Source organism: Myotis daubentonii, chromosome 2 (genome assembly GCF_963259705.1).
Source record: "Myotis daubentonii chromosome 2, mMyoDau2.1, whole genome shotgun sequence".
Classification (NCBI taxonomy): Eukaryota; Metazoa; Chordata; class Mammalia; order Chiroptera; family Vespertilionidae; genus Myotis; species Myotis daubentonii.
In genome coordinates, this window is record NC_081841.1 from 50516484 (window position 1) to 50586895 (window position 70412).

Sequence of the window (70412 nt, forward strand, 5' to 3'; positions counted from 1 at the left end):
TGTTGCATATTGATCTTCTCAACTCTGAAGGCAGCATGAGCTTCCTCTGACAGAGCAGTCTCAGTTATGCTGGGTTGCTATGATGTGGAAAGGGCTGGGAAGCATGATGTATACTAGTAATGCTGTTGGATAAATAATTCTGAAGCTCAGGAGACAGATCTGGACTACAGGCAGATAAGAGATTTTTGAGTCATCAAAACATAGGTGGTAACTGAAACCATGGAATGGAGGAAATTATGCAAGGAGAGAAGAGGGACTGGAACAGAACCCCAAGGACCAGTAATATCGGAGAGGGGTCTCCAAAGGAGGAGGAAGAAAACTGGGCGAGTGCTGTCACTAGAGCCCAAGAGGTTTCCACAGAAAGACCAAATGGTTCCCTGATATTGCTGATGTCAGGCTGGATCAGGACTGAGACATTACACTGACTTTAGCCACATGTCACTAGTTACTAGCAAAACCAGATTTTGAAGGGGTGAGAAAGATATGTAATATAAGGAATAAATACAATTATTTAAAACTCTTTCAATAATTTTGGATATGCTGTGAAGTAAAAGTTAGACAGACAGGTAGGTAGGGTAATGGGGGATGAGAGTTATTTTAGAAAGACACTGCTTAATTTTATTTTTAAAAATTATTTTAAATGTTATTTTTAAAAAGCATTGTGTGCATATGGTTAAAAAAAAATCAAATAATGCCAGGCCAGTATGGCTCAGTGGTTGAGTGTTGACCTATGAAGCAAGAGGTCATAGTTCGATTCCTGGTCAGGGGCACATGCCCAGGTTTCAGGCTCGATCCCCAGTGTGGGGTGTGCAGGAGATAGCCGATCAATGATTCTCTCTCATCACTGATGTTTCTATCTCTCTCTCCCTTTCTGAAATCAATAAAAATATATCCAACATTTAAAAAAAATAAAATCAATAAAAATATATTTTAAAAAATCCAATAATATAGAAGCAGTTATTTGCTTCATTTCCCACTCCCAGCAATGCATTATTTTAACCTTTTGGCTGATGTTTCAATATGACTAAATATGCTTTTCTGCTATTCTTTTTCACTTTCGGATTTACTTTATTACCCAGGTGTATATTCTTTTTTTTTTTTTTTTTTAATGTTTTTGTTGATTTTAGAGAGAGGGAGAGGGAGAGAGACAGAAACAGAAACATTGATCAGCTGCCTCCTGCCTGCCCTCTGCTAGGGATGGAGCTCACAAGCTGGGTATGTGCCCTGACTGGGAATAGAACCGTGACCTCCTGGTTCATAGGTCAATGCTCAACCTCTGAACCACACTGGCTGGGCCTCATTCCCAGGTCTGAACACATAACTTGAAGAAGCACAGTAACTCCAAAGCCCTTGCTCTTTTACCCTGGCTCTTCAGAGTCTCTTCTCCATCTTGATTTCTGTGACATCTCAAGGCCTAACAGCCAAGGCCCAGATTCTGCAACAATATAACCAATGTTCAAAGCCCAACTCTTCCTGACACCTAGTGTGACCTTAGGAAAGTCACTTAACCTTTGTGTTTCAGGTTCCCTATCTAGAAAATGGGGATAACAGTACCTACCTCATAGGGTCATTTCAAGGATTACAATTTATGTTGTCAGGCATATGGTATTCTATTATTAGCTTTTTTTCTGATTTCTAACCAGGCCTCTTTTAGTTCTTCCTATTTCAGCCCTCAGCCCTAGGGCATAGTCCCCTCCTATCATATCCACTTATTTTAGTAATTTACTACTAATTAAATCTTAATCACTCTATATGAATGACTTCCAGATTTTTATATTTAGTCTTGATCTCCCAAAGCAATAACAAGCACTTACTGTATTAAACAGCGTAAGTTTAGGCACTGGATAAAGGACAAGACTGGGTCACTGAAGGTTTTTGAGAGAAAGAACACTGGCAGCAGGACAGGGGCTGGGGCTGGATTGGAGGGTACATGACAGAAACCCAGGCTGGTGTCAACCACATGGATGGAATAAATGGGACTTAGATGTTATTGGCAGAATTTGTTGCACTTTGTGACAATTTCAATGTAGGGAGTATTAAGTGAGGAGAGTCAACTGAACTTTGTAGCTTGAGCAATGGAGGATGTCACCATTGAAATAGGATTAGGTTTAGAATGAGTTTGTATTTGGGAAATGTTGAATTTGCAATGTCTTTGAAATATCTGGGGGGTATGACTACATAACAGGAAAAACCTTCATCTGGAACTGTGGAGGTGGGGCTACCAATATATTTGGAGGTTATTACCATATAGGTAGGTGTTAAAGGAATGGGAGTGGAGGAACTCACACAGGAAAAATATGAAGATGACAGGATAGAACCCTAACTGTGGTCTCTGCTTACATCAGAATCATCTGGGATGCTTGTTAAGAGATTCCTCATTGTGAATGTATTTAATGCCATGGAATTGTGCACTTAAAAATAGTTAAAATGGTAAATATGTATATTGTACCACAATTTAAAAAAATGCAAAAAGCAAAACAAACCAAAAAGATTCCTAAGTCCCATTCCAGACCTGAATCACTATGTTTTTGAAGATGAATCCTGGACTCACCAAGTAAAAGTGCAAATTAAAAGTTGAACCAAATGCCTAAGGGGTAGTGAAAAACTAAGAGAAAGAAGAGACTAAAGGGAGGAAAGTATGGTGGAGAAACCAAGGGAGAGCAAGAGGTTCAAGAAGAAGGGGTCAATATTGCTCACTGGTGTCACTGCCCAGGAGGAAGACTGAAAAGAGGCTACAGATTTGGTACTCAGGTGGCTATTGATGAGTGGGAAGTGAGGGAGCAGAGGCTGCGGGGTCTGTTGTTTCAAAAAACTTGCTCACATTTGGGTGGTGATGATATGGAAGAAAAGCTTGCATAAGTTTGGGGAGGATATAAGACACAGGAAAAATTGGTGGTTTTGAAGATGAGAGAGAACTGAATATGTTGGTAGGTGGACAGGAAGGAGTCAATAAGACCAAGGAAACACCAAAGGGATCCTCTACAAAGCATAATTCGGGAGAAGTAGTACAGGTTGGGATCAAGAATTTAGGCAGAGATTATTTGGTAATTACTGGGTAAGTTTAGAAGTGAAAAGGAGGCAAGATGAAGTTCAATACTAAGGTTAAGAAAAGACTTCCTGACACAACAAACAAGAATGACATTAGTTGGTGGTTAAACTATTTGCTTAGATTAATGGAGCAGGGATAGAGTCAGGAGCCTGTAGAAGGGTAAAAGTCTGAAGTCACTAGGATAAAAGTGACCAGGAGCAGCAATATAAAAAGATTGAAAAATAGTACTGGAATCTAATTGAGATTGGAAATGGCACAAACCAACACAATTAGCTGAAAATAGAAAATTGTTTTTTCTAAATGGTTTTAGTTCCACCCTCTTGTTGTGTAGGGACAGCAGTGGCCTCTGCTTCCTTAGCAGGAGCTTTTACCTAACTTCTCAGTCAATAGGTCCAACGTCAAACTGATGGTTCAGACTCTCGTTTCCTGCTCTTCTTTAACTTAAATTAAAAAAATAACAATATCTTAGAAATTTTGAAGCTCATTAATGCAATCTCCCTTCTTAGCTAGGTATGTTTTGTTTTTTATCTTCTCTTCACCAAACAAATCTTTTTCCATCTTCCACTTTCCCTTGGATTCAATTGATGGGTGTTTTAAAAATCAGAACCTAACAAACATCAGCAGCACTATCCCACAGCCCTTACGGTGTAGTCACCCAATTGTAGACTGCATTTTACACATGCTTCTCTGCATATATTCCCACCTCCATACTGGTGTGCTTTGGCAGTGGATGCTGACAAAAAAGTTCTGAATTAACTTATTCACTGGCTTGTTTTCTGTTCTGAGCTTAGATAAGGTTTCTTCTTGAGCTGGAATCTTCCTGGATAGAATGGGTAAAAGCAGTTTCTTATCTACCCCAGATTCACAGGGTATTCCCAACTGTATTCATCACTTTTGTTTTTTATATTATATACAACCTCACTTCATTCATTTCATTTATACCAGTTGGATTTTGGGTTCATAATTTAAATCTTTTATTTATATATTTATTTATTAATTTATTGGGTGACATTGATTAATAAAAATTATATAGGTTTCAGGTGTACAATTCTATAACACATCATCTATATATTGTACTACAGGCCTGGAGCCATGCACCGGTGGGGTCCCTCAGCCTGGCCTATGCCCTCTTGCAATCTGGGACCCCTTGGGGGATGTCGGAGAGCTGGTTTCGGCCTGATCCCCACAGGCCAGGCCGAGGGACCTTCGTGCACTGGGCCTCTAGTATGCATACAAGATCTTTGGTTAATCTCTTCCCGCCCTCCCTCCTCCTTGAGATTCATAAGTCTGTTCCATGTTTCCATGCCTGTGGTTTCCGCTCCTGTGTTGAGCGTCTGACCCCTGGTGGTCAGTGCATGTTATAGCTACTGGCTGGTTGGCCAGTCGCTTAGGCTTTTTATTTACACACACACACACACACACACACACACACACACACGCACACGCACACACACAGAGTGCACGAAATTTGTGCACTGATAGGGTCCCTAGCAGCTGCTGGCTGGGGCCTCCCTTCCCCCAGCTGCTTGCCACTGCCACCGGCCAGGGTCTCCCTTTGTACCCACCTTGGCCTGGCACCGCCCGCTCATCTGCTCCACTATCCCATTGCAGTCCTGCTCTCGTCAGGGCCCATTGGGGCCGGCAGTGACACCACTGCCACCTGCTGCCAGCGCCCCCTGGTGGTCAGCGCACATCTAACTCCTGGTTGGTCGAACTCCTGCCCTTGGGGACAATTTGCATATTAGCCTTTTTTTTATATAAGATTGTATGTTCACCACCCAAAGTCAAGTCTCCTTCTGTTTATTCACTTCTACCTCCCCCTCCATAATTTAAATCTTTTAAATATCTTTTAAATGTCAGCCAATGCATCTTGCCTAGTATCTGTAGCCTGGTCATGTTGAAGATTAAGACCTGCTCTGGAAGATAAGATGTTTTTCCTACTTATGCTCACTTTTAGCCAGGCCAGTGACTCTTTTTTCAAATTGTATAGTGAGGTTTTGCCTGAAGGATGAGTTAAGTCATTAAGAAGCCAGATCAGAATCAAGGGGCCCAGGGACCTGATAAATTCTAAGGCTAGCCTGGTTTTTATAAATAACCACCAAAAGCAGCTCCTTCCATATCCCAGAAACAGGATCGTTTTCTCTAGGCCAGTCAGCCCAGCTCACCGCTCCACAGATGCATTCTCCTTCAGAATCATCCTGAACAATGGGGAACAGACACTGATTTTTTCAATGGCATCTTGGACATTTTGCTAAAAGCTTCTGCCAGGTTTTGAAGCGGCCTGTTAAGGAGTTAAGGAGAGTGGACTTAATTCTCAGAATAAAAGCCTTTCAGTATCTCTTTCCTGGTCTTCTCACCCTCTCATCTTACTATCTCCAGGATCTTAACCTGTTCCCTTCTTTTCCTTCTATCAGTAATTCAGGAATTGGATGAGTCTCTGTGGTTTGTTTTGCCCTGAAGAGCAGAAGGCTTCGGTCCCAGCTGGTGTTGCCAAAGCAGCATACTAATTCCATGCCATGGTCCTGGGTCAAGATCTGTACAATCTGACTGGCCATATCACCTCGGATGGCAAGGGAATGGAAGTGGTCAAAATCATGGAGGCCCAACTTTCGAAGACGCCTTGCAGCTGCCCGATAACATTTCCAGGGCTGTGGCTCCACAAGGAGGTAGTGGCAGAGGGAGGAGAGGTGAGCCAGAAACTCCCATAGGCCACGGTCCCCATGGTTCAGATGAATCCACATGGTTATGGACATGCAGAAGCCAATGTCAAACACTGAGCGTCCAAACTGGCCTAAGAAAGAGCTCAAGAGAACTTTCCGGCTCCTTTGATTCATGAAGTCCAGGGTAATAAAAGCCAAGGCATCAGGAAAAGGGCATTCTTTTTTAGCTCGCTCCACCAGGACTGGATCTATGTCGCAGCAGAGGAGACGGAGTTCTCTTGAGGCATCTGAGTGCGTCTCCCCATCACGTAGGAAAAGGAAGTGTTTGTACAGAGCCACACTTAGATCCTAGAGGAATCCAAAAGAGCTTTGTCATTGCAGCTTTCAACCAGTGAACAGAAGAGAAACTTACCTTTTTTATTTATTGTTGACAGTATTATAGATATCGAAACTCTTATATTTTTAATATTTCCCCCATCACCATTTATCCCTCCATACCCTCTGCTACCCCTTCCTCCCCCCACAATCGCCACACTTGTCCATGAGTTCTTTCTCTTTTTAAAATTTTATCCTCTTATCTCTTGAGACTGCCACCTACTCCTGGTTTTAGAGCAGCGGTTCTCAACCTGTGCGTTGCGACCCCTTTGGGGGTTGAACGACCCTTTCACAGGGGCCTCCTAAGCCCATCGGAAAACACATATATAATTACATATTATTTTTGTGATTAATCACTATGCTTTAATTATGTTCAATTTGTAACAATGAAAATACATCCTGCATATCAGATATTTACATTACGATTCATAACAGTAGCAAAATTACAGTTATGAAGTAGCAACGAAAATAATTTTATGGTTGGGGGGTCACCACAACATGAGGAACTGTATTAAAGGGTCGCGGCATTAGGAAGGTTGAGAACCACTGCTTTAGAGCGTGTGAGTAGCCTAAGGAGGTTGTCTGTAGTTTTCCACAGGGCATACTCTGAGCGCCCTCCAGGGGTGAGAGGCTGTAATGAGTCATCTGTATACTTTCCTGACTGACGCAGACTGGATAGTATGATTGAAAGTTACAGCATAATAGATGCAGGAAAAAATAGAGCAGTATTTTCCAGCTTAATATACTGGTAAACTCCCGATCTTTTTGTTTTATTTTCTTTTGGGTATCTCAGACTTCAGGGAGGAGGAGAGGGTTCCAGGGGAATCACTGGTGTTCTTATCAGGAAGATGAGGAATAGAGCAAACACCATCTTATAAAAACCTGCTTCTCAAACCTGTGATTAGGAAAGTGGATCCCAAAAGTCCTCATCTAGCCTTCACTCTACAGTTTCAATTTCACTACCGGTCCTATGCTTCTCCACCTCTTCTGAGACTTACTCTGCTTCTGCCTCCATCACTCACAAAAGTCATTGCTGACCTCCTTCTTCAGTGATTGTTGATTTTCACCACCTTAGCACTTTTTTTTTTTTTTTACTCTTAAACAAGTCACTATCCCTTTCTCTAACTTTGATTTCTATAACCATTATTACTAACAAATGTGTTGTTCTATACATTTTTTTCAAGGCATTTGCCTATTCTTGACCTCACTTGCTCTATGCAACAATCCTGTGAGGAAATATTTATGCCTTTTGTGTGGGTGAAGAAAGCATGCTGGAAACAAACCAGATGTCTTATAATAGTACATGGATAAATAAATGTGATGTAGTCATTAAGATGGAATACTAAGTAGCAGTTGAAAATGAAGGAATTAATAAGAGATCAACCAAAGGACTTGTATGCATGCATATAAGCATAACCAATGGACATAAGACACTGGGGGATAGGGGAGGCTAGGGGGCTATCTAGGGCGGGGGGGGGGGGAAATGGACACATATGTAATACCCTTTGTATTACTTTAAGCAATAAAAAAAAACTTTAAAAAAATAAAAATAAAATGTCAATTATCTCAACATTGATCTATAGATCCAATACAATCCTGTTATGAGCTCAGCTGTGTCCCCTTAAATTCATATGTTGAAGCCCTAACCCCCAGTACACCTCAGGAAGTGACTACCTAGCAGGGCCTTTGAAGAGGTGATTAAGTTAAAATAAAGCTGTTGGGTGAACCCTAAAAAAAAAAAAAAAAAAGAAAATGAAGGAATTTAGCTAAGTGCAGCAATATGAATGACTCTCACAAATATATAATACTGAGTAAAAGAGCAAGGCATAAAATAAAATACATGATAAGCTCCCATTTATTTGAAGTTTAAAAATGGGTAAAATTAAACTTCACTGTTTAGGGACACAAAAATAGTAAGCTATAAAGAAACAATAAAAGCCAGACTAGTTTTTACCTCTGGGTAGAGAGAGGGGGTTATGAATAGGAAAAGACATATTGGGGGACTTGTGGGCTACTGAAAATATTTTATTCTTGTTCTGGAAAGTAGTCATAAAGGTGTTTGCTTTATAATAATTCATAAGTGTAGATTTATGTCTTATGCACTTTTCTCTATGTGTGGTATAGTTCACAAAAACACACACAAAACACCTGTATTTTAAAAATTATGGTTCAGAGGCTAGTGACTTTACATGTCCAATGTCACACAGCAAATTAGGCTACATTACATTCTTTCTTCTACCAGGCTTCTCACTCTTCATTGTGCATACACATCACTTAGGGATCTTGTTAAAATATAAACTGGGTTAGCAAACTGGGGTTGGGGCTGAGATTATTTCTAGTAAGCTTCTAAGTCACGCTGATGCTGTAGTTCAAGGAACACACTTTGAGTAGGAAGGTTCGATCTTATGCTACTTAATCTCCTTCCCATCTATTTGCTTCTTCCCTGTCTCCCTCCTCCTATCTGATCTTGGGTGTGCCCCATGTCTGACCAGTCATTTTGTCACGTCAGTCCCCCCTCCACCACATCTCTTCATTCTCTCCATCCTCGATTCCCCAGTCCCAGAGTCCCCTGGAAGTTTAAAAAAGAAAATACAGACTCAAGGGCTTAATATCCCGAGATCCTGACTCAGTAGATCTAGAGTGGGGGCTAGGAGTTTTAAAATTTAAACAAAGCACCCCATAAATTATGGCACATCTGCACAATAAAATATTATGAAGCTGCTGAAATGAATGAAGTGACATATGATTGACCTTCAAATTATTAAATGAAAAGCAAGGTGTAATACAACATACAGGTGATGTACTATAGAATTGTACATCTGAATCCTATATAATTTTATTAACCAGTTACCCCAATAAATTCAATAAAAAAGAAAAAAAAACAAGGTGCAAATTAGTGTCTATTATTTGTAACTCTAAAAGAGAGGCGATATTTATACTTGTATACACATAGGGTGTATTCCCAAGAAATTATAGGAGTTGCCACTGTTTAGGGGAAAAGGAGGATTTAAGGTCAGTAGAGACTTGCTCCCTAAATGTACAACCAGGTTTGGGAACTACTGCCCCCCTTAACTGCAACTATGTCCTTGCCTGTAATGTGTACATATACACCTGTCAACTTTAAAATCCCCCGTGGCTCACTAACGCCTTTCATGAACCCCCCAGCCTTAAACCTAGTCTCTTTTCCATTGCTTCCCCTTGTGACTTCCTATATCATCACAGCGGAGAAATATTTGCAGGGGACACACGGCCACCCATTTGCTCATTCCAGCTTTAAGTCTGTATCCAAATGGACCCCTCGCCTTTATCAGTTGTGTCTCTATAGCCTTCAACTTTCCACCAAAATCTGTTCTAACGAAGACCAGCAACACAATAAAATTCTCCCCACCCGCTCCCACTCCTGGAGGTGGAGTGAGGGCATTAACTTTTGAAGCATTTGGTGTCAGAGAGACATTTCACTATTTTGCATGTGGTTTAACTATAACCATTATACACCGAAGAGTACGTTTGGGTAAGAAAACGTGGCAATGCCTGCCTTCAGGAGGATGCTGTACTTTTGCTTCTCGATCCTCTACCAGTGGTTCTCAACCTTCTGGCCCTTTAAATACAGTTCCTCATGTTGTGACCCAACCATAAAATTATTTTTGTTGCTACTTCATAACTGTAATGTTGCTACTGTTATGAATCGTCATGTAAATATCTGATATGCAGGACGGTCTTAGGCGACCCCTGTGAAAGGGTCGTTCGACTGCCAAAGGGGTCTCGACCCACAGGCTGAGAAGCGCTGCAACCCAGTGCTTATAACATAAATATCAACTTGACTCCAGGTTCCGGTCTGCACCGCAAGGCACACGACTCTTCAGTCCAGGCACGATTCCGTCACCCCCGGCTCATCTCTCCCGGTAAACCAATCCCAACCCCACGCTTCCGAACTGAGGTCTCCGGAAGTCCCCCCCCCCGCCCGCCCGCCCTCCCTCCCTCCCTCCCTCCCTCCCTCCCAGCCAAGTCTCCGCCCACGCTGGACAGAAGGCAGGCGCCAGAAGCCCCGACACGTGGCCCCTCCCACCGGAGTCTGGCCTCGAGGTGACGCATGCGGAGGCTGGGACGCGAGAATTGGGAACACAGTTGAGAAAAATTCCCAAGACAGATGGAGGGGGGCCTGGGAGGGCAGCTAGGGGCACACGGAGTAGATCAACGAGGCGTCTGTGCCTTTAAGCGCGTTTTGGGAAAAGTGTGATGCCACGCCCAGGCCAGCCCCCCAGCCGACACGGAGGCAGCCAACCGCTGGACTGCCGACCCCTCCCCTTCCCTGTCACTCACCCCGGAGTTACACCCCACGTCCAGCCCCAGAATCGGCTTCTTCTCGGGACCCGGAGGGAAGAGCCGGCTAAGCAGCTCCGGAGGCAGGAGGCGGAGCCGTTGCTCTGGAGAGTGGAAGCGGGAATAATGAGGGAAATTTCCGAACGGGGCGGCCCCGGGTTCCAGAACTCGCGGCTCCTCTTCCACCTTGGCCTCCTCTACGCCTTCCAGGTTCTGTTCCGTGGACGCCGCCATTAGCCTCAGCCTGGCCGCCGGGTCCGCCGGAACCGGAAGTCGGGCACCTGCGGCCGCGGCGCCAGTGCGCCTGCGCTGAATGGCCCGGCCGCGGGTCCGAGGGCGGCGTCCGCTGAGCGGCGCGGACACCCGGCGGTGGCTCTGCGTTATGGCGCCCTCGCCCAGCCTGGGGGGCGGTTAGTATTGGTGTCCCTTGTACAGACGAGGAAACGAGCAGAGAGGTGGTGACCTCCCCAAGCCAACAGTTTCAACGTGGACTCTCAAACGAGATGTTTGTTGGGATCTTGGAAATCAATTTTGGTCCAACTTCCTTCCTTTACAAATGTATAAAGTGAGACCCAGGGAGTGAAATTACTTGTCCAGGGTCACGCAGCGAAACTGGGACACAGGCATCTGCACCCGATGTTGCTAGAAGAGGGTAGCCAGGAGCCGGGTGTCACTTGCGCCAAAAGACCCACGTGGCCCAGCCTGCAAGGTGGGACAGGTGGGCGGGGCAGTAAAATTTTGTAACTGAGCTTCTTGAGAGGCAAGGACTATGCCTTAAGGGCTATTTATGATTCCCTCTCATTGATGTTTCTCTGTCTCTCTTCCTCTCCCTGTCTCTCTGAAATCAATTAAACTATATTAAAAAAGTAACCTGTGAAAAAAATCTGTGTATATGAAAATATACTAAATATTATTAGTCATTAGTGATATTCAAATCACAACTACATTGTGATACTATTTCACACTGAGGATGGCTAAAATACAAAAGACAGACAGTAACAAGTACTGGTGACAATGTAGAGAAATTGGAAGCCTCATACATTGCTGGTGAAAATGTAAAATGGTGCAGCTCCTTCAGAAAACAGTTCCTCAAATGGTGGAGCCGGCATATACAGGAATGAAGTACTGATACGTGCTTCACCATGGTGGCCCTTGAAAGCATTATGCCAAGTGAACGAAGGTAGTCACAAAAAACCACACATTTGTTTTGTTCTATTTATATGAAACGTCCAGAATAGGCAAATTCCTAGAGATAGGAAGTAGATTAATGGTTGTCAAGGGGTATGGGGAAGGAAGGATTGGGAACTGACTGCCAATGGCGAGAAGGGGCAAAAGTTTTCTGCAAATTAACAATGGTGGTTGTACAGCCCCCTGAATATACTAAAGACAACAACATTGAATTGTGTGTTTGAAATGGGTGAATTATTAATTTCAATAAAACTGTTTAAAAGAACAGAAAAAAGTAATGTGTGTGGTGATAAGGTGGAACTAATAAACATTTTGTTCCTTATCAAACGTTCACCTATAAGTTTGGCATTCATTGATTCTTGCCTGAATCAATTTCTTTGATTATAGCAAAATTTTAAATTTCTAATTCTATCATTGTTTCTATATTTATTAGTTGGCATTTTACTTAAGGAAGAGCCATAAATACATTTAAAAAATTAAAAAATGTGATTATAATCTACATAATGCTTTGTAATTTGCATTTTAATTTAATATACAAGATTGTGACTCTGTAAATATTTATCCATATCATCATTTTTAATGGCCACTTAGTATTTCATAGAATAAACATACTAATACTCCTTAAACAGTCCCTTATTGTTTAATACTCATGTCTATGTCAAAGGACATTCTTATATTCTTTTGGTATTTGTCCAATTATTTACGTAGGATAAGTATCTATTATCTAGTACAGCAGTTCTCAACCTGTGAGTTGCGACCCCTTAGGGGGTAGAACGACCTTTTCACAGGGGTTGTCTAAGACCATCGGAAAACACATATATAATTACATATTGTTTTGGTGATTAATCACTATGCTTATGTTCAATTTGTAACAATGAAAATACATCCGCATATCAGATATTTACATTACGATTCATAACAGTAGCAAAATTACAGTTATGAAGTATCAATGAAAATAATTTTATGGTTGGGGGTCACCACAACACGAGGAACTGTATTAAAGGGTTGCGGCATTAGGAAGGTTGAGAACCACTGACCTAGTATCTATTCTGGGCCAAAGTTACTTGATACTGCCAGGCCTGGGTGACTCAGTGGTTGAGCATTGACCTATGAACCAGGTCACGGTTCAATCCCAGGGCAGGGCACATGCCTGGGTTGCAAGCTTGATCCCCAGTGTGAGTTGTGCAGGTGGCAGCTGATCAATGATTCTCTCTGATCATTGATGTTTCTTCTTCTTCTTCTTCTTCTTCTTCTTCTTCTTCTTCTTCTTCTTCTTCTTCTTCTTCTTCTTCTTTCTTCTCCTCCTTCTTTTTAAAAATAACTATATATATTGATTTCAGAGAAGGGACACGGAGAAATAGAAACATCAATGGTGATAGAGAATCATTGATTGGCTGCCTCCTGCATGCCCCATAATGGGGATCAAGCTTGCAACCCAGTCATATGCCCCGACCTGGAATTGAACCCATAACCTCCTGGTTCATAGGTCGACACACAACCACTGAGCCATGCCGGCTGGGCATTATTGGTGTTTCTACCTCTCTCTCCCTCTCCCTTCCTCTCTGAGATCTATAAAAATATATTTTAACAAGTCGATACTATTGCCAAATTATCTTCTACAGTTGTTTCCCAAACACAGATCTAATCTTGCCACTCCTCTACTTAGTCATTTTCAGTGTCCTCATTGCCTACAGAACCTAGTTCTATCTTCCTGGCAGAACATTACATTGTCCCTCGTAACTTGACTCCTCTCTGTGTTTCAACATCTTTCTACTCTCTTCCATCTTCCAGTGCTTCAGCTACACCAGACACCTTGTCATCTCTTAACATATTATAACATCCCATGCTACCAGGTCTTTGTTCAAGCTGTTCCCTTTGTCTTAAAGGCCCTCTTCTCTCTTGTCTGTGTGACTAAAATTTGCTCATCCTTTAAAACCCAGGTCAAAGGCCACTGAGAAGCCTTTTCTAACTTCCTATCTAACTATACTAGCATGGCACTTACCACATTACAGTTACTTCCCTGTCATCTCCATAACACTATGCTGAATTCCTTGAGGACAGGGTCTCTGTCTTATGGTGGTAGACATGTGTTGTTTTTGCCTGCTTAACATTCAACTTTTTCTGAGAACCATATTCTGATTTTCCTTTGGAGAAATATCCCTCACCTCCCTTGTTCTCGTGAATGAATGTGACTCCAGGGTGAATATATGACCTAGGTCTAGTAGTCAATCAATGCATCCTACACCAGTACCATAGTGATTGGTCCAGTGGAGAGTTGCTGAACCAAGGAGGACCAATCAGGGTCAACTAGGAATTCTGCTGGAATTGCTAGGCCAGATAACTCTTGGAACTCACACAACAGCACTTTCATCATGTCCCATTGGTCAAAGAACTTGTGGCCATTATTTTAAACTGCTTCATTCTATCCTCTGGTCTCATGCAAAATATATTCAACTTCTTCCCAAGGCTCCATTATAACATCCGGCTCAGGCTTGAAGTCCAGAATTACATTTAAACCAAGTCTGTGTATTTGAGGCTCTTCAGGTTTAGTTCCATGGCTGTTCTCAATCTAAAGACTTCAGAAGTAGACAGACAAGTTATTTACTCCCACTCCCCCACCCCACACACACCTAGACAACTACAGTAGAGGTTCTGGTTCAAAAGGGAGGAAATGAGAGCCCACAGCAAGCACTGGTTAGAGCAATTCGAACTCTAGCTGGGCACATGTTGCCTGTTCCTTGACCCAATATTGGTCCAATATTGCTTCCTGGCAATGATTCTCTGTGGCTCTTAACTCCACTCTCTGGTTTTGCCTCTGAGTCATCTTTTTCTCCCCATAGGAACTAGCCCAGCCGTGGGCAAACTACGGCCCACGGGCCGGATCCGGCCCATTTGAAATGAATAAAACTAAAAAAAAAAAAAGACCGTACCCTTTCATGTAATGATGTTTACTTTGAATTTATATTAGTTCACACAAACACTCCATTCATGCTTTTGTTCCGGCCCTCCGGTCCAGTTTAAGAACCCATTGTGGCCCTCGAGTCAAAAAGTTTTCCCACCCCTGAACTAGCCCATCTTGCCTATGAGTAGTTTTCTCAGCCTGCTTACACTCATAGAAGTTCAGGAGTCCAAAAGCCTCTTCATTTTGCACTGTTTCTGTCCCTTTTAGTTTGAGCTTGTGGTGCTTCTACCAATACAACTGTTGTGAAAACTCTGCGATTTTTCTATGATGTTTTGGGGAGTACTCCATTAGACAAAAGTCACACATATAAATCTCTTTAAGACAAGGACTTCTCTATCTGGGACTCCCAGTGTAGCTAGCTGCTGAGGGGTAATCTATCTACACTAATAAAAGACAAACATGCAAATTGACCATACCTTTGCTACACCTTAAGCCACGCCCACCAGCCAATCAGAGCGACTGTATGTAAATTAGCCCAACCAAGATGGCGGCCGGCAGCCATGGAACTGGAGCAAGCAGGAGGCCTGGTTGCCCCAATGATGGAGGAAGCCAAGCTTCCCGCCTGCCGCACCAGCTCTGAGCTCCACTAAAAGCAAAAAAGTTTCAATTATAGAAGGTAAATAAACCCCAGATACCTGCTTTCAGCTGGTGTGGCCACGGAGCTGGAGCGAGCAGGAGGCTTAGGCCCCTGGTGATGGAGGAAGCCAAGCTTCCCTCCCGTCGCCCTGGCTGGCTCTGAGCTCCTCTCAAGGCTACAAAGTTTCAATTATAGAAGGTAAATAAAGCCCAGAATAAAAAAAGAGAGAAAAAGGAGAGGCTGGGAGCTTCCGTCGCTGGGAGGCTTGGCCAGCCTGAAAACTGCCCTCAGCCCCTCATCCAGATTGGCCAGGCACCTGAGTGGGGACCCCACACCCTAAAAGGGGTGTGGCCAGCCTGAAAACAGCCATCAACCCCTCACTCAGGCTGGCCAAACCTCCATGGGGTGAGGGTTCCCACTGGGGGGGGCTTGACCAGCCTGCAAACAGCCATCAGCCCCTCACCCAGGCTGGCCAGGCACCCCAGCAGGACCCCCACCCTGATCCAGGACACCCTTCAGGGCAAACTAGCTGGCTCCCACCCGTGCACCAGGCCTCTATCCTATATAATAAAAGGGTAATATGCAGACTGACCCTAACAGCAGAACAACTGGGAATGACTGGTCACTATGACACACACTGACCACCAGGGGGCAGATGCTTAATGCAAGAGCTGCCCCCTGGTGGTCAGTGTGCTCCTGCAGGGGGAGCTCTGCTCAGCCACAAGCCAGGCTGATTGCTGCCAGTACAGCGGTAGTGGTGGGAGCCTCTCACGCCTCCTGAGCAGCACTAAGGATGTCTGACTGCAGCTTAAGCCTGCTCCCCGCTGGCAAGTGGACATCCCTCGAGGGCTCCTGGTCTGCCAGAGGGATGTCTGATTGTCATCTTAGGCCCAATCCCCCGGGGAGTGGGCTTAAGCCAGCAAGTAGTCATCCCCCAAGTGGTCCCAGACTACAAGAGGGCACAGGCTAGGCTGAGAGGCCCCCCCCGCCGAGTCCACAAATTTTTGTGCACCGGGCCTCTAGTCCTATCTAATAATAGAGAAACATGGTAATTAACCATACCTCTGACACGCTTCCCATTGGCTAATCAGGGCGATATGCAAATTAACTGCCAACCAAGATGGCGGCCGGCAGCCAGGCAGCTGAAGTGAACAGGAGCCTTGCTTGCTCCAGTGATGGAGGAAGCCAAGGTTCCCCGCCTGCCACTGCCGGCCTCTGAGCTGCACTCTAAGAAACAATGTTGCAATTATAGAAACTAAACAAACCCAGAAACCTGCTTTCAGCCAGCCGGGCCTCAGAGCTGGAGCTGCAACAGTGTTTCAATTATAAAGCCAAGGAAACCCAGATACCTGCTTTTAGCAGCCGAGGTCTCAGAGCTGGAGCGGAGCCTCAGAGCTAAAGCCGGCTCTCAGTTCCAGTGACAGCCATGGAAGGTAAATAAATCCCAGAATAAAAAAAAAAAAAAGTAAAAAAGGAGAGGGTGGGAGCTTCAGTCACACACCAGCCTAAAAACAGCCCTCAGCCCCTCACCCAGACTGGCCAGGTACCCCAGTGGGGTCCCCCATCCTGAAGCGGGTGTTACCAGCTGCAAACAGCCATCAGCCCGTCATCCAGGCTGGCAAGGCACCCCAGTGGGGACCCCCACCCTGAAGGGGGTGTGACCAGCTGCAAACAGCCATCATCCCCTCATCCAGGCTGGCCAGGCACCCAAGCAGGACCCCCACCCTGATCTGGGACACCCTTCAGGGCAAACCAGCCAGCCCCCACCCATGCACCAGGCCTCTAGCCTATATAGTAAAAGGGTAATATGTAAACTGACCCTAACAGCAGAAGGACTGAAAATGACTGGTCACTATGACACACACTGACCACCAGGGGGCAGACGCTCAATGCAGGAACTGCCCTCTGGTGGTCAGGGTGCTCTCACATGGGAGGAGCTCTGCTCAGCCACAAGCCAGGCTGATGGCTGCCAGTACAGTGGTGGTGGTGGGAGCCTCTCCTGCCTCCTCAGCAGTGCTAAGGATGTCCGACTGCAGTTTAGGCCTGCTCCCCGCTGGCAAGTGGACATCCCCCGAGGGCTGCCAGGCTGCCAGAGGGATGTCTGATTGCCATCTTAGGCCCAATCCCCCGGGGAGCGGGCCTAAGCCAGCAGGTGGTCATCCCCTGAGGGGTCCCAGACTGCGAGAGGGCACAGGCCGGGCTGAGGGACCCCTCCCCCTCCCCCGTGTGCACAAATTTTTGTGCACCGGGCCTCTAGTATATATATAAAAGCCTAAGCAACCGTTACAATCAAATGACCCTAATGACCAGAACGACTGGAACAACTGGTAGATCAGTTGCTATGATGCATACTGACCACCAGGGGACAGATGCTCAATGCAGGAGCTGCCCCCTGGTGGTCAGTGCACTCCCGCAGCCAACCTCCCGTGGTCCCCTCCCTGCATCCCTTCCTGCATCCCTCCCCGCATCCCTCCCCCTGGCTGGCAGGCCCCAAATGGCCTGGCTCTGATTGGCCCTGATTGCCAGCCAGGCTTAGGGACCCTACCCATGCACAAATTCGTGCACCAGGCCCCTAGTATCTTTATAGAAGCCCTCTTGTTTAACAGAATGGCTCTGCAACATTGCCTTTTAGGTGAGTAGGAGTACTTCTGTCTGTCTGAAATCTTAGATTCATCTTTGACCTTTCTGAGGTATGAACAAAGGGTTTTACAATCACACCTTTGCCTTTGTCTTTACCAGAAGAACCTCCGCGCCCCCCCCCCCCGCCCCACTGTACCCTGGATTTCATTTTTTCCCTAAGGCCTTTATTACTTTGAAAATTCTTTACTGGCTGGAAAGACTGTCATGGGATTTTTACATCTCCTCCAAATTCTAACTAAAAACAAAAGAATTTTTTCTTTAGTTTTTCCCTCACTATCTGTTTCTTATGGTACCAAGCCAAAATAAGCCAGTTGACATTCTACCTGAAAATCTTCTTAGCCAGCTCCATCACTTCATTAGGTACTTTTGCTCCTTTTTACATTAGTGTAGATAAGAGCTTTGCTAAATTTGCTCCTACTGCGTAACAAGAATTCCTGTTCCTCCAAGTTCCTATTACATTTCCCTCAACTTTCCTTTGAACTGTCACCTGAAGTCTCTTCAAGGCCCTTCCAGCTTTCCCTAACAGTACCTCTGAGGCTTCTCAGGCATCTCCTACCACCTCGTCCCAAAACCAATGCCATATGTTCTAAGTTTTGTATGGCCGTGCCCCCCTACCAGATACCAAATTCTGTTCCACTTATCTATAGCTGCATAGCAAAATACTGTTTAACAGAATGATCCAGAGGCCTTCCCTTTCCACATCTCCTAGTGGCATAAAATAACAACCATTTTATTATGCTCACAGAACCTGTGGATTAGGAATTTGGACAGGGCACATAAGGGATGGCTTGTCCATGCTCTATGATGTTTTGGGCCCCAAAAGGGAAGACTCAAATGGCTAGGTGACGAAATAGGTAAAGTTTGAGAATCTACTATCAAAATGGCTTATTCCCTGGCATGGATGCCACTTGGTGGGCATGGCTGGAAGACTGTCCTGAGCAGGGTCTCTTGGCTAGAGCACTTACATATGGCCTCCCTAGCATGGAGAAAAAGGAGCTAGCAAAGGGGCATAGAGCTATTAAAGGACAGGGTGGGGCTCACTCCTTTTGGCTGGGTTTTCCCCATAAAGAAATCAGAGCCCTTGGATAGGGGGTGGGGATAGTAGGCTGGGAAGAAAGTTCCTATGCACCTGTGTTGTGTGGGGGAAAGGGCGCAATCCAGCAGATGGCATGTGCGAGCTGGATTGGGTCAGCTCGGCTCTGGGATTTCTCTAGCCTCCCCTGGGAGCCTGGGGATGGGAATGGAATAATAAATATTATTTATTCTCTCTTGGTGTGAAGACCCCTAGGGGTGAGGGGAGGGAAATGTACACAGAGGTAACCACTCAAAATAGTGGATAGCATAGTGGGTTGAACAGTGCCCCCCCCCCCCAATATGTCTAAGTCCTAACCCCTGGTACCTGTGTATATGACCTTTTTGGGAAATAAGGTCTTTGCAGATGTAATGAAGGATCTTAAGAAGAGTTCATCATCCTGGATTTACAGTGGGCCCTAAATCCAATGACGGGTATCCTCATAAAAGAAAGGAAACAGAGATTCGAAACAGACAGACCCAGCCCAGCCGGTATGGCTCCGTGGTTGAGTGCCGACCTCTGAACCAGGAGGTCACGGTTTGATTCACAAGGAGGCCCCGGAGTGGGGCGTGCAGGAGGCAGCTGATCATTGAATTTTTCCCCCCTCTATCTCTTTCTCCCTCTATTTATTTTTTAAAATATTTTTATTGATTTCAGAGAGGAAGGGAGAGGGAGAGAGAGAGAGAGAAACATCAATGAAGAGAGAGAATATTGATCGTCTGCCTCCTGCATGCCCCCTACTGGCGATTGAGCCTGCAACCCAGGCACGTGCCCTTGACCGGAATTGAACCTGGGACCCTTCAGTCCACAGGCCGACGCTCTATCCAGTGAGCCAAACCCATCAGGGCCAATAAAAAAATATATTCAGAACAACAACAACCATAACAAAAACAACAACACAGGGAGACCCAGAGGAAAAGGCCGTGTGAAGATGGAGGCAGATGTTCGAGGGCAGCCCCACGCCAAGGAACACCAAGGGTAGCCAGCAGCCGCCACAAGCCAGGAGGGAGGCAGGGAACGATTCTCCGTAGAGCCTTCCGAAGGAACCAGCCCTACTGACTCCTTGGTTTCAGGCTTCCTGCCTCCACAACTGTGGAGAGTAACTTGTTTTTATGGCTCACCCAGCTGTGAAAGCTAATGAAGACAGAAATGGGTAGAAGACAGATACAGTGAGGCTGAAGGGCTGGAGGCAGGGGAGGCGAGGGAGCCAGCGTTACCAACGTCCATCCCCCCCCCCCCCGCCCCCGGCTAATTTGGACTGCCATCCCATCCTGTCCACCAGGCAGGGCCCTCAGCCTTTCATCCACTTCAGGCCTGACGGGGCGACTTTAAAGAGCTTTTTCTTGGGACGTGGTCTCGAGCTGTTGTGTATGCGTTCCCTCCTGCAATCGTTAGTGCTTTCTCCCTCTCCTATCTCTCGCTGCCTTTGGAAGTGCTTTGTACACAGTGGGTGCTTAATAAGTGTTATTTATTCTCTCTTCAAAGTGAGGATAATGTCTCCCACTGCTCCACTGTGATGTGTCCCCCTCTCACACCCCACCCCTGGAAACAAGTTCTTCAAAAGAACTTGGTAACATAATCATCCCTCCATGTGCCTTCTAATCCTGCTCCCAGTCACTAACTTGTGTATAAACTTGGATAAGTAACAGTATTTTCCTCTCCTTAGTTCCCTTTTAGGTACAATAAAAGGGTTGGAGTGGATTCATTCATTCAGTCATTCCTCCATTCATTCAAAACTTGTTTATTAAGACTGTACCACAAATCCTGTGAATTCAAGGGTAAACAAGAGACAGTTCATGCCTTCAAGGAGCTCAAGTTTCATCGAAGGAGGCAGGAGTAGCAGTTAAGACCCAGCGAGAGTGGCACAGGGCAGGGGGCTCCGAGGTTGGAGTGGCCAGGACAGCTGGGGAGGGACTGAGAAAAGCTTCACAGGAGAGGTGACTAAGCTGCTTCTCTGGGGGATCCTTGCAGGTTCCAGGTACAACAGGCTTTCCCTCTAGAGCAGGCGTGGGGAACGCCAGGCCCGTGGGCCATATAAGGCCCATGAAATCATTTGGTTTGGCTCTGCCAAGGCAGTAGGGGCGAGTTACTTAAATGCTTCACCAATTATAGCAGGCTAATTTTTGAATCGATAATTTTGTATGGCCTGCAAATGATCTTATAAACATCCCAATGGCCCTTGATAGAAAAAAAAGGTTCCCCACCCCTGTTCTAGAGAAACAAATTTTGGGTCAAAATAATAATCTTCTAAGAAACTGTGCACAACGGAGCAGGCTCCCCTGGGAGGCGCCCCGCTGGGAGGAGCTTCCAGTAGAACTGCGATGGGTCAGGTGCCCGCTCTCTGGGATTCCTTCCAACTCTGGGATCCCAAGAGTCTCTGCAAAGGGGGGCCAGTGCCCCTTTTCCACATAAACGGGGAGGAGAGTTGATTCGCACTTAAATGCACTGGGAGAAGCAGCTCCGGTGTGGATCTTTCACCCCCAAACCAGTTGAACCTCACACACAGACTCCCTGAGCCGTCTGAAGCGACAAGCAAAAGGCAGACGAAGGAAACAGCACGAGTGTCATATTACTTTTATTCTTATCTCCCATCAGTCACGGACCGGGAAGGATAGCTGAGGATGTGTGTCTGTCCTCAGACGCTGGGAGGAAGCTCCAGGGTGGGGCGGCGCACAGCGGTTTACAGCAGACAGGTAAGCAGTGTCCGGGAGGTGCGACAATGGTTGGACTACAGGGAAAGCTGGAGGCTGATGAGAGGTTGGGGAGGTCCGAGGAGAGCCAGGAAGGGAAGCCTGCCCACAACTCCTGCCATAGGGCCCCCAGCTTCTCGCACAGAACCAGGCCCTGCTTTTCCTCAGGCGGCCACCAAGGGGCAGCAAAGTGCTGGTGTGACAGCCCAGCCCAGCCCCGCTGGAGAGCTGAGAGCCTTGGGACTTGTTCAGGTGGCCAGGGAGGGGGAGACGGAGCATTTTGGGGTAAGGGCGTCTGTCGGATCCTGACTCCCCTGGGGGGAAGCGCAGAGGATGGAAGAGCCAAGATCCTCGGGGGCTTCCCCAGGCGATACAGGAGGAGGCAAGCACGCACCCGGAATCAGCGTGGAAGTCCCCAAGCTGCACACTCCAGAGCGGATCTCTTGGCCTGTCATCCCCTCAGCAGGAGCCCTCTGACCTCACATCACAGATGGTCAGATTCCTGGCTGCCTCTAGCTTTATGAAACCCAACCTACCCCTTCCCGGACCCAGTCCCACCCCTGCCAAAAATGTGAGGGGCCGGCCGGTTTCCTCCTCCTCGGCAGCTTGTGACACCTGCCCATTTTAGGTTTCTCAGGTTTCCATTTTTAATCCTGCATTCCTGCTCCCCTGCCCTTCCTCCTTCCAAGTCCCACCCGGGTGTTCCTGGGGCTCCTCAGGGCGTGGATGGAGGTGGAACTCTCTGCGGCCAGCTCAGTGTGGCCTCAGCACCCAGAGGGCAGACTGCAGCATACTCTGCTTTGTGAAGGCCCTGAGCCGCCCCTTCATCACGGGCTTCCCCTCCTCCCCTCTGCCCAGCTCTTGGAGCTCAGCCTCAGATAAGCTTCTGAGTCCCAGTTTCTGTATAAACTGTCCTGGGAAAAGAAGGGCTTGGGGAAGGGATTCTGAGAAGCAAGACCAAGACCTAGCCTGAGAGTGGCAGGGCTAAGAGGGGAATTCTGACCCCTCAGAACCAGGGCAAGAGATTAGGAGAGGAACGAAGGGGCAACTGGATGAGGGCATTAGCGGAAATACGTGTTCTGGTGCCTCCCCTGTGCCACCCTGGTCATGGTCTTACTTCTTGCTAATAGCAATTGTGAATCACAGAGAGCAAGAAACACTCGCCTGACGCCACGGGGCAGTGAGGCTGGGAACCAGCACCAGAACCCGGCCTCCCAGCGCGTGTCCAGAAGGTGGAGACCACGGAGTGGAAAGCTGGTAGTAGCAGTGGGAGGGGAGCTGGAAGGCCGGGGTTGGCACCAAGGATGACAAATCCCTAGCAACGCCCAGGCCTGACCACCATGCAGCCTCATTGCAGCCCCACCCAGTCTGTTGGCTATACTACCCTGGGCTCATTTCCAAGCCCCTTGATCACCTCTGCCATGGGAACGGATGAAAAACCACCTGTGTAGGATGGCTGAAATGGATTAATTTAGGACAGCACACAGTAGGCATCTCACCCATGCTCACGATTGCCTTTATCTCACCCACAAACACCACCATCATTTCTTGGTTCCTTATTCCTTCAAATACCCAAGGTGCAATAAAACTTCTGCAATATTTCTTGAAAGCTGAAAATAGGAAGGTTGGGGAGGGAGGGGTTGGGAACACAGACAGCACACGTAGTCATCCTCCCCATGGGCAAACAGGCCCCTCAGACAGGGGTAAGAGGTATCTAGAGGGAGAGGAATCCGCTCTGAACCTCCCTGACCCCACCCAGTAACTTTCCACTGGCCTAGGGTTGGCTGCTTGCACGTGCTGGCTGCACTGGCTGCACGCTTCCCCCAGGCGTGGCCCCCTGGTCCCCTCCCCAACAGGGCCTGCAGGGGGCTGGGTGGCTGACGCATTCCCTGCCGGAGATCTCAGCCGCCTAGAGGCTGATAAGGAGCCCAGGCTTCATCACGTGGGACTGGCCCTGGCTGGATCGTTTCCAAATTAGGGAGATGAGGAGATAAGGAGTGAGGGGGCTTAGGGACTCTGTGCTGAGTGGCCAGAGAAGCTAGGGAAAGGGACATAGGCACAACCAACTGAGGCCTCCGGAGGCCTGGCTAGGGGTAAGCCAGCAAATGGCGTGAGATGGGGGAGGGTTGAAGAAATGGGATGTGTGGAAAGGCCCTGTGGAAGGGCTGGGGGCAGGGTCGGATTCCCTCCAGATGGGCCTGGCTCAGTGAGGATGACCCTCCCTCCCTCAGAACATCCAGTCCTCTAGGGCACAGCACTCGCCCCAGGCCTGTGGGAGCATCCGGGGGGGCCCAGAGAAGAGGGTGAGAGGAATAGGTCTCAGTCCTGCCAGCCCACAGGCCTCCCGGGTGGGTGCAGGTCGGGGTGACCTGGCAGGACTGCAGAGCCCAGACCTCCCAGTTGGCTGCCCTGCGCCCACCTCCCTTGGGGTCCACTTAGGAGCAGGGCCTCCTGCTCCCGCCTCCCACCCCAACTGCTCTGTCACGACCCAGGAGGTAGATGGCACTGCCTTCCTATGCCTTTCTGGGTGCTCTTGGCCCCAGGGCTCCAGTCCCTAGAACAAGCCATTGGTCTCAGAGCTGAGAGAAGATGCGCAGCCTGGGACAGCCATCCTGCCTACCCGCCCCCCCCCCCCCCCCCGTCCGCCACCCCGCAGAGCACCCTCACCTCATCTCCCAGCCATGCCCCGACCCCCTTCCTTAAAAGCCTGACCTGGAAAGAGAGAGAGAGGAGGGTGTCCAGGACACAGGACAGTGTGCCCCACGGTCACAGCGCCGTGGCAGCTTTAGGAGGCGTCTTCGTGGGGTGCAGCCCTCAGCCAGGCTTCCTAGGGTCTCTTTCCCTCTGAAATCCTGCTCCCTCCTCTCCCTTGTCCCTTGGGTCCTCAAACCCAGAGGAGCCTCCAGCCTGGACTGTCTCAGTCTGGGAGATGTAACTGGGGGGAAAGGGCGGCACAGGGCATGGGGTGACCTTGGTTCTGCAGGGCCCCTCAGGGCGTGGATACACTCTACAGAGGGTGAGGATGAGGGGTAGGCGAGGGAGTGAGCAGGCTGGCCACAGGCCGGGCTGGCAGCTAGTTTGTATCTGGGCTTACAGGAGCACAGGGAGGGTCAGAGGGCCAGCGAGGGAGGATTCTCAGAAGGGAGAGGTGGTGGGAGGAGCTCCTCATTCCCGGCTGGTGCCAAAAATCTGGAGGAAGAAGGTGAAGATGTAGATGATGTCTAGATAAATGTTGAGGGCTCCAAAAACATACTCCTCAGGGCTCAGCGTGTGGCGTCGGTTACCCATCAGCAACTGCGTGTCAAACGCCAGAAACTGAGGGAAGGGGAAGAGAGAGGAGAAGTCAGACGGTTCAGTCACTGTGACACTGACCAGGGGGCCCAGTGTCCCCACCCAGGCCCACCCCTGATTTTGTTACTATCGCTTGTTGCCTGACTGCTCAGTGAGCTTCCAGCCCAGAATCTGGAACTCTCCCAGAACCTGGAAGTTGCCCAACACCTCGGTCCCTAATGTAACACCTACTCACTGAGCACCTACTATGTGCCAGGCACAGGCATACAGTAAAGAACAACACAGACAAGACCCCTTGCCTCATAGAGCTTCAAGTCTAGTGGGAAGTAGGTGTTAGCACGAGTGAAACCAAAGCACCCGGTGCCGATCACAGGAACCTGGCCCCGTGTGGGTGTGGCAGGAAGCCAGGGAAGGCTTCCTGGAGGAGGGGGCCTTGAGGGACCTTCAAGCTGAGTCCTGGTCTTCTTGCCATTCCCCCAGGGCCCTGCTCTTAGAAGACAAATGAATGCTTCAAGTAATAGCGAGCAGGGAATGGAAATTTATGAGGCGTTTTCCAGACCTTAGCCTGCTTGGTCCTAATAATATCCCTACTGAGTAGGGGTTCCATTCCTCCCAGAGAAAACCACAGCCCAGAGAGGCTAAGTACGTGCCTCCGGTTACACAATTAGGAAATGGCAAAGCCAGGATCTGAACCTGAGCAGGCCTCCTCCACTGCCCCCGTGCTGAACCATTGAGCTCTGCTGCATGCAGACCGCACTGGGGTTTGTGCCTCCTGCCCGGAAACAGGAGCCCCCCCGCCCTCCCCGCACCCCGGCGCCTTTTTGGCCGACTGGACTATGAATAGCTATTCCCTTAGAGATGGCTCCTCTTGGCCACCCTGCTGCTCCCTACCAGGCCTTCCCACTGTCTACAGTGACCCCTCCAAACAGCTTTTCTCTGGGGCCCCTGCATACGGAGCAGAACCCCTCAAGTAGCACCATATGAAATCTGACAGGCAGGCTGTACTTTTCTGGGAGAAAGAAGCCAAAAAGTTCCACCAGTGTCTCCAAGGTTATGAACCACTGATCCACATGGGATTGGAATTCTTTAAATCGATGCACATTCTTGTTAACTGGGCTGTGCCCGGCTCTTCCGTCACTTGTGCATGGCCCTGTATTCCTTGGACTCTCTGAAACATTCATTATACGATACATATGCTTGGGGCCAGGGCGGGTCCCAGCGACGTGCTGAGAGCTGCAGCGATGGGGAACACAAATGCCTGCCTTGGGGGGTCTCACGGCTTAGTGGGTCGTCTGAGATGAGGACAATAAAACCCAGTAAATGCCATCGTTAGGGCTGACTGGGTAGGAGGAGGTGTCCCAGGAGAGGTGACACTTAACCTGGGCTTTGCAGGACGACTAGGAGTTTGCTAGACTGAGAAGGCACGGTGCGATGGGTGAGGAAACTCAGTATGGGAGGAGCAGGAGGAAAGGAGACAAAGGGAGGGGCCAGCTTACACTTTACCCTGGGAACTGGGGCCCAGCTCCATTTCCTTCACCCCAGACACTGACTCCCTGACTCTAGGACCCAGGCTCCTTGGAGCTGCTTTAGGTGCAGCCCCACGGAAGCCTGAGTGGACCCCGCCTCAGTGCCAATGACCCCAGGGCACAGGGGGCAGAGGCTCCAACAGGGAGCAAGTCCAGCAAGTGGGACTTGGAGGGGTGGAGTGGGGGTTGGTTAAGAATGCAGGCTTGAGCCCTAGCTGGTTTGGCTCAGTGGATAGAGCTTCAGACTGTGGACTGAAGGGTCCTGGGTTTGATTCCGGTCAAGGGCACATGCCCAGGTTGTGGGCTCCATCCCCCGTTGGGGGCGTGTAGGAGACGGCCAGTCAATGATTCTCTCTTATCATTGATGTTTCAATCTTTCTCTCCCTTCCTCTCTGAAATCAATAACAATTAAAAAAAGAAAAAAAAGAATGCAGGCTTGACAATCAGACTGACTGGATTCTAGCCTTAGTTCCGCTACTCACTAGTGATGGGCCCCGGGCAAGGCATTTCTCTCTGAGCCTGTGAGTCTACATCGGAAAGAGACAGATGAGAGCTAAACAACTTTCCTGAGGTTGTTGTGACAGAAAGATAATGCGTGCAAAGCGCCTGGCATGGCGCCTGAAACATGGTAAGCGCTTAGTGAATGGTAGCTATTAATGTGGTTTTATTGTGATTATCTGCAGGAGAGGTGCTCTCCTGAGAACATGTGTACGCCGCTGCTGAGCCGCCAGCGTCTCCCACGGCTCATCGAGGAGGCAGATATGTTACTAGGGAAGCTGTGTGGCCTCAACAGAAGAAAAATGGGGAGCCTCACCAGGGCTGAGAAGGCCCTGCTCAGGGCATGGCGGCCTCTCTGAGCCCAGCGGCACTGAGAAAAGGGCGTACGCGAGCACCGGGCTGGAGCTGGAACACCTGGGTTTGAGTGCTGGTTCATCCCTCAGTAGCCAGCACCCACGTGACCTCAGCGTCGTCATCTACAAAACGGGACGGTAGTAATGACCCCACCACCGTGTGGTTTTGAGGGTAGATGTATGCAGTGTACACAGCACCAACTATTATTATTCTTTAGAATCATCGCGCTCCATCCTATGCTCCTGAATTTGATTTGGGTTCCCCAAAACATTTTCCCTCTGCAGAGAGAACACGCAAGGAGAGGGCCAACTCCAACGCTACAAGCTGCTTAGCCATCACGCCTGCCAGCAGAAGTTAATAAACTGCTGATCTGACTTATCAATCAGTAGCTTGCTTGGTTGAATGCCCAGAGCCTGGTCACCCCTGGGTGAGCTAATGAAAATAAATCTCTCAACTTAGAAGCTGGGACCTGACCAGGTTTGGGGGAGGCCCTTCCAAAGAGCACTCACCCAGGAGGCCCCTTAGAGCAGCCAGCTGGCTCTTCTCTTGGAGAAAAGAGGAGTGAAATGATTTCTGCCCCTGCCATTGGCCTATGGCCACGGATGCTTATCTATGTTGGGATAGCCTGCCCCAAATTCAACCCCACTGCCTGGCATCACCCATCACTGCAACCTCATGCCTGTGAAGCAACGGAAGGCTTTTCATTCATTTATGCCCAGCAATATTTACTGAGCATCTACTATGTTCCAGGGAACTTGCCTTCAGAGAACTAATAATCAAATGAGAGCAAAAGACATCACCAGAGATTATATTATTAGCAAGCATTCATTATAGGGGAAAGTTACCTACTAACAAGCCCCCTGGGGGGCAGTAAGCATTGATAACTAACATCTTGGTGGAGAGCAGGCATCTTGGTTACAGTTAACATCTTTGCTGGCAGCTACGATCCCAGCTGAGAGCTAAACAAAGGGTCAAGCACTAGAAGGGTAGCAGGTACTGAGTTGGTAGCCAGGTGAACACAAGACCCTGCCAGGGGAGCGAGTGGGCTATGGGCAAGAGGCAGGAGGATTGGGCTGATGTCTGCAAAGTCCTTTCACACACTATTCTTTTATCTCATCTCACTCAGCCAATTTGCCCCAGGAGGTGCGTGTTATTGTCATTATTTTACGTAAGAGGGAAGGAGTCTCAGAGCAGGTGACTGGCTTGCTGACAGTCATTGATCAGTGCTGCAGCCAGATGACCCGTCTCATTCTGATGGAGATGGGGGTAGAGTGGGCCTGCAGGGGGGAGGGGGCATGCACAGAGGCAGAGGATCCAAAGCCAACGTTCCTGGTCCACCCCGCTGGCTAGCGTTGGACCTGGCCAGGGCCCCTGGCTACACCCTCGGGCTGACCCTGCTGCGTCCAGGGCTTAGGCTCAGGTCTGTTGTTCTCCCAGGCGTGAGGCTGTGAGAGGGCATGCCAGGGACAGGCCAGCTCAGAGCCACCAACAAACAGGCCCTGAATGCAAAGCGCTGAGGTTGCAATGCGTTGAATCAGCATTAAAAATAACACATGGACCGTGTCCATCCTACAGAAATGCTAGCAGGAGTGCGCAAAGCGGCACGCCCGAGGCCGTCCGCTGCGGCATTGGTTCCGACGGCGACACACTGAAAACACCCAGCTCCATCGGTGAGGACCGGGTGGCAGGAGCTGTGGGCGGCAGTTCTGAGGCAGAAACATCTCTGACATATGCTATTATAGGAAACAGACAAGTTGCAGAAAAATCCGTATCAGGTGATCCCCTTTTATGTTAACAGACAAACCTCATAGGAGCCTATGTAGCAAATATCTATAAAACACACAGAGAAAGGCCCGGAAGGATATTGATCACAGTGGTTACCACTGGGGGAGGCAGTGAGGGACAAGGTCAAAACAATGTTTGCATTACCTATATTACTTAGGATTTTAAAAAGTGGAATATACGAATAAGCATATTCATATGTGATGTAGTTAGGAAATTTAAAAAGAAAGGATAACGTTACAAAAAAGAAGACTTGGTGACCTCTCGGCATGAACCCCTGGGGCAGGTGCTGCATGATCGAGCTGTCCTTGTAGCTGAGGAGCCTGAGGCACAGGGAGCGTCAGTGATGTGCCCACTTCACACAGCCGAGAGGACAGCTCGAGTCCCTGACCCCAAATCCCACGCTTTCCACCATGTGACACTCCTTGGGAGATGGCACATGTTGAGTGCGCATGTGCGTGTGTGTGTGTGTGTGTGTGTGTGTGTGTTGTGTGCATATGTGTGTGCACGTGTGTGTAAGGACAGAAGAGGTGGGAAGAGATGTGCAAAAAGAGCTCATGGCCAAGAGCACTGCAGGCTTCCTGGGGGGTGTAGAGAGCTGGGCCCAGCCGAGCTCTGCCACCACCTGCCACCCCCTTCCGGGCTAGAGAGTGAGCCTGGGCTTGGGGGACTGACTCTTCAGGGAGAAACAACGAGCCCTAAGCCTTGTGCCCCAGATTGAGATGTGGGTCAGGGTGAGGGAGGAGAGGGGCTGAGTCCACTAGCTGCCTGGGGCCAGTGTTACATACTTCTCTTGTCTTCGCTGACCTCAGTGTCAAAAATTTTAATGACACAGACAACTGCACGTAGCCCTGGGTCCTGGCATGCATCTCCAGATGGGCCACTGCGGGAGCAGGGTCTGGCAGGCACGTGAGCCAGGAAGCCTGGCCCAGGATAAAAGGGGAGCAGTGTACAAAGTATGTGAGGAACCCGAGGGTGGTCTCATGAGGAAGGGCAGGAGTGTGATACAGTGTTCAAGCACAGGGACCGGGAAGTCACACAGACCTGGGTTCAAATCTTGCCTCTGACCTTAGGCAACTGACTACTACTAACAGGTAATACTTATTGATCACTGATGATGTGCAGGGCACGTTCTAAGTGCTTTGCATATATTAATTCATTTTGAAGTTACAACGACCTACGGAGCGGGTACTATTACTATCTGCATTTTATAGATTTTAAAAAACGAAGCACAGAGACCTTACAGCTAAAATGCGGCAGAGAATGGATCTGACCCCAGGTACCCTGACTCCCAAATCCAGGGCTCCGGATGGCAAGGTTACCATTTACAGTAAGGGTACAAGCTACCACAGGAGACGAGAAACTACCGTGTTCTTTGTGCGTGTTATCATATGCAATCATTACCCAGTCTTGTGAGAGAGTTCATATTAGCCCCAATTTAAAGATGAGGCGCCTGAGGCAGGCAGGTCAGGAAACTTGCCCAAGGTCATCGCGGTAAGAAGACGAGCCAGGCCTTGAATGTGGTTTGGGTGGGAAGTGAGTGGCCAGCTGGAGAGCTTCCTCCCCCTCTCCAGGCTCCCCTGCCCTTCTGATAGTGCCTCTCCTGGCTCCGCTCTGCAGGTGAGAGCAGTGACTCCTCCCCTCCCTGCCCTGCCCCTGGCCCTGGCCCTGCCCCTGGCCCTGCCCCTGCCCCTGCCTCTGCCTCTGCCCCTGGCCCTGCCCCTGCCCCTGCCTCTGCCTCTGCCCCTGGCCCTGCCCCTGCCCCTGCCTCTGCCTCTGCCCCTGGCCCTGCCCCTGCCCCTGCCCCTGCCTCTGCCTCTGCCCCTGCCCCTGCCCCTGCCCCTGCCGTGCTCCCCACGGAGCCTCTGAATCACCACCTCCCTCAGTCCTCCACCCCTGGGCTGGGGAGAGGGGGCTCTGGGTCTGGTTCCTGAGAAGTGAGACTCCAGGAAGTGAACTGAGGTGAGGCCCGGTGGGCGTTGGGGGCGGGGGTCCCCCCCTCCCACCTTAGAGCGGACTTTCTCCCAAAGGAACAATTACTGTCAATGCACCCTCCTCCCTGCCCTGGAGGAATCTACTCAACTTCCAGACGTTGAAGGGTACTGTCCCAGCACCATCGGGCTCCGCGGCATCTGGTGCTGACCCGCACGTTCTCCCTGCCCCTGTCCCTGACGCCAGGACACTGCAGGGGCCTCCTAACTGTCTCCCAGCCTCCTGCCTATCCACACAGCTTCTCATTCATCTTCCTTGAAGCACGGGGACCGGGATTTCCCGAGGGCCTCAAACTGGCCAGGCTGGGCAGGCAGAGAGAGCTCTCGGCTCATTAGGCCCACCACCTAATTTCTAACATCCTCTGTTGAGTTTCTTCCTTAGGCCCCCGGCTTGGCTTCTGACTTAGGTGGCGGGAGACCCTCGATAGCTTTTGGGAGGCCCCAAAGAAGAACGAACTGAGGCAGAGCAACCTGCCCAAAGTCCTGTGGGCATGGAGGCATAATTAATTAGGCACCGTGGTTCCACAGCCGCAAACCTGTTGGCCAGGCCCTCGCCCCACCCGTCCTCTCTCCCCAGCCTAGCCCTCCTGCTCCGTCTCAGCCCCTCCACCTTGCCCATCAGCCCAGCCCGGCCCTCCAGCTGCCCTGCCTGATTTTCCATGAGCTTCTACAGAAAGCACCTGAGAGGGTACTAGAGGGGAGAGGAGGATGGGTTAGTACATTTCGGCTGACTCACCCACTTCTACTGGCATTAGGGTCTGGCGCCTGGTGGGGATGGGGTGGGGTGAGGCAGAAAACCCAAGGCCTCTTGAGAATGCACCAAAGCTGATGGGGTGAGGCCTAGGAGGGGCTGCCTCTCAAGGCTGGGCCACAACCCCCCAGTCTCAGCCCAGTGCCGCTGGTGGCCCTGCCCTCAGGAATGGCAGAGTCCTTCAAGGGGAGGGGCCGTGATCTCCTGGAGAGAAACCCATTTGATTCTCTTAACTTTGCCAAGGCTCAGGCTGGGTGGGGGCTGGTTCTCACAGGGGGTCTGGACCTCCTCTGACACTTCTCTTCACCCTTCCCTCAGCATCTTCCCTGAGGCAGTGAGCAAGGCAGGACACACTAAGGGCTTTAATTTTCTAGCTGAAGTGCAGGGAGGGCCCCACATGGTGCTGAGAATGCCCCACACTAGGGTAGGGGATGCCAGGATGGGCAGCTGGAGAGAGCAGGGGTGCTGGGCACTGGTTCTGGGGATGGGTTGGAGCCAGGTGACCACGGATTGCACAGGACAGAACTGAAGCTGGACGGAGGTCAGATTGAGGCCAAGGATCTTCTGAGTTGGGAGTTAATGGAAAGGCCCAGGGACCTTAGTTCTTGTGGGGCTGGGCCTCTGAGGGCCTCTGTCCACCTGAAACTGAGGGGAGGGAGGGAGGGAATGAATCCAGCGATTTCCACCCCCCCTCCCCCGCCTCAACTCTCCTTTACCCCATGGAACCCAGGGGACCTGCTGTATGTCCTCCCTCTTTTGACCAACAACTGAGGGCAGGGCGAGGAGCTGGGGACTCAGGCACCAGGTTCCTGATCACTGTTTACATAACCTGAAGGATGAGCCCTATCAGGGCCTTTGGTGTGTTGTCTCCCAGGGAGACATTAACGGGTAATTAATTAGTCCTGTGGTTCCTCCTCTCCCTGACTCACAGAAACTGATGCAGCACTTAAATCAACTGTGCAGCCGCTTCCTCTGCCCCACCGACAGCACCTCAGCCCTGCCTCTCGGACATCCCTCCATTCCACAACGTCAAGGGGCGCCTACTGTGTGCCAGACACTGTGCTAAGCACTGGGTGGGGAGGCAGCGATACACAAGCCAGACACCAGTCCCTGCCATGGAAGAATTTACATTCTGCTGGAGGGAGACAAACGAGAACAAACAAATCAGAAGGACACTGAACCTGTCATAGGTTGAGAAGTGCTACGGAGAGAAATAAAGCAGGCAAGGAGTAGGGAGCAGTGTGTGCGGTGGGGGCGGGGGAGGAGAGAACCTGTCTCTAGGCTGATGGGAAAAATCCGGTAGAGAGGGCAATACTACTGATGATGGGGGGGGGGGGTGTGCTGGGGAGGAGCAGTTACTGGAGAGACCTCCCAGCTCCCCCCAACTCCTCCTCCTCCTTCCCCTCCTCCTCCCCCTCCTCCTCCTCCTCGTCTTCTTCTTGAAGTTGTCTTCTTTGAGGGGGACCACGGGGCACTGGAAATGGCACCAGCCTGGGCACAGGACACCTGGGTCCCGTCCTAAAGCTGCCTATTCCTGGCACTGGGACTCGGTGCCAGCCCTTTAACACCCAGGGCTCCAGACATGAAATCAGGTCTTATAACATCAGCGATGCCTCTCTCCCGGTGGAGGTGAAAACCCAGTGAGGTAACAGGTGTGAAAGTGCTTTGTTGAAAGGTAAAGGGTGGAACAGATGGTTGGGTTATTCTGATTATTCTAATAACACAAGGGATTAGTAAACGAATTTAACGGATTAATGTTCATCCAACTCTACTTGTACCAACAGCTTCCCCATGTAGCTGACACACGTGTGACCTGATCCTCTTGAAGCCACTCTGCACTCTACCCATCATGCTCGCCGCCCCCCTGCCCCCGCCCCAGCCCTGCACTGACCCCTCTTCTTCCATTTGTCTCTGGCAAAGCCTGGCTCCCCTCTGAGGCCCCAGCAGCTCACTCCTCCCAGTGTGACCCTCCCTCTTTCTTTCCTCCTTGCAGATTCCCCACCCCATCCTCCTAGTCTAAACTTGTCTTTAGCATGTACTGCCCGGAGGAGAGAGGGCTGGTCCGGGAGCCAAGAGAAGTTAGTGTTCTAGGGTGACCAACCATCCTGGTTTGCCCAAGACTTACGAGCCCCCCAAGAAGTGGGAATGTCAGTGCTTCACTGGGAACGTTCTGGGTAAGCTGGATAAGTCGGTCACCCTAGTCTTGACCAAAACCACACTGTGTTGATATGCCATCATCTTGCCAGGAAACCCGGGAACAAATCACTTAACTCCTTTAGGGTTCAGTTTTCTCATCTGTAGAAGGAGGGGCTTGGAATTTCACTAGATCTTGTTTTAGTTTCTTCCAACTCTCAAGTTTTGAGCCTGGAGGTCCTTTACTCTTTGCACAGATATTTACTGAATGCTACCATGTGCCACACACCCTGCTCTTCCTGTTAACTGTGGCATCCTGGGCACACAGCACATCACACATAGTAGGTGCTCAATGAAGACCTGTGGGAATGAATGAACGAACTGACCACACCCCCATTCCTGCTTTGCCAATCTATCCAAAACCTCTGCTCACATATCTGACCCCCAACTCCCCCATTTCTGCTTTCCCAGTCTGTCACCCACAAGCCTCTGGGAACTGTGACTATGCCCAGAACCCTGGCCAGGCTGAGTTGGGCTGAACTCTCCAATGAGGGCGAGGACAGTCTGGTGACTGCTCCTGCTGGCAGTGGAAGTTTACCTTGGGTACCGCCACCCAGGAGATGTCACCAACATGAGTTTATCCCCCTGGTGGATCCTGGAGTCCCATCACAGTCACCCTTGGAGCTCATCTGAGCAAAGGGCCAGCGCACAGGATTGCTCCAGGTGAATGTCTGGCCCTGGCCACCTTCTGTCCCCTGGGCATCTGCTTCCAGCCACCCACTCCTTCCCCACCTGGCTGTTGGGGCTCTGCAACCAGACCATCCAGTTCCCAATCTGGCCCGACCACTTCCTTGAATGCTGGATGACCTTGGACAAGTTATTTAACATCTCTGAGCTTGAGGTTCCTTAATTTGATAACAATAGAACCTCTTTTACAGAGTTATGGTGAGGATGAAGTGTACCCAGAGAGCTCTCAGAGGAGAGGGGAGCACGTGCTCAATAAACTTGAGCTGTTATTGTTATCAGAATCGCAATCATGGTCATCAACACTCCCAGTTTGGTGGGAACAGTCAAGGACAAGCTCCACCTAAGTGCATGTCTCACAGGGTGCTCAGACTCTCCTCTGCTCCAAGAAGCCTTCCCAGATCACCCTAGGAGAGCAACAACTAACGGAGTCCATGTAGCCAGGACCTTCACTCTCCCACCCCCATAAGCAGCCCTGGTTCTCCCCCAGAAGTGAGGGGCACCTCGTCCCAGCTCTGTCTAAAGCTTCAGTCCTGCTGTTCCAACCTTCCTTCCCCCTCTGCCCAGATGAGCTGGTCTGTCTTAGAGACCAGAGAGAATTCCTTGACCTTAGCACCGAGCCCTGCTCTGCCCCAGATACTTCACCCAGGTTCAGGGAGGACCATGAGAATGGCAAAGATGGTGGAGGGCCTGGGGAGATGATCAAAGGCGGGGTCCCTAGAGAGCCACACTTACCAATGTAAACACGCCTGCTCCCAGCACGGCATACACTGCGTGGAGCCAGGGCACCTATGGGGCGGACGAACAGTGGGCTTAGGGCTGGCAGATGGGGCGGTGGGGCAAAGGGGCAGGGAGGAGGGCGCAGTCCAGAGAATGGAGGATGTGGGACAGACCTTCCTAGTGGGACCCTCCCTCACTGCCCCCAACCCTCCCCAGATGTTCCTAAGAAATGCCAGGTCCCCAACAGGGATCCCCGATTCTGTGTATCCAGGGTGGGTGGGGGAACCCCAGGCTAACAGTGATCCTGGAGGGCCCGGCAGGGAGCGCCCAACCTGACCTGCTCCTGTTCCCTCCGCACAGCCCCAGGCTCAGGCAGCACGGGAGTGACTTCCCGCTGGCCTGTCATTCTCCCAGCCTGGAGCTGCCCTGGGGCTGCTCCTCCCTCCCTGCCCTGCACAGAGTCCGTCTGTCTCTCTGTGGGGAGTTCCCAGGCTCTGCCTGTGCTGGTAAGGGGCTGGGGTGGAAGGGGACAAAGACTTGAACTCAGGGGTGAGGTGGGGTCCATGTGGAATTCCCGCCGGCTGTGCGCGAGGAGGTTGCCTGCAGAGGCTGGAACAGCACTCCTTCCCAGTCTCAGCCCCTGAGGTCGCAGGGGCGCCCTGTGGAAACCCTATGAGAGGTACCACAGCAGCTGTGCCCCCTATGGGGCCGTCCCCCAGAAGATTCCTGGAAACACAGGCATCCCAGCAGCCTGACAGGGTCAATAAAGGGTTCTTTGAAGCTCTGGGGCCCCTCCCTGTACCCCCAATCCTAGATACACAGAGGGCCCCAGGCCAGCTCCGGCCCCTCCCTTCGTCAACCGGATCCTGGGAAGAGCCACGGAAATGCCAGAACCAATCCAGCTGTCCTATGAGCAAAGCGCTGGGGGCTGGGGAAATGGGAGTGAGGAATGCTGCTCCCAACCTGGCAGAAAAGGGTGGGGCTGACCAAGTACCAAGAGGAGCAGGGGTGGGTAGAAGACTGAGCCTCCAGTGGGGGTCCAATAATTTAGCTTCATCTCTTGGGTCCCCGGATCAGAACCTCAAACCCCTCCTGTGATGCCCTCAACCTGCCCTCTTTTCCAGCAGCAGAGGCTTTAGTTCCCCAAATGGGTCATGAGCCCTGGGGAGTCCTAGTGGGATCTCCCAGAGCAGGCTGGGCTGTGCAAGAGCTGAGATTTGGCTGCCCCATGGATGTTCCAATGGGGTGGGGGCCGATGCTTGCCTGACCCCCACCTGCCCGGCTGCCCAGCGTCTGTCCCTCTGGACTTGGCTGATCTTCCAAGAGTCCCAGGAGGCCCTTCCTCAGGACCCCTCAGGGTCTGGTGGCCTCACGGAGCTCCAGAGCGCCCTTCCCTGCCAAGGGTTTAAATGCTCCGGGGCACGCTCCCCTCCAGCCTCCCCTCCTCCCCCCTCCCAGAGGGGAGGATGGGAAAGGTGAAGCCGGATGTGGCTCTCGGAGCAGGCAGGTGCCCAGGCCTGCTGAGAAAGGCCTCCTTGTTGGTTTGCTTACACTGCCAACAAGCCCAGGGCAGGTGCCAGGAGGGGCCGGGTAGGATGGCAGGCTGTGAGCCTTTGGCTCTGGGCCTTGTCTGGAAGGCGTGGGAGGAAACAGCACCCTCTGCCCGCAGGCTCCCTCCCTCCCTATGGGGCCCGCTGGGAGCCCCCAGACTCACATATTGAAAGGGCAGGAGGATGGCCAGGATGAGCCCACTGAAGAAGAGAGTCGTGAGCAGCACGAAGAGCACACCCTGGCAGGAGGTGAAGTCAAACTGCAAGGACAGGGGAGGTCAGCTGCCGGCTGGGGCCCGTCCAGCAGGCCACTGCCTCGTGCTCATGCAGAACCAGCATTCCTTCCCCATCACCTCTCCCAGGCGCCTCCCCGGGCCCCCCTCACCCCCTTTGTCTCTCACCAGATGGGGACTGAGCCGGGGGCCCCCACCCCATCTGCCTGCCCACAGGCCCTGGAGCTGACCTTGGTCTGGAAGCTGAAGATGGTGACGGAGAGGCAGACGAGGGCTGTGATGCTCAGGCACAGCAGCACCGAGGTGGTGTTGTAGTAACTGCAGGGCACAGGCCAGGGCTCAGCGGGTCTTCGTCTCCCCTGGCCTTCCGCCCAGGCCCTCTCTCTTCTGCAGACCTGACCCCGTGAGCTCTTGCCCCCACCCTCTCTCCTTTCCAAAGGCTTTCCTTCTCCCTGCTTCCTGGCCTTTCTCCTGGGCCCTGACCTCCCCAACATGTTAGAAGGATCTGGGCGAGGTGGGAACGGGGGCGGGAGGGGTTGTGCTATTGCCTGGAGGTGGGAACCTCCATAATCTCAAGTTTGGGTCTTTTAAGCTGCAGCCTGACGGGGGTCACCTTGGCCTCCTCTATCCCCACCCACCAGCCTAGCCAGGTCCCAGGGGCACCGTCCAGCAGAGTGTCCAGGGAGAGGGCTCTAGGCCAACGTTTCCTGCGTAAGATCCTTCCCCTGCCAAATGCTCCCGGAGGATGGAGTTGGGGGCATTTCCACCCACAGTGTGGCGAGTCCCTGGCTCTAAGCCTGGCCTATGGCCCCTATGGCCCCCTGCCTTCCACCTGTCCCCTTTACCTGGACAGCATCCCAGTGAGGTAGGCCATGGACAGGGTCTGGAAGGAAAAGCAGAAACGTTCCACGACTCAGACTTTGGGGCCCAGACACCTTCCAGGTCCAGCCTGGGTCTCCACCCCTTGCACATACCCCTCAACTCTGAGTCGACTTCATTCACACACGGTGCCTCTAGGAGTCGGGCCTGGCGACATAGCATCCCAACAGGCCTCATGCCAGCTGTACCTTTCTTTCATCTGCAGCCCTGCTCTGCCCCTCTTTCTAAGACCTCCCACTCTTCATTATCTAGAGCCCGTGGGTGGCCCATGCTAACCTCTTAAAAACAAAATTGCAATGAAAAGAGACAGTGGATGGAGTGGGAGGGGAGGGAGAGGCTAAGCCCATTTGGAAAGAGGGTGGAAGAAGTGGGGCCTGTCCCGTGTGGCTCAGTGGTTGAGTGTTGACCTATGAACCAGGAGGTCACAGTTCAGTTCCCAGTCATGGCAGGAGGCAGCCGATCAATGATTCTCTCTTATCATTGATGCTTTGAACTTTCTCTCCCTCTCCCTTCCTCTCTGAAATAAATAAAAAAATATTTTAAAAAAAGAAGTGGGGTGAAACTACCCCTCTCCCCCAGTGATCTCACATTAGACATCCCGGCCTTGAAGCCCACCTCCCTCCACCCCCCTCCCCTCCCCCGATCACTTACAAAGATGGTCAGAAGAATCATGTTCCAGGGGAAATATCTCCTGTAAGGCAAGCCACTGAATTCAGAGGAATGGGAGGGCGGGGGCGGAGCCAGCAGCTGCAGGCTGGGTCACCCCTGCAGGGAGGGGGGTCTCTGCCCAGCCCCATCTCCACTTTTTGGGGGCTCTTTCTTTAGCCACATTTCCATGCGCCGTCTGTCTGTCCACCCTCCTCCTACCTCAGAGGTATTAAGTAAAGGAAGGCGGTGCCGGCCTACATGAAGGAGCCCAGAGAGGGAGGGGCCTTCTTAGGGGTGCACAGCACACTGGTGGCAGGCAGGCCTGGGGTCAGAATGTCCAAGATCCTACTCATGTTCCCACGAGTTGCTCTTCAAGCCATCAGCATACCTCGGTCCAGAACAGCAGGCCAGGGTCAGGTAGGTCACAAAGAATACAACACTGTGAGAGACAGATGAAGGGTGAGTTAGCGGCCCTCCCCACCCCCCAGGCCCCTCCATTCAGTCCCTGGCTCATCCCACTCTACACCCCCACAAGGCACCAGGCAGGGTGACGGGGACTGGGGTAAGGCTACAGTCATCCTAGAACTTTGCAATGGGCAGAATGGTGGTTTAATTCTAAAAGAGAGGAAGGGGAATTGAATGAGCCTGCCTCTATAAATACTTGGGTGCCATGGGACAGCTGATCACCACCCAACCAATCCACTAGCTTATTACTTCAAAGAAAAAGCTCATATACACGGTTTTCTATGTGCCAGGCAGAGTGCTATGTGCTTTAGGAGAATTAAGTAATCTCACATCTTCTCTATGAAGCATGCTTTTTTTTGGTTAATCCTCAGGCAAGGATTTTTCCCATTGATTTTCAGAGAGAGGGGAAGGAAAAGAGAAGAGGGAAAGAGAAAGGGAGGAGAGAGAGAGAAACATTGATGTGAGAGAGACACATGGACTGGTTGCCTCCTGCATGTACCCGACTGAGCCGAGGATTGAACCTGCAACCCAAGTACGTGCCCTTAACTGGGAATTGAAACCTCGACCCTTCAGTGCACGGGCTGATGCTCTGACCACTGAGCCAGGCAGGCCAGGGCAGCATGCTTTTCATTTAGCAGCTGAAGCACAGTGAGGTCAAGTGACTTGTCCAAGGTCATGCAGCTACCACCTGGCAAAGGCAGGATTAGAACCCAGGCCCTCTGACTCCAGAGTCCCAGCTCCATGCTGCCTCCTTCAGGCCCTTCTCAGCCCTGGCACTACCCATAATGACCTTGTTAGGTACTTAATTATTGGTCTACCCTACCAGCAGGGGCAGCAGCAGGGGCAGGGCCCTTGTCTGTCCTGCCAGTGCCTGGCACAAGCAGGAGGTACGTGCGGCATGGATTTCCAGAGCAGGTGGCTATGTCCAGTGGGAGACTGGCAGGAGCTCAGGCACAACCCAGAGACAGGGATTGGGGACTGAGGATTTCCTGGAGCGCAGTGGAAGTGGAGGCCAGTCCAGGAGGTAGGAGAAGGGGGCGGAGGACCCAAGGGTAGGGCATGCTCGCGCCTACCTAGATTGGTGCCCCCACCAATGTGTGGTCTCCAGCACCCAGAAGGCTCTCAACAAGGCCCCTGCCACCCTTCCCAGCTCCCTCCTGGGTTCTCTCACTCATCCCCCACCGCAGCAATTCCAACCATCCTCCCCCAGCCCCAAACCTCTCAGGCCCCCTACTCTGTGCGTGGTCTGGCCTGGTATGTCCCAGGAAGATTTAAGATGAGGCGGGGCTCCCTTAGCTCCCTGCCTGCCGCCCGCAACCATCACGTCCTGCGTCTACGTGCCCTTCCTCCTGACCCTCCTCCCATCCCAGGCCAATCCCTCTGGCCTGGGCTCTGGGTCCCACACCCTCAACTGCCCTGCCATCTCTATTACTTAAACCTTTCTACAGCGACCTCTCTGCCCACACAAACCTCCTCAGCTGTTTGTTTTCCACCTTTAATCAACACCTTCCCTAGTTTTAGCTGCTGCCGCCTTAGCCAACTCACAGCCCAGCTTCTTGAAAAAGTTACTTCTACTCACTGTCTTCTTCTCCATCTCCCAATTACTCCCCAGACCCCAAACCCACCCCCAGCCTCGCTGGATGACAGCTGGCTTTGCCACAAAACTATGACTTTGTTGAGTCCAACTGACACTCGTCAGTCTACCTCTTCCCTGACTTCTCCACAGCTTCTGCTCTCTTCGTCGTTTCCCTGGTTCCACCATGATCCACACTGGTTCCCTTCCTACCTCCCTGGCCGCTCCTCAGCCTCCTTCAGAGTATCTCTAACCATGGCTCCTTCCTTCCACGCATAGGGTCCCTTCACGCTCTTCCCGGGTGGGCTCGCTCCTCCACAGGCCTTCCTTTATTAGGCAAATGCTCATGACTCACAGGCCTATATTTCTGATCTAGATTTTCCTTCTCAACCTAAGACCTGAATACCCAGCTGCTTACTGGGCAGACATGGCTACCCAGACACGCGCCAAATGCAACAGGTCAGACCCGCATGCGCCCTCTTCCCTGCTCTTCTCCCGCATCCCTGGTGCAGAAGACATGTCCCCTCCATGTTTCCCAACCAGAGGCCTCAGCATCATCGCTGACTCTCACTGCCATGCCTGGACCTGTTGATCCTCCTACCCAGGCAGCTCTCAGATCTGTCCCCTTCTCTCCATTCCCACTACCATTCCCTTTGGTGGGCCCCTCTCTGCCTCTGGTCCTCCTGCCTCCAGCCCTGCCTTCTACCCTCCAAGCTACTGGCTGATCCGATCATGGGACTTCCCTGTTTAAACTTCCCAAAGACCTGGCAGTGCCCTGCCTCATCCACCCCTGCCTACCTCTCTAGCCCACCCGTCAGCACGCTCCACCCCCGCCTTTCCCCTCTCACCCCCCTCTGCAGCTCACACTCTGCTCCTGCTGGAAAGGACCAGCTGGCAAGGACACTGGAGGTCTGGTATGGAGGGGCTTCCTGTGTGCCATGCACACACCTCACCCGAAGCCCGCACCCCCACATCCACGGGCCTGCTCATCTGACCCCAGGTGTACCATCTGGGGACCAGTCGGTGACCTAGTCATTTTGTATTCCTACCTTCTAACCCAGGGCCTGGCACTGGTCAGGTGATCTTTAAGGATTTGTGGGTGAACAGCAGGACAGGGAAGGCAGGGTTGAGACACGCCTACTAGATTTGGTGAACACATCCTGCTCCATGAAGGGTAGTTGAATCTCCTGCCCCAGTTGAGAAACACGCCGGCGTCGGCTCTCTTTGGGACTCCCTTCAGTCATTAGTCAGTTGCTTCAGCAACACACGTAGTAATGCCTTGTCTACGTGCATCCTGGGTGTGGGTCCTGTCCCCTGGCCAGAGTGGAAACCTCCTGAGGGCAGGGGCCCAGTCTCCTTTTCGCTCTGGTTCACGGCTCCTCAGCCCTTCAGACCAGCGGTCAGGAAGAAGGGGAGAGGGTGCAGTCCTGGAGCCTGATACTCGCATTCACATCCCAGCTCTGCCACTACGATCACGTGACCTTGAACTAGTGAACTGCAGAGCCCCCATTTCGTCCTTTGGAAACAGGAATATTGGTACCAACTCACTGGGCTGCGAGGATGGAATGAGAGGATGCGCATCAAGCATTTAGCACTGGGCCGGGCACGAGGAAGGACCGGAGGATAGGAGCTGTTATTACTGTAATATGGTTGTCAGCTCCCAAGCTCTGGTCTCTGCCTGGCTCCCCTATCCCCACCCACAGCTCTTACTTATTCCCACTGCCATGGCTCAGAGGGAGCAATCAGACAATAAGGCCAGAGCTCACTGAGGGAGATCCCTAGGGCCTCAGGAAAGCTGTAAGGGGGGGGGGCAGAGAGGGGTGCTAGAAGGCTGCCCTCCCAGGGGGCGGAAAATGAGTCATGGAAGTGAGAGAAAGACTGATTGTGTGTCAGAGCCTGGGCCCCAGGGCCTGGCCTGGCGCCATGGTCTGTTTACGGAGCGTCAGGACAGAGGAGCGCAGCTCAGGTGGAGGCCAGCGTCCAACACCAGTGTCCTCCCCGCCCCTGTCCTGCACCACGAGCGGGGGAGGGGGGGTGTCAGCAGAGTGGGAAGTGCGGGAGCTTTGCAATAAAAAAAATGTGCTTCAGGAGCAATAACTTCTCTCCAGGCCTCGATTTCCTCCTCTGTAAAACGCGGATAGCGGTACTGTCTGCCTTGGTAGGGTTAGTGTAAGAATCAAATGAAAATATCTGTAAAGTGCTTAGCACAGCACCTCACACATTAAAAAAGAGAGAGAGAGCTGTTTTATTCTTATTGCTGTTAAGGGCTTAGTATGTTGCAGGAGGGGAGATTCCGAGGTCTCAGACAGGCGGCAGATGCAGGGGCAGTTGAACGGTGTTGGGGGGTGAGGAGGGGCAGGGCAGGCTGCTGTTCCGCAGAGAAGGGCACATCACGTGGTGGGATGCTCAAGGATCTCAAAGGCACTGTGACACCCCCCCCCCCCGAGAAGCCCAGGGCCCATGCCCGCTTCCCATTTCTCCCCGCCCTGCCCGCCCCTGAGCCAGGGAGAGCCTCTCTGTTTTCTGCCTTGAGCTGCTGAGGAGGCCTGGATAAGCTCACCATCCAGAGGCCAGGCACGCATGCCAACTCTCAGTGGGCGGGCTCTGCCTCCACTCTGAGCCTGCTCAGGTCTGGGCTGTCCCCCTGCCACCATCTGCTCAGGGCACAGTGTCCTGCAGACCCTCCGGTAGAAGGCCTGGCGAAGGGCCTGGGGACTCCATTCCCGAGTTCTCAGGACACCCGAGGCTGCCTGGCGGTGCTGACGTGCTGGGAGCCATGCCAACCTGCTGCATGAGCCGGCCGGGTGGCAGTCCCTGGGGCCTCATTAGCTTTACCACACGGCGCCTCCCAGTTCCCCGAGACGCATGCCTCCTGCCCCGTCTGCAGTCAGGCCCTCTCTCCTGTGCCCCAAGAAAGGCTCTGGGTGTGAATGTCTCCTCCCCTGGGACCCCCAACTTGACGGAGACATCCCTTCACTCCTCCGCTCCTCTGAGGAGCCCCAGAGGCCAGAAGGAGTCCCCCTCCTGTCAGCCTTTGGCGGGCTTGCATAAACTCCGGGTCCACTCTGGGACTGTTCTTGGCTTGGTTGGTCCAGCAGGCTCAGCTGAGCCCACGTCCCCCCCGATCCCTTTCCAGAAACGGGCCTGGGACGGCCCGCGTGTGTAAGCTGCTTGGCCAGGCATTTGGCGCCTCTACCCCGTAAGTCCCCACTGTCTCTGAGATATCCTGGGTTCCTCTACCTGCAGCCTCTGGCCCTCTGACAGTCTAGTTTCTAATTTACCAAATGGATCGACGCAGACCCACTGCCGTGGTGTCGCTGAAGCCACTCCAGTCTCCATTCCTGGAGGTGCAGCCCCACTGTGGACCGAGGTTCAGTGTACCAGGCTCACGCCTCCCCTCGGGCCCTCCTCTGACAGCCAGTTTTCCACAAGCTGCCTTGTGCTGCCACTACCTTCCCCAGCAGCCCCAGAACAGAGCTGGGCTCACAGCAGGTGCTGGAGGAAACTTTGGTGAGAGAATTGTGTAGGACGACTCCTTCATTGCCCAGGCAGGAGGGTCAGCATCACCCACACCGTCAAACCTCTTCGCTCACGTTACCTGCCACATTCCTTAAAGAGGACGGCCAGGAGCTGAGTGGCTTGAGAGGGAGGGAGTCTGCCAAGCAGAGGGATTAAGAGCACAAGCCTCAACCTGAATTTTGGGTTTGAATCCCAGCTCAACCACGAACTAGCTGTGTGACCTTGGTCAAATTACTCAACCTCTCTGAGCCTTAGTTTTCTGAGGTAATCATACCCTGTAGATTTGAGGAATGAATTCAATACCATACAGCAAGCACACAGAACAATGCTCATCCCTTATTAGGCACCCTATAATTAACAATTCAATTAGTAAGCATTAATAACATTAATAAGAGGAGCAACATTATTATTAGTGTGAGCAAAGGTGTCCTCCTCCTCCTCCTTCTCTACAGAGCCCAGGTCTGAGTCTCTCCAGCATGGCCCCAGCCCCACCCCTCCCTCCTTGTGCGGGCATCAGACCTATGCCCACCTCCTCCCCTTCTCCTAAGACCTAAACACCTCAGAAGGGCCCTTCTGGCCGCACACTCGTGGGAACACATCCTATGGGGTGGGACGAGGCCATGGCCTTATGTTCTGTCAACAGAGATTTCCCTCTCTGTGCCGCTGAGGGTTCTCTGGGAAGGGGCCTGGGGGCCGGGGGTCTGGGATATACTCACTAGGATGCCCAGTACCAGCCTGGGTTAGCCTGGATATAGTCCTTAACGGGGTCACTGCAGAGGGAGGGAGGGAAAAGAACAAACATTTACCCTCTGTCTCTGTTTCTGGTTCAACATCGGCACTTGCCCCCCACCCCCACCCCAGTTCACAGGACTTGAGAGAAAGAAAGGTGGCTCAGGAAGCCCAGCCACAGCCCCAGGCTGGGACTCAGAAGTGCTGGGTGTGGGCTAGAGGATCCGAGAGAGGCCCCGTACGCATCAGGTCTCCTACTCCTAACCGCCCCCCCCCCCCCCCCCCGCAATGGAGGGCTCCTGCGTGTGCACTCTCTAAGGTTCTCTCCAGGCGTGAGCAGGCCCACTGCCCTACAACGTTGGTCGGGGCGCCCCCGCCCCAGGCCTGGCCACGGCCAGCCCCTGCCAGGTGCTGGTGTCCGACGCCCACTCACCAGAAGGTAAAGAGCGCCACGACACTCACGGTCACCAGCAGCTGGATCAGCAGGATGGTATAGACCTGGGGGGGGGGAGGAGAGGGGGTCCTTGTTTGAGGCCGGGGAGGCTCAGGAAGGCCCGAGATTCCCTGTGACTCAGTCTCCTCTCCAGACCACATCCTGTGCCCTCGGCCTCCTTCTTGAGGGCCACAGGCACAGATCCAGGACCCAGCAAAAGGAGTAAAGATGGCCCAGAACCCACACCCATAGCAAAGGGGCCTCTCGGTATCTGGAGAGAAGAGACGACATGTTTAGGGCTGGCAGGACCAGTGGGGGGATCTAAGGAAGCACTTCCCAACAGGTGGCATCACGAGAGAGGGACAGACTGTGGCCTCTGCGCGCAGAGCGCCCCACCCCCAGCCCCCCGGTCCTGGAGAGTTGGGAAGCGGCAGTTACCTTTCTGATGAAGACTCGGCGAACTTGCTGGTCATCCCAACTGAAGGTGGTGAAGAGCTCATGGTCTCCGGTGGGGAAACCGCTCTCATAGCTCGAGCTGCTGCCTGGGGGGCAGGGGAGGGCCATGAGGGCTCCGATACATCTAAACACTGGCCCCAACCGCCACCTGCTCAGAGCTGCCGCTTGTCAAACTGGCTCTCTGGACCAGCCGAAGCCTTTCTCTCCAGCCCCATTCTCAGACCTTGCACTCCATCTTCAGATCTCTCTCCCCAGCTGCTTCTCATCCTTCTTGTTCTGAGTCCTGAGAACAAACTGCCATCTCCCTGCCCCTTCCCTCCATCTGCTGGGGCTCTCTGGAAATGAAGATCTGCCGTACAAATTCGCCCCTTCCCCCTGTGTCTCCCCACCGCCTCCCTGGACACTCGGGCTTCCTTGGGGCAAAGAATCAGAGAGGGACAGACATAATCTCAGGACTATCCAGCACATCTCAGGGTCAAGGGTCCTGAACCCAGCTTGCTCTGAGGCCCTTGGGCTGGAGACTGGGACCAGTTGGATGGGTGAACCCGCTGGCGATCCAGCTGGGAGCCAGGGCTGGGGGATTCCTGGAGGGGAAGTAAAGCCAGGACAGGGCAAGAAGTGGGGTGCGGGTGGGAATGAAGTTTTGCAGGCTGGTCCCAGAGCTCAGACTTTCAGAAGAGCATGGGCTCCATTGTCAGACAGACACACATGTGGCTCCTCCTCTAAGACTGACTGTGTGGCCCTGAGCAAATGACCAGCCTTCCCAAGTCCCTTCTATGAAGTGGGTCAGTGAAGCCGCCTCATGGGGAGGAAACGAGATAAAAGTGATCGCCTGTGGCTCTGGCATCACGAGAGGAAAGGGTATCTGCCTTGAGTCCTGACGAATGGCATGAGCTGTCCTAGTAAAGAGGCAGGGAAATGAGTCCCCTGATGGGGACGACGCCACCCTCTCCCTTGCACCCCTCGTCTGGACCATTCCTGAGGCCTCACGTGCCCACTGTGTTCCCCTCCACTGCCTCCATCAGTTCTCCATGTTGCTCCCTCCACAGTGATAGCCTCCGTCTTGGCCTTTCAAAGATGACCACAGCACTGCCTTGCTTCAAGCTCCTTGGCAGCTCCCACTGCTTTTCACTCAAGTTCAAGTTCCTTAGCAAAGCCCCCCAGCCTCCCAGGAGCCCCCCAGCGCCCTCCCTGCACATTATTTCCTCTTCCTCTTCTTCAGTCTGTTTTTTTTCAGCCATGAGTTCTCTTGCTCCTGGGCCTCTGCACACCCCATTCCTCAGCCTGGAACACTCATTTCCCGGCCTCTTCACCAGGATAATGCATGCTGTTCTTCAGGACTCAGCGCAGATGCCCTTTCCTCCGGGAAGTCTTCCCTGACAGCAGGCAGGTTAGGTGAGTGCCCAGGCCCCTATCACTGCGCCTGTTTCACTGGATGGTAGTTGTCTATTTCCTTGTCTGAGCTCTGTGAGGGCAGGTCTTGCAAATGGACGCATCCCCAGAAATGAGCTCAGTGCCAAGACACAGTGCCTGGCACACACTTAGTAAATGTTTGTCACATGTTGACTGCAATGACCTGCCTTCCTGGCCTGACAACTGCTTGGAAAACATTCCTTAAGGCAGCCAGGACTGGCTGCCAGGAAATGGGCAAAGAGGAAGGGGAGAGAGGTGGGCCTATTGCAAGCCTGGGGCCCGGAGACCCTCACTCTCTCATCCTTCACTTCTTCTTCATGTTCTTTCTGTCTGTATCCCCCCCACCAAGGCCCGACTAGCCAGGCCATGGAGGGGGAGAAAAGAAGAGAGAAGGCAGTCCTGTGGGTATCTGAGGCTTGAGAAGGGCTCCCCAAATACCAAACCTTCATTGGCCTTCCCGTTGGACACAAGCACATAGTTCTGCTTGGGTCGAGGACGAGGGGTTTTGTGGCGAGTGGTGTGGACCATGGTGACCACTCCTTATGAGTAGACGCTGTCTGAGGCATTGTCCCTGGGACCCCTTCTAGAATTCTGCTGGGGGTGGGGGTGGGGAGCTGACAGAGTGGGGGAGGGGGGTTGAGGGGCTACTGAGGAGGCTGAAGGAGCTGAGGAAGATTGGAGAAGGGGCCTTTCCTTTCAGCTCGTGGGAGCTATATGTTCCCAGCCCTGAGGCAAAGCTCCCACAGGCTGCTCAACTTAACACGGGGGCTCCCACCAGCTACAATTCTGGGCACTAGCCTGGGTGAGTCTGGTTGTGAGGGGCACTGAGGCTGTCACCCACACACCCGCCCACATCATGCCCCCAACAAGGGCCTGGGGAAAGGGAGAGAGACAGGAGAGTAATGGGTGCCGTGGATCCTCAGGTCTCTGGCCCCCAACGCTCCTAGGGCCTCCTTGGTGATGTGTCCCCACTAAGGTTTCATATCCGCTAACAAGTAAACATGCTGCACCCCACTCACAGGGAGCCACCCCAGCTAAGGCGGTGGCAGCCCCAGCATCACACGGCTCCTCCCTGCACTTACGCTGTCCTCTCCTCATTGCTTTCCTGTGACCCTTTCTTCCAGGAGAGCCTCTCTAGACCAGCCCCTGGCTTTCCTCCCTGCATCTGTCCCCTCTGCCCTAGCAGGGTGCGTGGAAAAAAATCCCCACATCCCCATCCAACAGCACTCTGACTGCAGACATTGTACATCTCCCTTCCCATGGAGTCCTCCTGGACCGTCCTCAGAACAGTCCTCCAAACCCCAAACCTTTGCCCACAGAGCCTCCTACAACAACCATCCAGTGCACCGATTTCTGGGCAACTTCCTCCCACCCCAGTTTTCCATGTGAGCCCTCCTCTCCCCCTGATGCTCCAGCCTTCAGGAGCAGAGGGACTTACTAGGGTCCACATAGGCCCAGCTGGGGTGGAGAGGCACAGCCGCAGGGGCTGCAGGGAAGGCCCCTGCCTTCAGCCCCTCGGCAGAGGTGGCCTCCTCATAGGAGGGCGGGGCCGACGGCACTGCTGGAGCCTCCTTCTTCTCACCGTTCGCCTGCTGCTGGCCCTCGGTCCCGGGGGCCTTGTTAGCCACGGAGAGCTGTGCAGTGGAGGCAGAGAGAGATGGTTACCAGGGAAAGGGTGCCTTCCAAGCCCTCCTCACCAAGCCTTCCCTTCCATTTTGGGGGTTTTACGGGTACTTTGTCCCCTGCACTAGGAAGGGCGGGGTGAAGACAAGACTCTCCCTGTTTTTGTTGCATACGTATGCAGCGAAATATTACTCAGCCTTAAAAAAGGACATCCTCCCATATGTGACCACATGGATGAACCTGGAGGACACTGTGCTAAGTGAAATAAGCCACTCACAGAGAGGCAAAAACTGCATGCTCCCAGTGATATGTGGATGCTAAAATGTCAAACTCACGGAAGCACGGAGTAGAACAGTGGTTGCCTGTGGCAGGGAGGGAGAGGGGGGAAATGAGGAGATGTTGGTCAAGAGGTACAAAGTGTCACTTATGCAGGATGAGGAAGTTCGGGGATCTAATGCACAGCGTGGTGACTATAGTTAACAATACTGTATGTTGGGCTTAAAAATCTGCTGAGAGGATCGATCTAAGTTCTTTCCACAAAAATAGAAGGAACGATGTGGAGTGATGGACATGTTGAAGAGCTTGATTTTGGTGATCATTTCACAATGTATATCTAAACATCAAGTTGTACACCTTAAATATATACAACTTCTATTTGCCTCTGATACCCCAATAAAGCTGGGGGGTCTCCCTATTTTATAGATGGGAGAATTGAGCTCCAGGAAGGTCAGGGCTGGCCAGGCACACACTGGAGCTGGGATAAGAACTGAGAAAGGAGAAAATTCTTAGGAGAGACCCTCCCCGTTGGTGGTCACGGTTCCCATGGCAGGATTGGGTTTGTATGGGTCCACTGTTTCTCTGGGGTCTAAAGAGGGTTCTGGGACATAGTAAGCCCTTAAAAGTATTAATGAACGAATGGTCCTCTTGCTTAATCTCCCTGCTACCTTGCTAGTCGTATGTTGACCTCTGTTTTAAAACGAGGGAACGGAGGATCAGAGAGAAGAATAACTCGCCCAAGGTCACAGTGCCACACGTGGCCACTGGCTGCAGAGCCCAGGACCATCCACTGGGACTGGCCGCTTCTGCTGGCTGCAGAGCCCAGGCACCATCCACTGGGACTGGCCGCTTCTGCTAGGTGCAGAGCCCAGCACCATCCACTGGGACTGGCCGCTTCTGCTGGCTGCAGAGCCCAGGCACCATCCACTGGGACTGGCCGCTTCTGCTGGGCTGCAGACAGCCAAGGACAGTGAGGGTGGGAAAGCGGGGAACAGAGGGGGGAGGAGAGAGAGAAAAGAGGAAGAGGAACGGGGACTGCAGGGCAGAAGGAGGGGAAGAGGCCCTGGCTGAGGGCCCTGTTCTGGCCTCGTCCTATTGGAATCTCGGCCTTCCCCCGAGTCAGAGCAGAATCATAAATCACTGCTGACAGGGATCTCAGAAGGCATCGAGTTCAACCCCTTTTTCATTTTACAGATGAGGAAACTGAGGCTCAGAGGAAAACGTGCCCATGGCAGTTGAAACCTCAAGTCCATTTAACTCCGATGTGCCCCCTGCCCCACAATGTACACCTTTAGCTTTGGAGAGAGGACATGAGCTGTGAGGGCCTGCATGATGTCGCCAGAGAAGGGCAGGTTGGGTGGAGGGGAGGTATGAAAACTGGAACAGCCAAAAAGGACTGGACTTTAGATCCGCCTCCAGAAAGAATGTGTTAAACCTCAAGGTCTACTGAGAAAGGCCATGGAGTCCCTTCTTTGCAGGGTGCGTCCAGCTGAGGCAGCCAGTTAGAGGCAAGCACCAGATCTCTGTCCTCACCCAGCCCTGAGGACCACTGAGCTGGAAGGGTCTAGTCCATCACTAGAAAGCCTGTGAGTAAGCTGGGGGCGAGCAGCAGGGGAGGCGGGGAATACAGTTAGCCCAGAACAGGAAGCAGGGTCAGCAAAGTGCCTGGCGGAGGTGAGGGTAGGGAGCGGAGGAGGAGGGTCCAGCGAGGGAGGAGTTTTCGTTTTCCCCACAGTGAATACCCCCAGGCCTCCTTGGGGAAGGGCCTCCAAGCCTAGGCTGTGGGAATGGGGTCCTGGCTCTCCTGCTCCCCTCCCACTCCCCAGCCTCCATGACCAGCCAGACCAGGAAAGTCATGCCCAGGAAAATCCCTTTCAGCCCCAGGAGGAGGTCCCCTGAGCCCAGACCCAGTGCTCATGCCTGGGGAAAGGACGATCACCTCCGACTTCAGCTCCGTCCAAGCTGGTCCCTTCACCAGCCCCCACCATGGCACTCAATCACCCGGAGCCTCCAGGGCCTTGCCACACACACACACACACACACACACACACACACACACACACACGTTGTCCGGCATTCCCAAGTGAGGTCTGCCCAATGGCAGGAGGTGGTATCACCCAATGACATCATTTTGAGGCCATATGAGCTTAAAAACAGGGAGAGGAGGGTCTGAGAATCCAGGGAAGGCTGCCATAGGCTCTGAGGCTCATCTCAGAAAGAAGAAGGGGAGTGTAAGGGAGGTCCCTATCTGTTTTCTCAGCTCAATCCTTAGTACCCCAAGCAGAAGGCCCGAGGACCCTCCCCCTTTGCCCTAGGCCCTGGTGGTTGTATAATTCCACAGGCTGCTGATGTTACATAACCCTACCGGGCCAGCCAAGTCTCTGCCCAAACCCTTCCCCTACATTTTAAGCCTAGAACTGGAAAAAAAAGAAAAGACGTTTCATCTGGTCTCATCTAGTCCCATGCCCTGCCAAAACCAAAACAAGAATTAGAGCATCCTGATGCAGGGTTGCCATAGTAACCCTCTAACCACAGTTGATGTGTCCAGATGTAGAATAATGACAGGGGTTTGGGTGGGGGGTGTTTTTGTGGATGGTGCGAAAGATGAGCTAATGTCAGGGTTGGGATTGGACCAGAAGGGGATGCTGGATAGGAACTGCCCCTCAGAGCTCACCCTGGTGAGCACACAGGCACTCCACACACACACACACACACACACACACACACACACGCACGCACGCACACACACACACACACACACACACGCACACACACGGACATCAGGGGGGCTGGGCATCTGTGCAGGGGTGCAGGGTTCTGGGACGTCAAAGCAAGGGGTGGAAGGGGGTCAGGGGAGGAGAGGTGAGCCTGGTGGGCAGGAAGAGGCCCCGACCCATTCCTTGAAATGGGTCTTTGGTCCTCTGACTTCAGCAAGGACCACAGAGGGCCTTTCCACAAGGGCCGGGGGAGGATGCTAGGGTGGTCCAGAGAGCTTGCTCAGGATGACAGGGAGCCGGGAGCCCGAGGATGGAGGATGGTGCAGGCGGGGGAGATGCCGGTACCTTTCCCTGGGTCATGGTGCCGTCTCTCGGGGAAGGGGTCCCCGAAGCCTGCCTGCGTCTCTTCCTTCCTCCGCGTGGGTTCTAGCAACCTCCACTGCAGCCGTGCCAGGCGGACCGGAACGTACCACCGGGGCGCGGGGGGAGGAGGGGACGGGGGCGGGCCGGAAGGCTGCGGAGGAGGCCTCTGCGGATTCGCGAGCCTAGGGGAGGAGGCGTGCACCGCCCCCCCCTCCGGCCCCCTCTCCCCTCGTCCCTCACCCCCGGGAGCAGGGCGAGCGGGCTGCGGAGCAGCTCAAGTGGATGGGTCTGTGCGGGCGGGAGGAGGCGCGGGGACTCCGTGACGCGGGGCAGGTGATGCCGCCTGCGGGTAACTGGAGCCGGGCGTCAGGGCCTCATTTCTCCACCGTCTCTGCCACTGATAGGCTCTCCCCTTGCCTCTGCCCCTTTCCCCTCCCTCTTTGGATGAAGCCCTGATTTCTGTCTCCATCTCCATTTCCCCGCTCATCATCTCTATTTCATCATCCACGGTAGATTGGGAAAAGTCTCCCTCGGCTTCTAACAGGGCCCTAACTTCCATGGGCTTTTGGGCAAGCCAGGTGTGCACCTCTCCTGGCCTCCGTTTTCTCGCCTGTGAAATGGGAGCAAGAGGCCCCTTACTGCCCTGTCACAGGAACACGTGGGAAGGTGCAGCCTCCGTTTCCTACACCCCTGCTGGGACATTCTACCAGTCTTTCTGGGAACACCTCTACTTCTGCCTCGAAGCTTCTCCAACCCTCCGTGCTGCTCCTTTTCTGCTTCCACTCTCAGCGTCCTTCACTCCGTCTCCATCCGCTCTCCCCTCCCCCTCTCCCCTCCCCTTCCAGAGCCAGCCCCATCCCCTTCCCCAGGCTTGTCCTTGGGGCTTGGCCATCACCAGGCCCTGCTGTCCGCCGCAGCCGCAGTGTGACTGTGGGACTTGCAATCTCAGGAGCTGGGCTCAAGTCCCAATGTAGACACCCACTGGCGTGTGACTTTGGCGAGACCTTAACCTCTGGGCTTCACCATCTCCGATGGAGAGGAGGATGACAGCGGAGCTCTGTCATCCGAGATTGACTGTAAGACGCACCGTTTATGGGGGGGACACAGGTTTATGCCTCCTACCAGAGCATCCTGGGCTGCCCCAGGGTGAGGACTCAGAGAGCTCTCTAATTGGATCTGAACCTCACCGGATGGGCCGCGAAGCCAAGGCCTGGTGCAAGTGGGGGTGGCCCCTTACCTTCTGCTTCCCTGTCAACAACCAGCGAGACCACCTCGTGGCCCGTGAGAAGCAGGGCCCTGGGTAGGCAGGTACATTACTGAAGGCTTCATTCCACCCCTACTGGCCCTTTGTCCCCCACTCCATAACCACACGCTGGGGCCTGGGCCTCCATTCTGGAGGCTTTCTAAGCCCCTGTACACCTGTCCCCTGCCTGCCCCCTCTCCTTCTCCCAGCCCCGCTCCTGGAGCCCTTCTTCCCACACACTGGCCCCGCACCGCCGCCGCCACACCCTGCGCTGCTCCCGAGCTCTGCCTGGCCGTTCCAGGTTCCGCCCGCCCCTCCCTCTCCGCACCCGTTTTGGAGCGTTTTCCTTCTCCGGTTTGTCACATCAAGGCTACCTCCTCCGGGAAGCCTCCTTGGTCCCTAGTCTGGGTTAGATGCTTTTTCTGTCTTTCTATAGTTTCACCCTGACATAACACCCGCCACATGGCACTGTGGGGTTTATCTGTCTCCGCATTAGGCTCTGAGGGAGCCTGTCGCTAGCAGGTTTTGTGTCAGCAGTACTGAGCGTAAGGCATGTGGAACACACTCAGGGCGCCCTCGCTCTCACTGCTACCCAGACAGGTGGTATTGCACAGAGCCTGCCTTTGTGGAGGCCTCAGCATTTTCCTAGGTTTGTCTATCTCACCTGCTGCTTCTCTCCCCATTCATTCTGCCCCTGCCCCACAGCCCCCTGGGCTGCTCCTCGCCTGGGCCAAGCACGCTCGTAGTTCAGGGCCTTGGCGCTTGCTGTGCCCTCTGCCTGGCATGCCGCTGCTCAGACAGCGCCTTATTGGGAAGGGCTCCCTGACCCTGTACAAGCAGCAATGACCCCGGCATGCCCCCACCAGCTCACTGGACAGCCCCCTTTTCCTAACCCGGCTTAATTTTTTCCCCATGGCAGTTGTCACCTCTGACATATATATTTTGTTTAGTGCCCCCCCCCCCATCTCTCACTAGCGTATCAGCTACCTGAGAGGAGGAGTTTTGGGGGAAGTTGTCATTGCTCTGCACCCATCAGTCAAAATAGTAGTGGATGCTTGATACATGTTTGAATGACTGAAGTGCAACATTATACAAAATCCTTATATTCCTCAGACATTTTGACACTGTCAGCGCTATGATGTGTCTCAACACCGGACTCTATTACCATGGCATCACTGATATGTCCCCATTGTGTGGTCTTTGGACATGACCCAAATATTGGAATGTTCGTCTAACACTCCTCTGGCCGCTGGAGGCAGCAAGATAGGAGGGTCCAAGGCGAGCTTCAGAGTCAGGCAGGCTTGGTTGCAGTCCCAGCCTCTCTACGTCAAAGCTCTACGACTCTGGACAAGTTAGTTCCCCTCTCAGAGCCTCAGTTTTCTCATCTGTAGAATGGGGGCTAGTGATAGTACTGACTGAGATTGTAGAGTGGACTAAGTGAGGATGTATGTAGCGCCCAGTATTAGGATTGGCCCTAGGAGTTCCCCAAATGTTGTTTTAGTGAAATAATTCATTTCCACCCTTATCAGCAGCTCAGTTTCACTGTTACTCATTCATGTGCATTTAATAGTCTAAAAATAAGACATGTGCTGTGCCTGCCTCTGTGTGACACACTGTGGTAGACGCTTTGGTGGTTCACAGAGGAATCAGATGTGGCAGCCTCTCTCTGAGGAGGGAAGGAAGGTCCATTCAGAGCTCACCCGGTGCTGTGCTGGCGTGGGAGCAGGTGACGCAGGACAGCCAGAGGAAGGGGTGCCCACAGGCAACAGTGGGGGGTGGTCCAGGGGAACTTGTTGGGGTCACAACCTTGAATTCCTAGCCTAGGGATGGGCTCTATTCTGTTTGCACGAGGAGGGGCAGTGGGGGAATTTCTAGGTGTTTTGAGCAGGAATAATGTGTTCAAAGACGTGCTTCAGAAAGACCAAACTGTTGTAGTGATTTTTGCCAATGAAGTGTTTCCTTAAACACGAAGGGAATAAGGACCAGCCTGTGAGCAGTGTATGGGAGGGATTGAGCGAGGGCACGATTAAGGTGCAGGGACGAGCATGGAGACTCCGTGACGGTACAAGAGACCGAGGCTCGCGGCCCAGACGCTGAGCAGGCTGCCTGGGCTGTCATCCCGGCCCTCCAGATGCTTCACTTCTCGGTGCCTCGGTTTCCTCCCCTGTAACACGAAGGTGGTGAGTAAAGCACTTAGAACAGAGCCAGACACACCAAGTGTTGTATGTGCGTTTGCTAGTCTAAAAATAAGACAGATGACCCAGGGGCAGGAAAGATGGAGAGAGGCAGACAGCTTGGGGCAGGACTGACGGGACTTAGGAAGAGGCTGGACAGGGGACAAAGGGAGAAGAGGAGTCAGCAGGGACGGAGGTTTGGAGGCTGAGTCCCTGGGAGAATGGTGCCATTAATAAAAGGGAGGAAGGAGCTGCCATGTTCACGGCTCAGGTTGGATTTGTGGTGCCTTTGGGGCCACCAGGTGGAGATGTCCTGTGGGCCACCAGGTAGAGGCTCCTGACGCCTGGGGCCTTCCACCGCTCCGGGCCCCGTGCACTGTGTTTTAGGGGAATTTCCCTTCCCTTCCCACCCAGCAGCCCACCCCTGGGCTTCATGGAGTTGAGTAGGTGGCTACCGGGACTGGACTGGATTGTGGGAGGGAGGGTTGGGGCTCCTTGGAGAATGAGGCCAAGGAGAGAAGAGTGGGGAGAGTAGACCAAAGGCAGCACCTGGGGTTGGAGGAGACAGATGGAAGTTCTTTCCTCCTCCAGGATTTGCCTTCAACACCTCCTCCAGCCTGTGGTGAGAGTGGAGGGATTCAAAGACCTAAGTCAATGTTCTCAGGGCTGCTGCTGGCGGGCGGGGAGGTTGTGGCCCCAGCCATTTCCGCTCTCTGCCTTTCAGGCCCACCCTGTGGCGGCCCATCCCGCTCCACCGTTCTGCTCTGGTTGCCAGCCAGCTCTGTTTGGGGCAAGTGCCAGGGGGAGGAGGGAGCTGAAGGTGCGGACAGAACAACTCTTCTCATTTTATAGCCATCGAAGCCAAAAGCCAAAGATGGTGGCTTTTCCAAAGTTACATGACATTTTGGGGGCCAAGCCAAGGTGAGAAAAGTCCGTCAGCCCAAGAATGTGTCTGTGACACTGAGACTGCGCGTGCGGGATGAGTTGGGGGGTTTTCAGGGGTCCTAAGCAGGCAGAAGCAGAGCTATTCTGGCACCTCTCCCTAGACCCTACCCCAGCCTGCACCAGCCTCTATCCCACCCCCTGCCCCAGGTCTCCCCAGGGTAAAGAGAGAACCTGCCCATTTGAGGCCAGTGATGGGGTGGGGCAGAGGCAGGCGCTAGAGCCCAGGTTGCTCACAGCAGGCAAGTTTCTGCCAGAGGTAGTGGCCTAGCTGAGCTCAGGCATCCCAATGCACCATGCTGAGTGTAACCTGTGCCTCAGCGTGGCTGCCTCCACAACTTTCAAAGCCTGTCATTGCCGTGCAGTCCCTGGCCCCTGTGACTCTCCTTTCCTACCTCCCCCTCCTCCTAGCGGCCCTACAGCAAAGAACCAGACATCCTGTGATAGCCAGCCAAAGCCTGGTTACACAACCCGTCTACTCGAGGTGTCCATTCCTGACCCCCCCCCCGCCCTCCCCCTCCCCCCACCAATGCCATGACGCGCTGCCTGCCCAGATACAGTCTCCAAGGCACAGGGACAGAAGCCTTTGGCAAGCATCAACACCCTCTTCTCAGCTGCACGATTGCTTAAGGTGTGGAACCACATTCCTGTCCCTCCCCTTCCCCCCTTCCAGCCCACCATTTCTGGGCTCTTGCTAGGAGCTGGGGCAGGGGAGCAGAGTGTAGAGTCACTATCCAGGCTCCTCATGCCCAGCCCCACCTTCTCCGCTGGCCTCGCAGGATCCCGGCCCTTCAGACGTCACTTCTCTCCCCTGGGCTTGGTGTCGGGCCTACCCTCCCTGATTCCTGAAACAGTCACAGGTTCTGCTCCAGTCATATGTTGTGCTCTGGGTATGTGCACTTCTGCTTCTCCGCCAGGTGGAAAGCTCCTTAAAGAGAGGACCGTATATCTCAGTCCTTCCAGCCCCCACCCCATCTCTCCCACCTGGCAGGGTTCAGTGGTGGAGAACAAAGGTTTTAGGATCAGGTCCGTCTGGGTGCAAAGAGGTGACCTTGCCACTTGCTATATGAGTGACCTTAGGCAAGTCTTCAGACCTCTCTGAGCTTACTTTCCTCGGCTGTAAAACGGAAACTCATTAATTCACCCATTCAACCAGTATTGAGTGAAAGCCTACTACATCTCAAGCAGTGATGTATGTACAGCAGTGAACACAAAAGACGCAAATCCCTGCCCCGTGGCCTTACTTTTTACTGGGGAATGTTCGTGCCTGTCTCAGAGGGTGACGGTGAGCGCCCAGGGAGCTCCCACATGCAGTGCCTGACACGGTAGGCCTGAGAGCTATTGTTGTGAACAGTCATTCAGAGCCATGTATGGAGAACTTACTATGTGCCAGCGCTGTGCTCAATGCTAGCAAGGCAAAATGCAGAACACCCATCCACGCCCTCGAGGAATTGGCCGTCTCAGGCACCCACTGTGTGTTGAATGGACACCATCTTCATCATTGTTCAGAAACGTATAACCAGCACCAACTTGTATTGCAGGCTACAAAAAAACCCATAACATTCTGGAATGTCAAGTGTAGCAGAGATACAGCTCTTTGTCCCCCAGTACCCCTCAGACAAAGCCATGTGTGGTTTTGGGAAAGTTCAAAAAAAGGAGTGGTCTTATTTGGTTGGAAGATCAGAAAAGATTGGGGGGAGATGGCTTTTGAACTGCATCTGGAAGAAAAGAGTAGGACTCAACAGAGACAGGATGGCAGAGACAGGAAGGGAGGCCCTTCAGGAAACCAGAATGGCGCACAGATAAAGGCACAGAGAAAAGAAAATGAAAGGCACCAATTCTGTGCTTATCCCAGGATGCCCTGGTCCAGTGTGAGGTTGGAGGACGAGCCAGGCAAGACACCAGAGACAATTGCCCAAGAGGTAGGATTTGAGGGACTCCCTTTCCAGTCTTCTACCCTTGGCCAATCCCACACCAGGCTCAAGATTTCACCATTAGAAATGTATTTCCTTGGGTAAGCATTCAGTCTCCAGGTGGTCGTTGGCAGGGGGCAAGCCATCCCCAGAGGAATAACATGGAAGCATGGTTCTTGGCCAAGGAGGGAGAGGTGGGGAAAGAGACCCCAGAACGGTGCAGAGCAGGGATGTGACTGGGCCGTAATGATAGAAGCTAACAGTTATTGGGCACTTATGTGCCAGGCACTGAGCTAAGCGTGCTCCGTGGATTGTTTCACTTAGTCCTGACAATGGAGGCAGGTCCTCATATGATCTTCATGGCACAGATGAGGAAACGGAGGCTTAGAGAGGTTAAGTGACTTGTCCACTGTCCCCCACAGCTGGAGCCCTCCCTGCAGTCCTGCCTCAGACACGCAGCCTTCAAACCAGTGAAGTGGGGGTGACGTCAGCTCCTCCCCTGGCCCACGAGGCTTCAATGATGGAGTAAAACTCCGGGCGGTGCGATATGTTGTAGGGACCTCACGCGTGCACGGCCCTTTCCTTTCTCCTGAGCGGAAAGCTCTGTTTCACAGGCCAGGAGCCTCGTAAATATTTCAGTGGTGTCTGTGGCCGAGGCTGTGAAGCCTGCTCCCTGTAGCACTTTGACAGCGAGGTCCGGGGGCGTCTCAGGCCTGGTGCAAGTGTTTGCTCAGCTTTAAAAAAATATATATATTTTAATTGATTTCAGAGAGGAAGGGAGAGGGGGAGAGAGAGAGAGAGAAACATCAACGATGACAGAGAATCATTGATTGGCTGCCTCCTGCATGCCTCACACTGGGGATGGAGCCTGCAACCCAGACATATGCCCTGACTGGGAATCGAACTGTGACCTCCTGGTTCATAGGTTGACACTTAACCACTGAGGAACACTGGCTGGGTTGCTCAGCTTTATTTATTTATTTATTTATTTATTTTTTAAAAAGATCTTTTCCTAGAACAGTTGGTAGTCATGGGCATGAGACAGATCTGGAGACTTTTTCTGGAAAGAGGCCAGAACATGAGCTGGCCCAGGGTCCCATTTCCCAAACGAGACCACCGCCACGGCCCAGCAGCCACCATGGGCTCCTCCACCCTCCACGCTCCCACCCAACTTGCAGACTGTGCCAGGGGGTCCCAGCAGGGCTGGAGGGAGCCCAGAAAACAAGAGACACAGGCTGCACCCCTACAGCAGGGGCTGAAGCTAGAATTGAGGGCACGTTTACCTGGGTTGGTGCCTCCCGAGAACTTTGAATTCTTTTTTTTAAAAATGTTTTGTGGTAAGAACATTTAACAGGAGACCTACACTCTTAAATTTTAAGTGTACGATACAATGTTCTTTAACTATAGTCACGGCATGGTACAGCAGCAGAGCGCTAGAATTTATTCATCTTGCATAACTGAAACTTTATACCTGTTAAATAGCAACTCTCCATTTCCCCTCCCCCCAGCTCCTGGCAACCACCATTTGACACTCGGCTTCCCTGAGATTGACTGTTCTTACCTCATAAAAGTAGAATCCTGCAGCATTGACATAAAGCCCTCAAAGTCCATCCATGCTGTCATCTATGGCAGGATTTCCTTTTTTAAGGCTGAGTAGCATTTCATTGTATGTGTGCACCACATTTTCTTTCCTTAATCATCCACTGAAGAACAGTGAGGTTGTTTGCACATGTTGGCGATTGTGAATAATGCCTCAATGAACACGGAATCTAAGTATCTCTTTGAGATCCTGGTTTCAACTCTTTTGGATAAATACTCAGAAGTGGGAGTTCTAGTCTTAATTTTTTGAGGAACTGTCACTGCCATGCTGTTTTCCACAATGGCGCACCGCTTTGCATTTCCACCAACAGTATACAAGGGTTCCAGGTTCTTCACATCCTCATCAATATTTGTTTTTTTTTAAAAAATATATGTTATTGATTTTTTACAGAGAGGAAGGGAGAGAGATAGAGAGTTAGAAATGTCGATGAGAGAGAAACATCGATCAGCCGCCTCCAGCACACTTCTTACTGGAGATGTGCCCCGCAACCCAGGTACATGCCCTTGACCGGAATCGAACCCGGGACCTTTCAGTCCACAGGCCGACGCTTTATCCACTGAGCCAAACCAGTTTCGGCTGTTGTGTTTTTTTTTAAATAGCCATACTAACAGATGTCATGTGGTATCTCACTGTAGGGTTTTTGTTGTTAATCCTCACTCAAGCATATTTTTTCCCATTAATTTTTTAGAGAGAGTGGAAGGGAGGGAGGGCAGGAGCTGGGAGAGAAAGAGGGAGAGAAAAGGAGAGAGAGAGAGAGAGAGAGAGAGAGAGAGAGAGAGATCGATCACATTAGGATTCAACCTGCAATCCGGATATGTGCTCTTGACTGGGAATTGAACCTGCGACCCTTCAACCCTTTGACCCTTCCGTTGGGAGGCTAGCACTCCAACCACTGAGCAAAACCAGCCAGAGCTCTCATTGTAGTTTTGATTTGCATTTCCCTGGCGATTGGTGGCATTGAGCATATTTTCATATATAGGAAGACGTTGTTTTATTGTGCTTTGCTTTATTGAGCTTCACAGATGTTGCTTTTTTTTTGTAAATTGAAGGCAAGACACTGCACCAGCAAAAAGATTACAACTTGCTTTATTGTGGTACTGGCTTTACTACAATCAAACCTGCAATTCTCTGAGGTATGCCTATCCCTGTTGGCCATTAGTAAGTCTTTTTTTTGGAGAAATGCCTATTCAAGTCCTTTGCCTGTTTTGTCATCACATCATTTTGGGTGGTTTTATTTGCTATTGAATTGTAGGAGTTCCTTATAGATTTTTGGATAGTAATCTCTTATCAAATGTACTGTTTGCAGATTTCTACTCCGTTCTATATGTTGCCTTTCCACTCTGTTAATTGTTCTCTTTTCTGTGCAAAAGCTTTTTATTTTGCTATAGTCCTACTTTCTAGTTGGAGCCTTTGAGCACTAGCTTGCCTCAATCTTCCATTCCACAGAGGGCAGAGAGCCCCTGGGTGGCAGGCACGTGGCAGGCCCTCGGTGATGTGGAGATGCAGACCCCACCCTCAAGTCTCTGGAGAGAAGAGAAGACAGGCCCACAGTTAAACACAGTTCAGGCCAGGCCGCAGTTGGAACCATAACAGAGGAAAGTGATGGGAGGAAGGCCCGGGCGCCCTCAGGGGAACTGGCATTTTAACTGGTCTTTGAGGACCAGGCAGGGTTCTTAACAACATATATTAACACAGACTGCTTTTTCAAATCATTTAAGTAACTAATTCATGTTCATAAGAAAAGGAAGTTTTAAAGAAGAGTAGAAAGAAGAAAATGGTCTCCTAGTTCTAAAATCCAGGGGAAACCCTATGGTTCACATATAGGTGCGCTTGCTTCTGGCCTCTTTGTTACACTTTCTTTTCTCACTTCATTTTGTAGCTTAAGCATTTTGAGCGTAGCATTTTGGCAGGTGCCGTTGGAGGAAGGGGATGAGCAGGAAGCAGGAGAGGGCAGAGTGAGGCTGTGGCATTTCTGGACTCTCTGCCCACATTGGGGTCCTCGGAGCCCGCAGGGGAGCTGGACCCTTGCGATCCCTGGGCCCCAGCCCCTCAGCTCTCTAACTGATTAATGGGCCACACCCTCAGCCCAGCCTCAGCCCATTTTCCCGCCTGACAGCCTGGGCTGGGTTCTGGGCAGGGATATGCGGTTGCAGCCGCCCTTCGTCCTGGCCAAGGCTCTCAAAGCGAGGGAGCCTGTGCCCGGGGTAATGGAGTCGAGTTTCTGGCTCCAAAACGAAGGAAAGCAGGCCGAGCCCCAAGGCTGATAATCCAGATCTGCTCTGTCCAGTGTGGTGGCCACTCGCCGCATGTGGCTGCTGACCACCTGATGTGGGCGTAGTCCAAACTGAGGTGCACACATGGGATTTCCACGGTAGTAGGAAAAGTGAACGTAAAATATACTATTTGTAATTTTTTTATATTGATTACATGTTGAAGTGAATATTTTGGGGACAGTGGTTTAAATAAAATGTATTATTAAAATACTTCTACTTGTTCTTTTTGCTTTTTTCATGAGTATTAAAACAATTCAAATTACATACTACGTGATTTGTGTCTCACATGTTTGTTTCTGCTGAACTATGCTGACTAGACGGAACCTTCCCTTCTCCCTGATCTTCTGAGGGAAAGCCACCGGCAGATATTATGGGGGAGACTCAGATGGCTCTTGATGCATCCAGACGAGGCTGGAGATGGAGAGGGACATCTGACAAGGGGCCTGGGAAGAGGGGATTGAGGAGCAGGCATCTTCTCTTTCACCCTCATACTCCTCCTAGTTCATGTCTGCCTCCCCGAGACAAATAAGGCCTTGTTCTACTCATCTTTATGTCCTCAGTGCCAACCATAGTGCCTGCCATAGAGTAAATGCTTGAAAATACGAACTGAATTAATGAATCAGGTGAGGGGTAGGATGGGGAGAGGATCTAGACAGCAGAGAACTGTTGGGAGATGGTGTTAGGTCTGGGCCTGCCTGGGTGGCTACAGCACTCACAATGTTTGGAGATTTTAATCTTAAATCCTTTATATTATAACCTCTGGAGAGCAGGGAGGCCAGACTCATAAATATATCCGTGGCCGGTAGCAGGAAGACAACTGGGAACAGGCAGTGGGGACACCCCCAGGCCATCGTCTTCAGCCTCCTGCCTCTCTTCTCCCCACTCCTGCAGCCGCCTGCTAGCTCCGGCCTCCCCGTCCTCACAGGCACACACGCACCTGGGGGAGAGTACGGCAGGTCTCCCTCCTCAGGCCAAGATGGTGACGGCAGCTGGTGCAGCCTGGGAGGGAGGAAACGTTCAGCTACTGCTGCCTGGCACAGCTCTGCCCCCACTTCAACCCAGGGCCCCACCCTTGCCCAACTCATGGGTCAGTGACTCTCAAGAGCACCCGTCTCACACACCTCAACTCTCAAGGTGGGGTCCCACTAGCAGGTTCCCACAGTCCGCACCCTCAGCAAGCCTCCTCGCCCAGCAGCGGGCAAGGTAGGGAGGCAGCAGGGCCAGGGAGGGCCTGTGAACACAGAACGGGTCCCGGAGGAGCTGAGATGGACGGTGGCTAGTGCTGCGTGTTGAGAAGCAGCCTATCCTAGAACTTAAGCCGCAGGGGGCTCTGGGGCTGGATCTTGGCCAAGTTACTAACCTCTTTAGACCTTAGTTTCCTCACTTCATAATGGGCACAAGACAAGATTCCCTGCCCATAGGATGGTTCAGAGAGTCAGTGACAGGAGGCAAACCAAGGACTGCGAACTGTGCCCGCCATGTGGTCAACACTCAATGTTAGGAGCCTAGTTCCCTCACGTACTGCTGGGGAGACGGGTTATAAAGACAAAATGATTTTTTGGCACTCAGCTTCTGCTTTTGGCTTTTATTATGGAAAGTCTTAAACATACAAAAATGGAGAGAAATAATATAATGAACTCCCATGTGCTCGTTGCCTCACCTCAGTGACGATAGACTTATGTCCCACCAAGTCCTTCTATACCCCTGGGCTCTTTTGAAGCAAATATCCGACATTATATAATTTCATCTGTAAACATTTCAGTACGTATCTCTGAGAGAAAGGGACTTTGAAAAGTAGCCACACTATCACTAGTGTACCTAAAAAATGAACAATAATGTATTACTATCATCAAGTATCCAATAACTGTTCAAATTCTCCAGTTGTCCCATTTCTAAAATATTTGTTTAAATCGGGGTTCAAATAAAGCCTATGTATTCCAAATTATTGATGTCTCTCTCTCTCAAGTTTAAACTATAGGTGCCCCCTTCCCTTCCCCCGCCCCTTTACAATATATTTGTTGGAAGAAACACACACAGGCGGTTTGTCCTGTGGAGTTTCCCACAGCCTGAAGTTTGGCCGTGTCCCTATATCCAGAGGCTCGATATGATCCAGGTTCAACGTTTGGGAAGATTACTTCCAGGGGCGGGTGTGTGCTTCCATGGAGACACACAGTGAAGGCAGCTACGAATGATAAGCCCCTGCATCCATTATTTCATTAAGGGTTGCAAAATAGTGACATTCTATCATCTCTTGCTGCGTGAAATAGCTGAAATACTTTTGACTATGTATGACGCCAGCTGGGTACTAGAATTTTCAGGAGGATCACTTCATAAATTATGTAATTGTCTGACCACCGTGCCATACACCTGAAACTAATGCTATATAATAAAAGCCTAATATGCAAATTGTCCCCTCGATCAGGAATTCAACTGGGAGTTCGACCAGGTGGTGGGGCTGGCCGGCCAACTGGAAGGAAGGGCCCCCGGCCAGCGGTGATGGCGGCAGGTGGCCAGGGGAAGGGACGCCCCGGCCAGCAGCCAGCAGTGGCTAGGAACGCTACCTGTGCACGAATTTCGTGCACTGGGCCTCTAGTACAAAATAATATTGAATATCAACTATAATTGAAAAAATAAGATATAGCTGAAATACTTTTACTAAGAGAAACTTCCTCCCTCAACTATTTGGTTAGCTGGAGTTAACTTTTATAAACCATCTATTTTTAAAAAAGTAGATCAGTGCTTGATCCTTTCCCCTTTATTTACAATTTCACAATAATGAGCTACTTCCTTGGCATCTCTGGAAGAAATAAATGATTCTTTTAAAATCATGAACTTGTGGATTTAAATGTATTTGAGGTTTCTCAGCCCACTGCTATGACACTCAGGGTATTTTTAAAGAGTGCACTCCTGGCTTACATTTAGGAAATGAGGGGCCACATGGAGAAGCTGAGAGAATTTGACTTTGGAGTCAAACTGCCAGGGATGGAATCCTGGTTCCACCACTTATAAGCTCAGTGACCTGGGTCAAGTTACTTAACTTCTACCTCCTTCAATTTCCTCATCTCTAACATAGGGAAATGGTTGGCAATAGCTAACATTTATTGAGTGTTTACCATCTTCCCAGCATTGTGCTAAGTGCATTAGTGACATGATAATGGTATGTAGTCTGCATGTCAGCTCAATGAGGTGGGAGCTATAGTCATCATCCCCATTTTAGCGATGAGGAGGAAACTGAAGCATGGAGTTCCTGAGCAATTTGTCAAGGTTACACACCTACAAAGTGTGGAGCCGAGACTTGAACCCAGGACAGCAAATGCCATAGCTCGCTGCGGTCCAGTGGTTATTGTGAAGACTAGTGATGATCAATCATTGTATGTCTACTGCATACCAGCCATCATGCCAGGCACTTGGCCAAACTCCAAATGCCACTCTCTTAGCCAGTACCCTATTTTCACAGTGCTGGCCTAGAGTGGGTGCATTAGTGAGAATTGTTGGTGTTGCAAGCATATCAAACTCAAAGGCTGACCCAGGCCAAATGAACAAGGTTTAAGTTGATGTGGGCCGCAAAAACCCAAAAGCTTCAATTTTCATGGAAACATCAGTTTATTTCAATAGAGACATGCTGAATACAAAGGGCTGAAATAAATGAGTAATCGTTAACATAAAATAATAGAACATTTGAATAAACAATATTTTTTCTTGAACGTTAACTTACCGGACACTGAGTAACTGCACAAATTAATAAGCATAACGCAAATAAACCTATTTTTCTTGTTCTCTGAAAGCAAATATTTCCTGTTGTGCACACCAAACAAGTTAGTACAAGACTAATGACGTGGCAATTGGCTGCTAAAATATTCGCTGCTGGTATTAGTGAAGAGAAATGGTGTGCCTGAGCATAAGGCGTAAGGGAAATGAATGCAACGTGATTATAGTAATCAGTCATTAGCAAACGTTGTAGTTCGTTATTAATAACCCCTGTGTTCATAGCAGCACAATTCACCATAGCTAAGATTTGGAAACAGCCTAAATGCCCATCAGCAGATGAATGGATTAGAAAACGGTGGTACATCTACACGATGGAATACTATGCTGCTGTAAAAAAGAAGGAATTCGTACCATTTGCAACAGCATGGATGGATCTGGAGAGCATTATGCTAAGTGAAATAAGCCAGTCAATAAAGGAAAAATACCACATGATCTCACTCATTTATGGATAATAAAGAGCATTATAAACTGATGAACAAAAATAGATACAGAGGCAAAGAAGCATCAAACAGATTGTCAAACTGCAGCGGGAAGGCCGGGGAGGGTTGGGGCGGGGGGTGGTAAGAGATCAACCGAAGGACTTGTATGCACGCATATAAGCACAACCAACAGATGCAAGACACTGGGGGCGAGGGGACGAGGGCAAATGCTGGGGGGTGGCGAGGCCGGGGGGAGGTCAGTGGGGGGGAAAAAAAAGAGAGAAACATATGTATTACTATTTGTAATACCTTAAACAATAAAATTAAAAAAATAAAATAAAATATACAAACAGCAGACAGGGAACAAAGCAAAAAAATTTATGTATAACAGGATATTTAAAAAATTAAGTTACGAATTTTCTATTAAAATGTTTATTACATACTGTGATATCGACTGTACTGCAAAAATATTCATTGTGGGCTGCGAGTTTGACATGCCTGGGTGGTTGTATAAGTCACTAACAGTGGGAGCTTGGGATGGGGCACAAAGCAGCCAGGAAAAGGGCAGGCCCTAACGGTGGGACGATCAGGCCAGGGTCCAGCGTGTGAGCACGGCTGTCCTCGGCTCTTGCCCTCAGAAAGGGAGCATCCTCAGGTCTGGCCCGTGGGGAGTCGGGTAGAGAAACTCCTACTGCGGCTGTGGTCTCCTCCTCCCCCGCTTTCCCTCGCCTGCTGAGACGCAGACCTCTTGCCTGAGTGCAGCTGCTGTTCGCGAGTTCTATTTCCGCTGCCATCATGGTTCTCATCCTACTACTTGCTTCATCCGTCCACTAGCAGGTATAACCCTCCTTTCAAGATATGATTTGGCGGGACGATTGACACTGCCGTGGGGGACGGGCCAGTGCTGCGGGGCGGGGCGTCAGTGTCTGAGGCCAGGAGAGCGAGCTGCGAGTGGGAGGAAGCTGGCTCTGGGGAGCCCTCAGTCAACAGTGTTGCTCTTCCTTCCGCTTAGCATGCAAGGAGACTGAGGTGCATTCATTAAATCTATGCATTGACCCCAGTGCGTTTCAAGGCCTGAAGGGACAGAGTAACGGATTGGCACAGATTCCCCTACTGGTAGCTAGTGGCCAGCTGAACTCTGCATCCCCGGGGTTATACCTCTCCTCCCTCTCACAATGTCAGCTGCTGGGCGATTCCAAACAATACGTTGTACACGGGTTAGAATTCTCTGTGTGTGTGTGCCCAGTTCTACCCTCACACCTCACCCCTGGCTGGGATCTCCAGAGAACAGATACAGTCTCATTCCCCTTAGGAGTCCCAGCCAGAAGCTCAGAGAGGGTGCTCAGCAATGTGGGTTCCAGGGACAGTGATTCATGGGGGGCCTCTCTTCCTGGATGCTGTACTCTAAGCCACTGCTTCCTGGCCACCTGCTCGCCAGCGGCCCTGCTCCCCTTCCTCCAGGCCACCAAGACCTGGGGCCCCTGGAAGGAGTGAGAAGGGAAGGGCCATACCTGGGTGAGGCAGAGGAGCAGGAGAGGCTGAAGACACTTAGATGAAGGAGGTAAAGCGCACACCTGTGCAAATGACACAGTTTTCGTGTTTGGCTCTGGCCTTTACTATGATGGTTGGTCCCTAAAATGAAAGTGTAGTGGAGGCGGCATCAGGGCAGGGATGAGTTCAGGATCAAGGTCCTTAGGCAGTGCTGAACATGCTAGCCTGCTGGGACAGCAATCTATGGCTGTCCCCTCCCATCCCCGCCCCACCTCTGGCCCACTCAGCTGGAGTCACACTGGCATGCACACTCCTATGTCACGGCCTTTCTCTAGCTGTGACTGCTTGGAACGCCTGTCGCCCAGATAGCCACTCAGCTACTCCCTCGCCTTGAAGGAGGACAAGGCTGGCCCTTGTCCACACTGTCGAATGCTCTAATTTCTCCCCAAACCGGCACTCCTCATAGTCCTTGCCCGATGCTACTTTCATCTTTCCTAGAAATGTTACTTACTTATCTTGTTTTGCTCAAGGATATCCCCAAACCTGCAGCATAGAGCCCGGCGCGGTGGGTGCTCAGTGGACACGTGCTGTCCGAGCTCGTTGAGCTGGGTTTGGAAGGAACCTTGATCCTAGTTGTTCCTAATCAGCCGTGCTTTCAGAGCTGCCTGCGGAGCTTGGTAAATACCCATCAGAGGCCATTCCCTGGGCCTCCTGAGAAGCTTGAGAGGCTGCCTCCCCGAGGTTCCTGATATAGAAACCCTCCTCTGGCGCAGTCCCTCACTCAGCGGGGTACCCAGGCCCCCGGAAGGGCTGCCTTGCCCAAGATCATAGCGTGGTTCGGGCACCTGAGCCAGCAACCCCGCAGTTTTCTTCCTCCAGGGCCCTGGCCAGCTCTTCAGGAAGATCTGGGGCTGAGCAGGAGCCGAGCTGGGGAAGTGAGGAGCCCACGCAGGACGCTGCCTTCCTCTTTATGTCATTACACCTGAAATAAAGCTGAGTTTCGGATCAATGTCCTGTGGGGGCTACAGCACTGGGTTTGGGGCCAGTTGTTCATTGCTCTGTGCCCTGAGCAGGTCTCGTAACCACTCTGAGTCTGTTTGCTAATCTGTAAAATGGGCTGGCTCCCAGGATCGGCATGAGGCTTCCACCTGATAATGTATGTCTGGGAGCGCCGAGTAAACCCAAGTTAATCACTGTCATCCACTCACTTGCTTAATGCCTCCTACGGCCGCTCAACCCCCCAGCTCCTTGGCCTGGAAGCCACACTCCTTCTACCTTGGCCCCAGCACCACTTTCCCACTCCATCCCCTGCCACGCCTCTCTCCACACCCTGCGCTCTGGCCATAGAGTTAGTCCCCGCCCTGAACAGGACATACCCTTCTACCCTCCGCACCTTTGCACAAACTGTTCTTTCTGCCGGGAATGCCCCCTCCCTTTGCCACCTGGAGAGGTCCAGCATCGTCTGCCTCCTCAGTGCCCTGCTTCCTGGTCTTTCTGTACCCAACGTGGAGGCAAGGTGGATTAGGCTCCTGGCTCTACCACCTACTGGCTAAGTGACCTCGGGCAAAGTTGCTTAACCCCCCTTAGCCTCAGTTTGCTCAAACAGGAAATGAAGGCAATAACTAGACCCGGCTCTCTGGGCATTGTGAGGGCGCACTGAGGTAACACAGGCTTGGTCCCTGATGTCTTAGTGTTCTTATCCCTGTCTCCCCCTCCGAGCTGCACCCAGGATCTCTGCCCCCCACCCGAGCCAGGTAGGTCCTGACCTGTCCTCTAAGACAGTGGTCGGCAAACTGCGGCTCGGCAAACCACGGCTCGCGAGCCACATGCGGCTCTTTGGCCCCTTCAGTGTGGCTCTTCCACAAAATACCGACTTCTGCGCATGGGCCACAAAGTTTCAATCGCACTGTACGGGTGCGCCCGCACGTGGTATTTTGTGGAAGAGCCACACTGAAGGGGCCAAAGAGCCGCATGTGGCTCGCGAGCCACGGTTTGCCGACCACGGCTCTAAGACACTACCCAAGGGCCAGCTGACCTAGGAGAAGCTGAGAATAGGAGTGGAATTGCTGGATCACCGGGTAATTCTATGTTTACTTTTTGAGAAAACACCATACTGTTCTCTATAGTGTGGTGTGGCTGCACAATGTTACATTGCTACGTATGAGAGTTACGTTGTCATGTATGAGGGTTTCAACTCCTTCACATCCTTGTCAATACTTGTTATTGTCTGTGTTTTTTATTATAGCCAAACTCCTGAGTGTGAAGTGGTATCCATTTGCATTTTCAAGTGTCAATTGGCCATTTGTACATATATGTGTGCGTGTGTGTGTGTGTGTGTGTGAGAAATATCCAAGCTTTTGTCAATTTTAAAATTAGGTTGTCTTTTTAT

General features: G+C 51.8%; 2 protein-coding genes across 2 annotated transcripts; both read right to left on the reverse strand.

Annotated features, from left to right (window-relative positions):
• Nucleotides 1-4463: 4463 nt before the first annotated feature.
• Nucleotides 4464-10660, reverse strand: BCDIN3D (BCDIN3 domain containing RNA methyltransferase). The gene is made up of 2 exons (XM_059682814.1): nucleotides 10405-10660; nucleotides 4464-6057 (listed from the first exon to the last, which is right to left on the reverse strand). The coding sequence occupies exons 1-2, from the start codon at nucleotides 10636-10638 to the stop codon at nucleotides 5419-5421; spliced, it is 873 nt and encodes a 290-aa protein (XP_059538797.1). The 5' UTR covers nucleotides 10639-10660; the 3' UTR covers nucleotides 4464-5418.
• A 10742-nt stretch (nucleotides 10661-21402) lies between these two features.
• On the reverse strand, nucleotides 21403-52481 carry FAIM2 (Fas apoptotic inhibitory molecule 2). Its single transcript, XM_059682815.1, has 12 exons — nucleotides 52183-52481; nucleotides 48660-48855; nucleotides 45791-45894; nucleotides 45353-45417; nucleotides 44907-44960; nucleotides 39022-39072; nucleotides 38637-38676; nucleotides 37952-37989; nucleotides 37337-37424; nucleotides 37038-37133; nucleotides 35339-35392; nucleotides 21403-24848 (listed from the first exon to the last, which is right to left on the reverse strand). The coding sequence occupies exons 1-12, from the start codon at nucleotides 52195-52197 to the stop codon at nucleotides 24699-24701; spliced, it is 951 nt and encodes a 316-aa protein (XP_059538798.1). The 5' UTR covers nucleotides 52198-52481; the 3' UTR covers nucleotides 21403-24698.
• Nucleotides 52482-70412: the final 17931 nt, after the last annotated feature.

Bases quoted from the DNA above. Each gene is read 5' to 3' on its own strand.
- BCDIN3D (XM_059682814.1), bottom strand. From the start codon at position 10,638: ATGGCGGCGTCCACGGAACAGAACCTGGAAGGCGTAGAGGAGGCCAAG. The intron at 6,058-10,404 runs GTGAGTGACAGG...GGATTCCTCTAG, and splicing joins ACGTGGGGTGTAACTCCGGG to GATCTAAGTGTGGCTCTGTA.
- FAIM2 (XM_059682815.1), bottom strand. The intron at 37,425-37,951 runs GTAAAGGGGACA...TGTGCCCTGCAG, and splicing joins CTCACTGGGATGCTGTCCAG to TTACTACAACACCACCTCGG. The intron at 24,849-35,338 runs GTAAGTGTGGCT...CCCTTCCCTCAG, and splicing joins GAGCAGGCGTGTTTACATTG to TTTCTGGCGTTTGACACGCA.